Source organism: Mauremys reevesii, linkage group 8 (genome assembly GCF_016161935.1).
Source record: "Mauremys reevesii isolate NIE-2019 linkage group 8, ASM1616193v1, whole genome shotgun sequence".
In the NCBI taxonomy this organism is placed as follows: Eukaryota; Metazoa; Chordata; order Testudines; family Geoemydidae; genus Mauremys; species Mauremys reevesii.
The window spans coordinates 64,594,851-64,654,515 of NC_052630.1; the positions used below are offsets into that span (position 1 = coordinate 64,594,851).

Consider the following 59,665-nt stretch of genomic DNA (forward strand, 5'->3'; position numbering starts at 1 on the left):
CAGTATTGGAACAATACCCAGAAGGAAGCAGGACAAAGGACCAACAAACACAGATTTTGAATCTGGTACAGATTTGCGTAAGAGGAAAGCTGCTATAAATATAAGGTGTCTTGCACAGGACCCCGGGTCTCATCTTGTCAACATGGGAGCATCAATCTGGATTGGAGAAGCCCGACTCCACCCCTCCCCTATCTAATTCACCTGGCCAGTGCAGTTAGGGGGAGCAAATAATTGGTAACAATAACAAGACGGAATGTGCTTGTGTGTGAGTGTGCATGAGTGTAATATATATATATATTATATGCATATGATACAGTGTTAATTACATGTATTACTCATAAATGTGGCATTTTACCTTATTCCCCCGAAAAGATCCTGTGCAGTATGTTAAGTACAACATGTGTGCTGTAGGGTATAATGGTACCACCACCTAGTGCTGTGTATTTTATGAGAAAGGGCTGACCTGACTTAGGTGCTTAACTCCAGGAAAGAGTTCACAACTGTGTATCCTGAGTTGATAAAAGCGCTCAACTGCACCTGAGGGGTAAGGCTTAGGCCACAATCTTGTCCTTGGAATTCCCTACAGTCTGGCTGAGGTGCCTTCTTGCTCAACCTACTGGCTTTTGTGAATCCCAGACAAAGGGTACATGTGGTGCCCAGCTCCCATGTATGTACCCACACTAACTCAGCCTAACCTGGCACCTAAAAGTAGCCAGTGGTGCTGCAGCACCGGCAATAGCTTGGGTTCGCCACCCAAGTAGGTAGCATGAGTGTTGTACTCATGGAAACTAGGCTGAGCTGGTGCCTATGCAGTGCTAGCTTGAGCACAGCTACGGCAAGTATGTCTATGCAAGCAGGGAATCACACCTCCAAGCTCAAATATAGATGTACCCTTGGGTCACTGACTCTCCCCCTGCATTGAATAGGGAGCCTGGGTGACTAAATTTGGACTATGGATTCCAACAGGAGAATATGTAACATAAGTGCTACAGGCAGTTTTGCAATAATGTGAAAAATTCCAACATTCACATAATTTTTGAGGAAGATAAATGCAGTTTTTTTTCAGCTTTTATAAGTGTGCTTTTTTGTGTGTACCACAGGTCCAGAATTTGAGCCATTCCCTACATATAGCATCCCCTCAATATGTGGGATTTGTCTGTCTGTGTGGATTTTGGTAATGATTCGTCTCTGTCACAGCACTAGTCTAATTTCTAGTTTATTACATACAGTGGAAAATAGGAATAGACAATTTATTCACACAATGCCAAATGCATAGTGTCATGTTGATATTCAAATTAGCTGCAGGCTTTCATCTTTGTCTCCATTTTTTTAACAAATCCTAAGATTCCTTCCCTCTTCACTTCAGATGATGGTGTTAATCAAAAACATGAAAAGTCCAAATAATAGACTTTTTAAGAAGAGTGGTAAATTAATCATACAAATCTTAATTATTTTTCCCTTTTAAAATTAAAGACGCTATGAATTTCAACTTTAACCAGAGAAGTCAATGTTTTCAGTACAACTGTGCTAAATGACAGGAGCATTTTTTGGTTGCATGGCCTAAAACATTTGGAAGAATGATCACCAACAGCTAATAGTGATGGGCAGAACTCAAAAAAGCCTCCATGCATATCCCAAACTTTCTGATGTGGTGATTAGGCTAAAAATCTCTCAAGATTAATGTTTCTAATGAGACTTCCTGGAGTTCCTGATTTGGGCCAGAGGGAAATACTGCTGCTTTCTGTTTCAGCGAGCAAGAAGTGTGTAATTCAGGATGTGCAGATATGTACAATTCCCCTTAAAGTTTCTTTTTCCAAATATCATAAAAAGCTGTAGTTTGATCTGAGTTTGAACATATTTGCCCATCTGTTGCTACTATTTTATGATTGTATATTTTAAACCATTGTTAACAATGATAAAAAAGGTATTGAACTGATACATATAATCAATTTAAGCTAAAATACTGACAAAGGACATAATATGTGAACATTACAAATAACTGGTCAATGGATTTTGATCCTCAGATCAGAGTTAAAATTATCTGCTTGATTCTTCTTTTTATTCATCCTGAAGTACCTGTCAGGGAGAGAACAAACACTAGCAAAATCAGTTTAGTACATGTCAAATTTTTTAAACAAATATTACATACAAATCCCCTATGGACTGCACAGGAACAGAATATTGATTTCAACAGGATGGCATGAAACTCATACTGCATGGTTTTAACCTTTTTTGGAAAGTAAATGGGAACAAACTCCATCAAACATAATTGCAGTTACCCTTGAACTGCGATGGTTCAACTACTTTTCATATTAAAAATGATTACTTATTTTGAAGTGGAACTTGAAAGTAGCACAGAACCATACATTGATTTACTACATACTACTGGTTTTTTTTTTATAAGTATCCATGGTGTAGTTATTAGCACTTGAAAGTGATGGAATTTTTGGAACAGGGATCTTGAACCTGTTTCGTTCCATGACTTATCAGCTGGTTCCAGCCAGCCTTCTTCATATGTATGCATGAATTATTTGCTTCTGATCCCATAATGCTAGAAAGGAGGTGTCATTTCTCACACTAGTTCACAAAAGGTGATGTGGGAATTGCAACAATGATCCTAATATTGGAAGATCAGTAATTATGAATATTCTTTATCAGAAGACAGGAGAACTAGAATGATGTAAGACAAAATAGATTTTTCCATCAATACATTTGATAGTATTGTTGTAATGGAGATAGAGTAGCTCGCTGTAAGCAGGTCTGATTGATGGGCAGTCACAGACCTCAGTGAAACTTATGGGCATGATACTCATCTTTCATTCAGGCTAAATGAGGAAGCAGTTACATGCCCCTTTGTCTAGTGATAGCTGACACAATGGAAACCACTGCCCATGGACTAGACCATATGCAAGGTGTGGGCAAAGGCTAGAGCAATTCTGTTTGAGTGGTTTCTCTAGGGATTGACAATGGGAGGGCTGGGGATTAAATGAGGGAGGGATGGAGTGTGTGTGCATGCACGTGTGAATGTGTGAGCATGCCAGAAAGCTATGGAGAGACAGCAATAGACGTATTGGTAGCATGGCCCTGACAGAAAAGATCTTTTTGGTCAGACTGGTGAACGTAAAGGTAGGCTGGGAATTGTGAGCAAGGAAACTGCCTCCTGCAGTCTGAGCCAACTGTTCAGAGAAACAGGACTTTGTGTCCATTCTTTGTAAATAACAAGGGCTGTGTCATGGAAATACCTGATCCTACACCAATTTTTTCCTCCCAACTTAAAAAATGGTGGAAGACCCTGAATATTGGCTAAAGGCTTAGGCTAAAAAGCACAAAGTCAAAGATGGCCAAAAGGAATTAAAACAGCAGCTAAAACAGGAGCTGGAGACTTTGCAAAAGGTATTGAAGCGACAGTGGGAGGTTTACCAGAAAGGACTGAGAGATGCCATGCAGTCTAAGGCCATGTCTACACTAGTAGTTATGTTGGTAAAATTTTGTTGCCCCGGGGTGTGAAAAAATACCCCCTGAGCAACGTAATTTTTGCCATCATAAGCACACACATGCACAGAGCGATGTCAATGAGAGATCTCACTGAGCTGGTTTGATTATGTCGACAGGAGAGCTCTCATCGGCATAACGAGGCTAGGTGAGCACTGTGACAGCGCACAGCTGTATTGGTACAACTGTGCTGCTGTCAGCTTGTAAGTATAGACCTGGCCTAAATCTTTCTTCAGGCAGCAGCTACTAAGTATCTGGGCAGACTGAGAAGCCCAGCTGCAACACTCCCACTCTGGAATGGCAAGGCAGATAAATGAGGTGACAAGCAAACTGATTCCCATGGATCAGAAGGTTTCCCAGGAAGAGAAGACCAGGTAGTTTTGCCTAACATGTAACCTGTTAACAGTGCTTGCTGAAGCAAGGATTTAGGAGGGTGATTGTCCCAACTCAAGTAGTAGTGTGGTCACTTTGCTTGCGAGCTGCATCTCTTTACTCCCATTTGTCTTATCTATTTAGATTGCAAGAGGTCTGGGTCGGGATCCATGAGTTTATATGGTACCCATCACAATAGTGCCACTCTCCCATGCATTTTTGTATTTTTCTAAACTCTAGAATTCCTCAGTAAACATTAAGAAATCTTTAGTCAGAATATTCACCAGTACTGTAGTGTAATTAGAGATCACTTACCTCTTCTCTTACATTTAGGATATGCTAATTTCCCCTCCATACACTCTACTCTAAGTGAAGAAGATGTTGGATCCCTTTCATATCCCCTTTTACAGTTAAATTCAATAACATCTCCACTTTCTGCAAGAAATGTAGAGGTCTCCCTCCATTTCAGCACAATATTGTTTTTCTCCATCTCTTCTGGGGATGCTGTACATGGCTCTAGAAAAAGAAAAATGTAATGTCATTATGTACATGTGGATCTATTTTTGGAAATTTCATTCACTAACTATATTGACACTGACCCTGTCCCCAGATGCTTTACACAGTTAAATAAAACAGGGAAATATTTTCTGACAAGATTTGAAAAGTAAAGGAGAGATTGTACAGTTGAGAGAACAAAAAGGAACTCTAGAGAAGGAGGCTTTCACACCAACCAGTGTGATATTGTGGGAAGGGACAGAGAGGAGACTGGGGTAGATGAACAGAGAGGATTTTATTCCATTTTACTATGTGGCCCCTTTGTGCCACTCAGCTGATGCAAATGGGCCAGAACCTAACCATACCTGGCCAACAGAATACTCTCCATGTGGAAGGATGCTCTTTGCTGGTATAAAGCTAGCAAATTGGGCTCCCCATTGTCATCCCCCACCCCTTTTGTATAGATGGCATGGCAGAAGAGAAAGGGGACATGTCAGGTTATTCCTGAGATGTGAAGTCAGGTGGAGGACAAACCAGCCCACAAGATAAGTTCACCATAATTTAAGAACCACACAGCTTTGGAACACTGCACCACAATGTACTCCAGCCATTCCCTCCTCTCACTCTGAGCATACGGAGATTAGAAAGACACTCATGTAGAGCAGACTGCATTAGTTTTTGCCATTAAAGCTCCCCCTAGGCAAAAGCAGAATCTGCTGCTGCTCATGACAGCATCTGTCTACTCCTAGCACTAAGGAGCAATGACCAATATTCCTCATGTCATTCCATAAGTTACTGAATTTTAGTTCATAACATTTACTCTAATTGAAAGATTTTCAACTAAAAATATATTTGAATACATCTTTTCACTTACAGTAAACATTGGTTTTATTGTAGTGGGTTTTTACAGGTTTTAATTGAGATATTATTTTGGGAGTACATTCTAAATACTTATAATGGCATGGCTGTTTGCCATTTCCTGATCTTTTTAAAAAAAAAAAATCTGCAGTGATATCCCTAAAAAGAAGGAGAGTCTTCCCCTAACGTATTCCTGTCTAAATCAAGAGTAACTCCATTCAGACTGATGGAATTAATGTGGTGTTACACCAGTACAAGTGACATCAGAATTGGGCTCATAATATGGAAAATATATACTCACCGCAGTTCTTTTTTATATAATATATTTTTGTACCTACCTAAGCAAACTGGTGGGTTTGTCCATTGGCCAGACTCGCAGTGAACATATTGAGATCCGCTCATTATGTGTAAACTTTTGCATCTATATTCCACTCTTGAACCTGATTCATATACTGGCTGTGCAAAGTCAATGGTGTCTCCATTATCAGTAGTAGGTGGGGGCCCACACTTTCCAGCAGCCTCTAAAAGTAAGTATAGAAATAGAGAATATTTGCACCAGCGATTATTTACAGTAAATGCTGCAAGATCACAAATATTACACAACAGCGCTATCAATATGCTCTGACAGAGTCAGAAAAAATCCCAAGGGAAAAGTGAAAAAGAATCAGCCTGATATTGGAACTGAACACAAAAGACTAAAAGTTTTATCTTATAGTTGAAGCAGCATGATATTTGTTTATTAACAACCAACACTACAGAACTGATGGCAAAATAGGTAACTAGCTACTCTAGCTTTGTCAAGACTGATTTCAGGTTGCTTTTCAAGCAGAGAATTAGGTTAGTTTGAGATCTTTTAGGTCAATCATCTCTGCCCTACTAATCCCACCATTCTGCCTTAACCACTGCCTAGCGGGGAAATGGAAAGTGAGAGGCTTTGGCCCAATTTCTCCCCTCCTCAGGCTCATGTGGACCAATCAACCTGATTTTTGTCACCGAGGCATGCATCCATGTGCAGTACCTACTCACTCCTTGACCATATTACCATGTAAGGTGTTTGGTGCACCCAGCATATTTCTCAGACTATTGTGAATTATGACATTACCATGGTACACCTCTACCTTGATATAACACTGTCCTTGGGAGCCAAAAAATCTTATTGTGTTATAGGTGAAACTGTGTTATATCGAACTTGCTTTGATCTGCCAGAGTGCGCAGCCCCGCCCCCCCGGAGCGCTGCTTTACCGCATTATATCCAAATTCATGTTATATTGGGTCACGTTGTATCAGGGTAGAGGTGTATCTGAATATTGATAGAAGAGAGAGACTGAGGGTAAAATAATGATAAGAGGACACAGGCTAAATAGAAGTTGGGATGATTCAGGCCAAAGGAGTGGAATATGAATCTCAGAATAACACTAGAGAGATAAATGGGCGTGAATAGTACAAAAATGAAGGGAGAAAGGAAAGAATGAATCTGAGGACAGGGAAGCCTCTTGATGTCCCTATAATTGATGAACTCATAAATGTAGCTAAGCTTTGCCCTTTGGAAAGGTCCCTCAGTGAGGTGGATTTTAAAAATAGAGAACCCAAACATAATTTGAAATTTACTTTAAAATTCCAGCTGCCATTTCCTCTCTCTGCTTCTCTTCTCATGGAAAGGGATGTGGGATAAGGGTAAACAAGGTGAAATTTTGAAAATGCTAAGGTTACAAGTTAACGCGAGTAGTAAAAAAGCTTTACTTGTACTGATCATATAATTTGACAGGTTTCCCTGAGCCCTTTTTGCTTTATGACCTGTTTCTTTTGCCTTATGTCTCATCCCTAGATCTCAGTTTTAGAAATGTGCATTTCTGTCACTGGTGGCCATTTTGAAAAAATATTTTGCCTTTCTAATTAATTTATTCTTATTAGATGCATTAGAATTAAATGCCCTTTCCTAATTTTAGCAATAAAACATTTTATATATTTAGTGCAATTCTAAATAAAGTCTAGTAAACACGTGTACAAAGTTTTAACAGAAAAATAAAACGAGGCTAATATGCATCTCTAGAGAAAAACCACATAAAATATTTTCCTCTAAGAATGAGGAATATTCAATAGTACATTTCAAGAGAATATATAGAGAATTATTTTTACAAAAAAAAATTATGCAGTTAGTACAATTCTAAATAGTTGATTAAACAATTCCACGAAGAATTATTGATGAAATATTAAATTTAATGACTCTTTGGAAATGCACTAACTGCATAAAAAGTATATATTCTACTAAAAGTGCAGCATTCTATATATGGATTAACACTTCTCCTTTATGCCTCTTTCATTAAGACTTTGTATAATTATTTAATGACTATTTAAAAATACAGTAAATGCATAAAAATATTTTCATCTAAAACTCTGATTTTATATATATTAACATTTGTCCTTTATTTCTCTGACCTTAAGAACTTATTTAGAAATGTACTAGCTGGATAAAAAAATATTTTTTCTAAAATAAAATAATTAGGGCTGTCAATTAATTGCAGTTAACTCACACAAATAATTCAAAACAGATACACTCAATTAAAAAAAATAATTGTGAATATTCACAGTTTCAGCTGTTAAGCAATACCAGAATAACAATTTAAATTTATTATAAATATTTTGGATTTTTTTTTTACATTTTCAAATGACAGTGCTCACTTTATATTATTTTAGTACAAATATTTGCACTGTAAAAAGATAAACAAAAGAAACAGTATTTTTCAATTCACCTCATACAAGTACTGTAGTGCGATCTCTTTATCATGAAAGTGCAACTTACAAATGTAGATTTTTTTTGTTACATAACTGCACTCAAAAACAAAACAACATAAAACTTTAGAGCCTACATGTTCACTCAGTCCTATTTCTTGTTCAGCCAATCGCTAAAACAAACAAGTTTATTTACATTTACGGGAGATAATGCAGCTCGCTTCTTATTTACAATGCCACTTGAAAGTGAGAAAAGGCATTTGCGTGGCACTGTTGTAGACGGCATTGCAAGTTATTTACGTGCCAGATATGCTAAATATTCATATGCCCCTTCATGCTTCAACCACCAATCTAGAGGACAGCTATTAAAACTGGGATTAATCGTGATTTTTTAATTTCATCATTAATCGTGATTTTTTTTTTAATTGTTTGACAACCTTAGAAATAATGCATGTTAACATATATGTATTTCACAATTTGTTCTGCCATTACTACATTATATTGCCCTGGGGCTGAAGCAGAAAATGTTACAGAAGTTTCTGAATGTCACGGATTCCATGACTTTCCTGACCTCTGACATAATCTTAGCCTTAGTCATGGTACCACTCAATGTAAACAATCGTTGCAGATTACTATCTAGTTAGTTTTTAGAATCACAATTTTGGTTTTCAGAAAAAGGTGTTGTAACTCTGCAGATTTATTGTTTTTTTTTTTTTAATATTCATCTTCACCCAGACAGCCAATGAAATCCTGGTATGTCAAAAAAACAAAAAAAAATGAACCAGTAGAGCAGGAGTGGGCAAACATTTTGCCTGAGGGCCACATACAGGTATGGAAATTGTATGGCAGGCCTTGAATGCACATGAAATTGGGGGTTGGGGTGATGGCTTTTGCTGGAGGTTCGGGTTCTGGGGTGGGGCTGGGGATGAGGAGTTGCAGTGGGGGAGGTTTAGGTTGGCTATTAGGAAAAAAAAATTCACTAGGTTACCTAGGGAGGTGGTGGAATCTCCTTCCTTAGAGGTTTTTAGGTCAGGCTTGACAAAGGCTGGAATGATTTAGTTGGGGATTGGTCCTGCTTTGAGCAGGGGGTGGGACTAGATGACCTTCTGAGGTCCTTTCCAACCCTGATATTCTATGAGGAGTTGGGGGTGCGGGAGGGTGCTCTGGGCTGGCACCAAGGGGTTTGGAAGGAGGAGGAGTATCGGGGGTGGGGCAGAGGGTTGGGAGGCAAAAGGGGGTCAGGAGTGCAGGCTCTGGGCAGTGCTTACCTCAAGTAGCTCCCGGAAGCAGCGGCATGTCCTCTCTCCGGCAACTATGTGGAGGCATGGCCAGGCAGCCGTGCCCCGTCTGCAGGCGCTGCCCCTGCAGCTCCCATTGGCTGTGGTTGCTGGCCAATGGGAGCTGCAGGGGAAGTGTGGGGAGCCCCAGCTTCCCCTATGCATAGGAGGTGGATGCATAGGCACCAATTTTGTGGGTGCTCTGGGGCTGGAGCACACATGGAGAAAAATTGGTGGGTGCTAAGCACGCACCGGCAGCTCACTGCCCTGCCCCCCCTGCTCCAGCTCACTGCCCCACCCCTGCTCCAGTTCACCTCCACCTCTTCCGCGAGTGCACCACTGCTTCCTGCTTCTCCTCCCTCCCTCCGAGCACTTGCGCCACGAAATAGCTGTTTTGCAGGGCAGGGGGAGAAGGGGTAACAAGGTGCGCTGGGGGAAGAGGTGGAGATGGGGCGGGGATTTGGGGAACGGATCCAATAGCGGCAGGGTGGGGGCAAAGTTGGGGCGGGGAGTTTGGGAAAGGGGTTGGAATGGGGGCAGGGCCAGGGTGGGGAAAGGGTGGACTCGGGGCAAGAGCCCCCCTCCAGCATCGGAGAAAGTTGGTGCCTATGGGTGGAGGGGGGACATGTTGCTGCTTCTGGCAGCCACCCGGAGCCCCGGCATGTGCAAGCCCCAGACCCCACTTCCCGGCTGGAGCTTGAAGGGCCAGATGCAGTCCCAGTCCATTGTTTGCCCACCTCTGCAGTAGAGTGACATCACTTTTTTTTCCAGAAGCTTAATGATATATGGTGTTATCCTGGTCCTATTAAAGTCAAATAAAGTTTCTTCCACTGACTTCAATGGAGTGGCCATTTCACTAATAATCTGTTGTGTACTGTCTAGCTCATCTGGAAGTGGTAGTGAAACGGTGGTCTTAACTAATACAAAAAAAGAGCACCAGTATGCAACCTTATTCACATTATATTGTGGGTCAAATCCTGAAATCCTAATATAAGACTAGTGAAATGCCGACAGACCCCAGTCATTGGTGGGCAGGATCAAACCTGGGACTCTGAAGCTAAATGCACAAGCCTCTATGGCATGAGCCAGCTATATGGCCCTTAGCTAAGGCTGTAGTTGACTCATTAATCTCTAAGTGATCTCAGTGCTATTAGAGGGGACAGAGCACCATACCCAGGAGGTGTGTGGGTTACGCTAGGTACACTGAAGTCAATGTTAACTACTCAGCATGTGCGGGGTGGCAAAATTTGGCCCTCAACCTTTACTCAGAAGCTACTCAGGCCAAACTCCCATTGAAATCCACTGTGGGTTTGCTTGAATACGGAGCTTAGGGTCTGGCCCAATGTGAGAATTTTCTCATTAATGCTCCACATGACCATTGCCAAGGACATCACAGACTAGAAATAGATTTACTTTCTGGCTTTCAAGTGAGCATAAACTTGTACATTAAAAGAAGAGATACAGGGAAGCAAACTCTTCTGAATGAGAATGGATTTTTTATTCTAACAATTTCATCACTATTAGGCTATTTTAGAAATAAGAAAGTAAAATACCTCTGCATTCTGGTGTTTGGGACCACTTCCCTTGCCTACATGTTACAGTTGGAGACCCAATAAGGCTCAGACCTTGTGTACATCGATAAAGTACTCTATCGCCAGGGAAATACCTTCGCTGCCTAGCACCTAGAATCCTACCATCAGAAATGTCTGGTGCAGGTCCACATCTCATATCTGAAAAGAGACATGAAAACACAGTCACTGACGCATTCCCATGAAGGACATCAGGTTAGCTAAAGCATTTATGGTATTCCATTAGTTGTATCCAAATTCTATTAAAATACTCCAGTGATTAACCAATCCTGTTTAACAGAACACTTTAAATTGCAGCCAGGTGACAAAAAGGCTATCCAATAGTGAATTGATTTGGGTTAAGATGCATGGATGGGTTAAGATGCAAGTCAAACAAAATCACAAGTTTCTGGAAAACATTTCATGCTTGACAAATCAATCAAACTTTCTGACCAGCTGCTTTCGACACATCATATTGTGCTCTTCCTCCCTAACCCACTCAGAGTTTATGCTCTGCGGCTGAGGTGACTATGTCAACTAGACTCTGCCAAGTTCTCCCCCAGAAACAACAAGGGCAAACAGGGCCGTCTCCAGACCCCAGCGCGCCAAGCGCACGCTTGGGGCGGCATTTTGCCGGCAGGGCGTCAGGCGGCTCCGGCGGGCCTTCCGCAGTCACGCCTGCAGGAGGTCCACCGGAGCCGCAGACCAGAGGAGCTCCCACCGGCATGACTGTGGAGGGTCTGCTGGTCCCGCAGCTCTGGTGGACCCCCCCCGCAGGCATGCCTGCAGAAGCTCCACCGGAGCCGCGGGACTAGCGGACCCTCCACAGTCATGCCTGCAGGAGGTCCACCGGTCCGCGGCTCCGGTGGACCTCCCGCAGGCATGACTGCGGAAGGTCTGCTGGAGCCGCCTGACGCCCTGCCGGCAAAATTCTTGGGGCGGCCGGATTCCTAGAGCCGCCCCTGAGGGCATAGCCATGTAAGCTTCTGCAATAACTTCTTCTGTTTCTCTTCCATGCAAAGGTGGTAGGGCCAGGGCCGCCCAGAGGATTCCGGGGGCCCGGGGTCTTCGGCGGCGGGGGGCCCCCGCTTCGGCGGGAAGTCGGCGGCAGGGGGTCCTTCCATTCCGGGACCCGCCGCCAAAGTGCCCCAAAGACCCACGGCGGGGACCTCCCTGACGCCAAATTACCGCCGAAGCGGGACCTGCCGCCAAAGTGCAGCCCCCACCACGGGTCTTTGGGGCACTTCGGCGGCGGGTCCCGGAATGGAAGGACGTCCCCTGCCGCCGAATTCTCGCCAAAGACCCGGCTGCACTCCGGCGGTGGGTCCCGCTTTGGCGGTAATTCGGTAGCAGGGGGTCCTTCTGCCCCGGAGCGGAAGGAGCCCCGGCCAGCGAAGACCAGGAGCGAAGAAGCTCCGGGGACCTGGGCCCCGCGAGAGTTTTCCGGGGCCCCCGGAGCGAGTGAAGGACCCCACTCTAGGGGCCCTGAAAAACTCTCGTGGGGGCCCCTGCTGGGTCCGGGGCCTGGGGCAAATTGCCCCTCTTGTCCCCCCCCCTCTGGGCAGCCCTACCGTAGGGCTTTCAGGACTCCAAATCTGTGGCTCTGTGTTTGCAGGAGCCACTTGTCTTTCCAATTTTCATTCTGGCCCCTGACAACACAGCTCCAACATGTGTCCGACTAATAGTTCTCAAATCCATGAGGAAACTTTGCAGAGTGTTAGTGGCCAGTGTCAGCTCTGCTTTAAGAATCATTGTAAAAAGAACAGAGAGGAGCTAGGTTTCTCACTTGGAGCATCAAATCCTCCTTCTCTTTTGACTGTTCTGTGTCAGTAGCACTGCTAGCTACTAGAATGAGATACTGTTTATATATTTACAGCCTAAGGATCAGTGAATGACTTACCTGCTTGACAGACCACCTCCTTTCCCAAGAGATATTGGCACTGGAACCAATGAAGGCCCTGGAGCTGTGGCTGCACTGAGTGGAAGGGCTTCACAAAATTGGCAGCTCTCTAAAAGCTAGGCAGTCCAACCTGGGCAGAGCTGGGCCAATGTGACTTTGAGGAAAGGTGTGTAAGCATATGCTGCACCTTCCTTGAAAGGACAAGCAGCCAAGCACAACTCTGTTTACATAGGTGGGAAGAATCTTTCTTTTGGACCTGCAGCCTTTAGCTGTTTAGTTCCTGTTTCAATCTGGGTTGCAATAACGGGAAGGAGGTACAGACAGCAATTCCAGCAACTGGATGGGGGGGAATATTACCATTTAGTTAAATGCACGGTATCACCTGGCCAGCTGGCAGAAAACAATTGATGGGAAGCAGGGCTCAAATTGGGTTTTGTCATAGACACAGCACTTTTTATTTGAGGGGGGTGGTTATTTTATATGCTTCACACTCTGAGCTTTCATGTGGAAAACTAAAGTAAAGATCATGAGGAAAACCATAAAAATAACTGAATTAGTGTAACCGATGCCGAGATGCCTGCCTTGTTCTGCATTTAGCTTGGAACAATATTTCTAAGTGGGGTGAATACCATGTGAATCTAAATGGGGTTGGCTCAGATGCCCAACTATTTCACTTGTGATGAAAGCAGGTAAAATAATTGAAAGAGCATCACAGAACTGTATAGTTGTCAGAGAGTGGATGGCATTTGGGAGATAGCCACTGCTTTCTCCCCCCCTCAAACTCCAAACTCTAATTGTAGGGTCAGGAGGATTCTTCCCTACCTCTAATGGCTCTTGCTGCAGACTCATATAGACATCACAAAATCAGTTATGCTCAGTTGAATATTTTCAAAACCATGCAGACTAGAAACAATATGTTTTAATGAAGGCTGAGATTCTGATGTCAACAGAGGACCCTAAGAGCCAGAGACTAGGTTCCTATTTGTGCCTGTGCCTTAACCCAGCCCTGTCTAAATGTGTATGAAAACCACACTGTGAGGCAATCATGTTTTGAGCATTTGCAGAATCTCCTGAGAGTAACATCTCACCTTGGTATACCAAGAGAGTAGAGATTAAGAGAGTACCACCAACCTCCCGACCCCCAGCTTGAGCCCTGGTGAAAGGGTGGAACTGGCTCCTGCGTAAAACTCCAAAGAGCAACATTTATCTGATTCAGCTCACTACAGATGTGGCTGATGTTTGGAGCTGGTCTGGACTGTCTCTATGAGACTTGTAAGAGAGGTAAGTCTGTATAGTAGGAGGAACGCTCTCACTTGTACTGCATCAAGGTTGGCACTTATTAACCCCAGTACAGCGACTGGAGTTTGTGTGCCGCAATGATGGAGAGAACGTTGAAGAATACCCAGAGTGGAGCCGTCTGTACTGATAAAGGTCCTGCCCAAAGGAAAACCATAGGAATCTCCTGTACAATGGTTATATTGAGATATGGAAGTAGGCATTGTGTAGGTCAAGGGCCAGAAATCAATCTCTTTGCTCTAGAGCTGGAATAATGGCTGTTAACATGACCACCTTGAACTTCTGTGCCTTCCCATATTTGTTTAATGTCCTTAGATCTAGAATAGGCCTCCAACTCCCCTCACCTTGGGGATCAGGAAATAATGGGAGTAAAACCCCTTGCCCCTGAGTTGTGGCAGGTCTGGTTCTATGGGCCCTAGACATAACAAATTATCTACTTCCTGATGGGTCCCTAAAGGAGGATTGGGAAGGAAGGTTGCGGGAGGGATGTGAATTGAATGGTGTAACTCTTCAAAATAATCTCCAGGACCCATCTGTCAGAGGTGATATTCTCCCAACGGCTGTGAAAGAGGGCCAGGTGAAGGGACGTAATAGATGTGTAGATGGCTGCTGATGTTGCATGGTGTAATTGTTCAGGCCCTTGACTAACCCATCAAAAGTACTTAGAAGAGGCAGATTGAGAGGTTGCAGATTGGGGGGCTGACTGATTCCATTTCTGAGCTCTGGTCCTCTTATGCTGCAGCTTGTAACTGTGCTGAGATGGTTGGTTTTGAGGAGGTTGTGACCTGTGCTGTGGCTGAGAGCTATATCTTCTGTTCTGCAGCATAGATGTCCAGGGAGTGTAATGTGGCCTGGAATCCTTCAAGGTGTGGAGAGAAGAATCTGTCTTCTCTGCGAAGAGCTTGGGCTCTCCAAACTGGAGATCTTCTTTGGGCAACCCAGAAAATTGTAGCTAAGAAGCCTGCATTATTACCACCGTCATGGAGACCAAGCAAGCTACTATATCAGCTATGTCCAGTGCCATCTGTAGCACCATCCTGGCTATTAACCGACCCTCTCTGACAATGGCCTGAAAGTGCTCCTTTTGCATCTCGGGTAAATGTTCCAGAAATGCAGTGAGTTTCCCATAATTAATAAAAATCATATTTGGCCATGACAGCTTGGTAATTCATGACTCTAAACTGTAATGTCACTGACAAATACGCAATTCTTCCAATCCCGATCAGATAGGGTTGACTTGGCATGGTGTTGCATGCCTTGTGCTTTAACTGCATCCATTAGATGGAGTTGGGTTGCGGATGTTGAAACAGGCAGTATCCCTCTTTGGGAGGGTTGTAGTATTTTTTGTCTGCTCTCATGCTGGTTGTTGAGATGGAGGCTGGTGTCTGTCAGATAACTTTGGCAGGATCTAGAATTGGCTCATTAATTGGGAGGGAAATTCTGGATGAGGAGAAGGTGTGCAGAATATGCACCAGCTTGTGATATGTATCTGCCACCTCCTGTAGGGGAATGTGCATCTCATCTGCCATCCTCTTGGTATGATCCAGAAAGATTTTTAGACCATCAACTACTGATGGGGGGAGGGGTCATTACACCCTCATGTGGTGGAGATGGGGAGAACTTTGCTGGAGGAGTAGCTTCCCCTTTGAACCCTTCTTCCTCCTTTGCAAAAGCTTCCTCTTCCCCTGGTTCAGGAGCTCTGGACAACCAGGCTGTAGGAGACTGTGAGAGACACTGGACAGTTGTGATGTGTGGGATGTCTACATCACCTAAAGATCCCAATAGAGCCTTGGGGAGGGGGAAGGGCATGGGCAGTGGAGTTGCCCCAGGGGCCATGTACTACAATTGTGGATCAGCTCGATGGAGTTGAGAAGTCCCCTTGTATTGTGACAGTAGGCCACAATGAGGGGTCAGGGAAAAGACCTTCTCCTCATCACTGCCAGACTCGTCACTGGGTAAGAGTGGTGCTGACTGGGGTATTGGTGATACATGGCCTGGTGCTGAGAGCGATTCCAGGCACTGGGATGTGCTGATACCAGGGCCCTAGTATCAAGTAATGGGGATTGCTGTTCTCCTCCAATTGTCAGGTCTCCAGGGTACCAGAGCTCATGTGATACCATGGGATCACTTGGTTCTGGAGAGGATTGTCAGTGGTACGTTGTCAGTACCAATGGTTGAGGGTGTAGAGCACTCCCTAGTTGGGAGTTTTTAGCGGAGGCCCACTTCAGGGTACCGTGCTTCAGAGCTACCAGTGCACTGGGGAATCCCTCTGGCTGGCCAACCACTCAGAACCCTTTTTATGAGCCTTTACAGGGGAAGCTTGCTTGTTTTTTCCATGACTCTATCCCCTTTGAAGTTAAAGGCTCCAGGGATGATCTGGGGTTGGCACCGGAGTCCCCTGGAAACTGAAGTGTCTTCTCCATAAGGAGGAGTTTTAACTTCAGTTCCCATTTCCTGCAATACCACAGCTTTAGCTGGTTGTAGGGGATCACTTATGAGGGACATGGGACTCTCCCTAGCACCAGATACTCTTCTTATTTTCCTCTCTTTTTTTAAAAAAAGTAATTTATTAAAGTGTCTTCTAAACACTCTGTGGGAGGGGAGAATCACCCCAGACATGGCAGGAAAACAAATGGGGACACAAAGCTGCTTCCACCGGGACATCTCAAAGTAAAACTGCCTTCAGCTTCTTTGATCTGGTTTTAAACCTCCTACAAATAGGGTATTTATGCCTAATGTGTCCTTCCCACTTCAAGCAGTAGGAGTGAGACTTGGTGATCGTCATAGATTTGCTACAGTCAAACAGCACTTAAATCCCAAGGATTAACACATGCCCTGGTATTGAAAATAAAACTTGAAGAAGAACAAGATAAAAACAAGAAAATATTTGAAAATGAGTACCACTATCTAAATTACAGCTATACTAAACCATTTACAATAAAAGAATGCTAAAAAGATTTCTAACGGGAAAAGTGTGAGATGCTCAAACTGTCCATCTATGGGTGGCAAGGAGGAACTGAGAGGGTTAGGGCAGCTCTTCCCAATTATGCCCTTAGCTACAAGCATGAATGTGCAGCAAAAGTGCATGTACCACCTCGACAGGTACGACTATGGGAATATGTTCTCTGGCTTTGATGAACTAGTGCACACACAACCAAAGTGGAATGGACAGGTGCAAGCATTTCAAGACGCAGGGACTATAGTGGATGACAAATTGAATGAGTCAAAAGTGTGATGCTGTTGTGGAAAGGGCAAATGTCATTCTGGGAAGTATTAATAGGAATGTCATATGTAAAACAAGAAAGGTGAATGTTCCACCCTAACTTCTGTCTACATAGTTAGAAAGTTAAATTCTGAAGCAGGTTACTTAGGGAGGCTGTGTAATCCCCATCATTGGAGGTTTTAAGAATAGGTTACCTGTCAGGGATTATCTAGGTATATTTAATCCTGCCTCAGTGCAGGGGGATGGATTAGACAACCTCTCAAGTTCCTTTCCAGCCCTATGACTGTATGCTCCCAGCTCACCAAAGTGCACCTGGTCTTACTTGTTTTAATTAAAATACAAACACCTACCTTCGCAAATTGGTGGTTGTGACCATTCTCCATCTTCACAAATTACATAATTCAATCCCATACTTTCAAATCCTTCCCTACATTTATATTGCACTCTATCACCAGGCAGATACCTTCCCTCCTTATCATTTACAATATCAGCATTGAGAACTTTACGTGGAGCGCTACATGTTGCATCTGAAAAGGGAGAGAGACAAATAAACATACTAGTAGTGAAACTCTATTAATGTAGTATCTTATTTTCATGAAATATGTTATGTTCCATCAAAAAGTGCACTTATATAAGTGGAGGTTACTTGCTTGTAATTGAAGTTCTTTGAGATATTGGCAGTTCTTTGCATATTTGCACATGTGGGGTATTGTGCTGCCTAATTATGCTTAATGGTTAAACCTTCTCCAAGCAGCATCTGCTTATGCACACTCCTTCTAAAACCTTCCCTCTCCATCTCTGAACATTCTGAGGATGAAGCAATATAATGGGCCATGGGCACACTCTATCACCTCAGTTCCTTTTACTGCCAACCCAGAGATACAGCCCAAAAGCACCCTGAGAATGAGGGGAAAGTGGATGCGATGTGTGAATATGAAAAGCCATTTCAAAAAACTGTTTTACAAGTAAGTAACCTTCATTTCTCCTTCCAGTGGCTCTGCATATCCCCACTTATGGGTAGTCTGAAAAGCAATGAGGAAAATAAACTGGAGGACATCACAGACCACTGCTCTACCAAATCTAGTATCTGCCCTAGAAGCCTAATTGAGAACATAATGATTAGTAAAAGTGTGCGCAGAAGTCCACATTGCAACTTTGCCAGTTGAAAGAAAAGGGACTTGCTTAAGGCAAGCAAAAGACACTACCACATGGAATGAGATCAAAGTATCCGAGGTACAAGAATTTGTTAACATGTAACATTCAACAATTCATTATTTAATCCTTTTAGAAATAGTCTAGAGAGACAAGGTCTGATGCATGAAACTTTTAGCATAAAACACAAATAACCTAGATTATTTTCAAAACCTTTTAATTCCATTTAAATAATATGCAAGAGCTCTTCTTGAATCCAAAGTACATAAAGCAGATTGCCCCTGCTTAGTATGTGGCCTTGGAAAAAATGTCAGGAAATTGTCTGACTTATGTGAAATTCAGAGTCATTTTGGCAAAAGCCTGGGATCAAGTCTAAGAACCACCTTATCTTTATGAAAAGACTTAAAGGGGGAATCAAGGCCTTTAATTCACTCACCCTTCTGGCTGATGACATGACAATAATGAATGCTGACTTAAGATATCAAAAATAAAAAAATACTCAGCCAAGGGTTCAAACGGTGGTTTCAGAAATGTAGATAAAACCAGTTTAAGACTCCAAGAAGGGACAAGATCCCTCAAAGAGCATACATATTAGATACCTTCCTTCTCAAATGTATTATCCATATTATGCCCCAACTGCAATCTACTATCAACTAAAACATGGTATGCTATAATAACTGCAAAATGAATTTTCAAAGATTAATTAGATAACCCTTCAGTTTTTATATTAAATCATCTACAACACAAGGTATGGAAGCTGAGACAGGAGAATCAGATTTTTCCTGCATCCAAGTCAAAAATCTGGACTATTTCAAATAAGCCCAATGACTTCAAACTGTACACTGACTCAGATGAGACCTCCCCCTCTTTGATAAATCAGAATTTCCTCTCACTGATGGTGAAGGAGGAATTGAACTGGACTCCTAAGAGGATAACTGCTCTGACTGACCACGACCACAAGTCCAGAAGGCAGGCTGACTAGTGTTAGAACATTGTTCAGATTTGGCCTGTAGACCTGAGACATCCAATGCTTATTGGCCTTATTTTGGCTTATTTGGCCTTATTCTGAGATGCACAAATGGAGTCATACAAGTAGTCATGACCATGAGACTCAGGAAGAAAATTGTTTTCTAAGTTAATAGAAGGAGGGATAGCTCAGTGGTTTGAGCATTGGCCTAGTAAACCCAGGGTTGTAAATTCAATCCTTGAGGTGGCCACTTAGGTATCTGGGGCAAAAAATGGTCCTGCTAGTGGAGGCAGGGGGCTGGACTCAATGACCTTTCAAGGTCCCTTCCAGTTCTAGGAGATTGGTATATCTCCAGTTATTACCTTTTTTATTACCTTTAAGTTTGACATATTTTATGTTTAAAACATATTGCACTATTTTTAAAAAAAAATCTGTTCTCTGGTAAGAAGATTTTTCACTGCTGCTGTGTGCACTAAGGAGCACATGAATAAAATTATGTGATTTAAGTAGAGACTTGACTTTCTGAAATTCAGATGTAGCCCCATGTTTCAACAGCCAATCATACAAATATGTAAACAAAAATATCCTGTTTTCTCAAATGTGATGCTACCACAGAGAGACATTTGATAAATACTTTTGGTGCTGTGGACTGGCCAAATGCAAAGACCTTGTACTGGAAATGGTGTCCTGCCACCAAGAAATGAAAATACCTTCAATGACTGTGTCAGATAGAAATATGAAAAAAATTGTCCTTTAAATCAAGAGTTGCAAACCAATCCATAGCTGAAAGAGAAGGCATTATGGAGACCAGAGTTAACATGTGGAACCAAAACATCCAAATGTATTTTTTCAGATTTCTGAAATCTAAAATTGGATGAAACCTCCCAGTCTTTTTTTCTGCATGTGGAAGTGTCTTTAATTAAACCCCCTGATCCCTCTGCTGTTCAGATACTTTATTGGCGGCACATATAAGCAGTAATTTCTACACTTCTGAAAGTAGCAGAGCCTTTGGAAAGGTTCCCTGGAAAGGGATGATAGGGGGAATTGAAGGGGTTAGTTTCTCTAACTGAATGACATAGCCCTTCTCTCTGATTTCTATGACCCATTTATCTGATGTAATAAACCTTGATTTGCTGATAAAATGGGCTAGACTGTCTCCATAAGAGGAAGCGAAGTATCATTGCAATTTCATTTTCTACTTTTGATCATCACATCAAAGTGGAAGCCTGGTGTTCAATGAAGATGACAGGGAAGAAGCAGATTATTTTGATTTAGGCCTCAATTTGAAAGACCTCTTCTTGTGTTACCTCTGGAAAAATGTAGCCTGCTGGTGTCATTGCTGACATCTTTGATTTGACGAGAAATAAGCCAAAGAAGATTGTGGATAATAATGTCTGATTATGGAAAGAAGGGGTAGAAAGTATAATCTTAATAGAAGAAATCAAACACAAAGAGCAGGCTGTCATTCTTGGCTCCTTCAGTTTTCCCAGCAACTCCTCCATCTTTTTACTTAAAGGGTCATCTCTTTCAAAGGGGACTTCCTCTACCTTTATTCTAGTATTGAGGGCCAGAGTAAAAAAGCAAACCCAAGCATGTGTCCTCAGAGTAACTTCAGAAGCCAATGCGCTGGCAGAAGAGTCTGAAGCATTAAAGAAGGCCCCGAGTGTGTGCTTTGCTACATTTCGACCCTCCATTAGGATTTCATTAGCTAAATTCTGTTTGTCACCTGGCAAATCCTGCAGAAACAATGCTATCTTTTCCCATAGGTGGAACTGATAGCAGGCCATAACTGCTTGATAGCTTTCCACCCTAATACTAAGAAAGGAAGAAGAAAACTCCTTTCTTCCCAAGGAATCAATTTCCCCCACCCCCAGTCAGCAAGAGTGAAATATGCTTGTCCAGACCTTAAACTGCTAATGGCAGTAGCCACCACCAGTGAATTAGATAGAGGATGTGTATGAAAATATGAAAACACCTCATCCTGATTATCTTATATAATTTGACTTTCTTCTTAGAAATGAGCAAGAGGCAGAAGTGGAAAAAATAATCTTAGCAGGCTGCAGCAGAACATTAAGAATTAGTAGTGACATCCTACTCTTGGAGTAGGTGACACAAGAGAACACAGTCCACTGAAAGTATTTGCAAAAGCAAGAAGAACAGTTCCAGGTACAGTCCTGGGCAATAAGAAGGAACTGAGGGGACTTGGGATTTGCTGGGCCCTTTATACCAGCACCAGTGGGCAGGTCCGCTGACTGGGGGGACAAAGGGCACAATTGCCCAGGGACCCCAGGCTATCACTGCCGGCAACGCAGTGCAGCTAAGCAGGCTTCCTGCCGGCCCTCACCCTGCGCCGCTCCGGGAAGCATCCAGAACGGCCCTATGGTCCCTGGAGGGAGCGAGGGGTCTCCGCACGCTGCCCCCACCTTGAGCACCAACTCCGCAGCACCCACTGGCCGGGAACTGCAGCCAATGGGAGCTGCAGGGGCAGTGCCTGCAGGCAGGGGTGATGCCTGTGGGCAGTGGCATGCGGTGACCTCCCTGGCCCCCCCACCTAGAAGCCATTGCCAGAGGGGTGTACAAGTCACTTTCAGAAGCTGCCTGAGGTAAGCGCCGACCGCCTGAGCCCCTCCTGTACCCCAACCCCCTGCCCCAGCCTAGAATCTGCACCCTGCAGCCAAACTCCCTCCCAGAGTCCTCACCCCCTCCCGCACCCAAACATCCTCTCAGAGCCTGACCCCTCACACACACACACATCCGTACCCACACTCCATCCCAGAGCCTGCATTCCACACCCCAACCCACTGCACCAGCCAAGTGAAAGTGAGTGAAGGTGGGGGAGAATGAGTAACAGAGGGAGGGGGGATGGAGTGAGCAGGGGGCAGGGCCTTGGAGAAGGGCAAGCGTCTTTGGGTTTGCACAACTGGCAACCCTCCTGGGCAGGCATGTGGAAGCCCTGGCCATACCGGAAGAGCGCGCACAACTGGCAGCTCACTGGGCACCAGCAAGCGCAGGCACAGTGCTGCCTAAATGTCAGGCAGATTGTGTCCATGCAGGTGCGGGTTGTGCATGCGTGGGGGACCATTAACTGTTCTGCCCTGGGGCCCAGAATTGCTATGGGAGGGCCTGCCAGTGGGATGTGGCAGCGGGTGGAATGTACATGTGCAATCACTCAAAGAAGAACTAAACTAAACACTTTTCAAGGCACTAAGAATGGAGAGAAACCCGGATCCGAATGGACTGGAGCGGATCATTTTCATCTGACACAGAGGTTGGAAGGAACTGAGGTATAAGGGGCACTGCACCCCCTTATATAGCTTTGCCCTGAGAACATGTGGAGATGCTGAGGAGAGGGGTAGATACGGATGTGTGTGAGCGCTCTAAAGGACACTGCTTGAAGAAGGTTCTACAGTTAGGCATCACCAGGCAACACAATACCCCATGGTTGGGAATAGGCAGAAACCAAAGAGTGTGAGATGAACTTCCAACATCATGAAAATAGAGATGTTAGGACCCTATTTCTGAACCCCTTACCTAGACAAAACACTTCCTGACTGTAATGACTAAAAGGAGAGAAAGGACTGGAGAACGGACCTCTTTGTAATGACAAGTGCACCCTATGATTTCTAATAGGCTAACAGGACAGAAGGCAAGCACCACTTTTATGTTTTAAAAATATATTATAAATTACTGTTCTTACCTGCTTGCAAACAAGATTTATTGTCCTGCCAATAGGTTTTTTTTTCCCCTTTTGGCAAACATTGATTCCTCCCAATCCCCTCTGTATTTGAAATTATCAGTGTGTGAGTTGGCTATTTCTTGTTTCTGAATCAACATTCTCAGTTATGTCAGCCCAGACATGAAACAGTCCAGACATGAAACCTTGTTAAATTATGTTCCTTCTTGTTCCCCTCAGCAGCAAGGGGCAAAACTTTGTCAGTGTATATTTTAATTCAAAGTCATTTGTCTAATCTATTTGTTCTAGCTGTCAGACCCATCTGTGTGGTATCTCAGTGCCCATAATAATAATATTGTAAGAAAGAATTAACTAGGTTCTTTAAAGTTAGATCAAGTCAGTCATTTTACCTTCGCATACAGGTTTTTGGGTCCACTTCCCAGCTCTACATGTAACATCTGGTGATCCTCTTATAATAAAACCAGAATGGCACTGATAACGTACTGTTTCACCAGGTTCATAACTATCCTTCACTCTACCTTCAGTTTGAGCATTGAAAACATCTGGAACACCTTGGCATGGTGTATCTGAAAAGATGGACATGGAAGCATAAAATGAGCAAAACCCTTCCACAAACCATCTTATGTAATTAAGCCCTTTGTAACACAGTATATAACCACATAAAGACCACTAATTTTAAATAAAGGTTGCAACCAGAACCTACAAACATGTAGTAAGATGTAGGTGGGCAATGAAACTTACAACATGAGCACTGGTAAAAATCTGTCCAAAAATTAAACAAACAGCAGAGCTAAATACACTAGGAGTTCAGTTGCCGATGACATTTAGTTCCTGCCTCTGTGTGAGACCAACATTTACAGTTGCTTCTGTTCTTCTGGACATCTTATGCAGTGGCGGAGAGGGTCTGTGTGGTAGAGCCAAGAACTGAACCGTTCTCAGTTCCTTCTCTACTGCAGAGTCAAAGACAAGAATTACGAAGTTTAAGGGATGTGGGAGGGGCATGGAGGACCCATAGGGTCATACATCTCAAAGAATCATCATTACTGCACAAGGCGAGTAACTTCTTATTCTTCTTTGAGTAGTATCCCTATGGGTGCTCCACTGCAGGTGACTCCCAAGCAGTGCCCACCACTGGAGGCTGGGGCTTCAGAGTTGAATCTGTTATGGGTAATAGTACTGTGGCACTGAATATGGCATCTGCAGCTGAATCCCCAGGATGGCATAGTGTTCTTCAAATGTGTGTGCAGATGCCCAGGTAACTGCTCTGCAGATTTCTGGCATAGGGATAACCCTAGAGAAGGTGACAGAAGAGGAGACCAATCTCAAAGAGTGCATGCATATTGAAGATGGGGTTGTTCTATAACACATCTGGTAAAAGAGTTCGATACACATCAAGACTCATTTGGAGAGTCTGTGCTGAAATCACTGTAGCTTTTGACCTATCTGCAATGGAAAGGAAGAGTCTTAGAGATCTTCTTAATAGAAGTCCAAGGCTCTCCTCATGTCAAGTGTATGGAGGATGGCTTCCCTATTATCCTGATGAGGTTTGGGATAAAAGGTTGGAAGCTGAATAAACTGATTCATATGAAATGCGGAAGTCACCTTGGAAGTGAACGTTGGATGTGGTATAAGAGTGACCTTGTCAGAGAAGAACACAGTGAAGCAGGGATGCACCACCAGAGCCGCTATCTCCCCTATCCTTCTTGCTGAGGTGATGGCAATCAGGAACACCATCTTCTTGGGAAGGTGAGTTAATGAACAAGTTGTCAGGGGTTCAAATGGCAATCTGGTCAGTCCTTTTAACACTAGGTTGAGATCCCATGGAGGAGTGGGTTGGGGAAAAGCTTCACTATGTCTTTGAGAAATCTCTTTATAGTCAGATGGGAGAAGATTGAGTACCCTTCTACCTGCTGGTGAAAGGTTGCAGTTGCTGCTAGGTGAACTGTTAGTAAATGAACAGAGTCCCAATTTCTTGGCAGTCAACAGGTAGTCCAGGATTACTGGTAGGGTGGCTGTATTCAGGGTGACACCTTTGGGCTGGCACCAGATTTGGAATCTTTTCCACTTTTGTAGGTGGGTAAGAGTAGCTCTTTTCTCAGTGTGTAATAACACCTCCTGTATCTCCTTAGAGCAAGATGTCTATATGTGCTGGAACCATGAAGGAGCCAAGCTTTGAGCTGCAGAATCCGCATCTCTTGTTCTGCAATAGAAGGTAAGGAGTGATTGGAAGAATCATCGGTGGACATAGTGGACCAGCTGTGACAGGTAAGGGTATCACATCTGTCTAAGCCAGGTGGGAGTAGTCAGTATGATGTTTGCTTTTTCTCTTTTCACTTTAACAGCATTTTCTGTATTAGAGAGAATGGGGAAAAGGCGTAAAGAAGATCCTTGTCCCATGGAAGGAGGCGAGCGTCTCCCATGGAGTATTGTCTGATCCCCACTCTGGTGCAGTACTGTGAACATTTCCTGTTCTGGTAAGCAGCAAACAGGTCTATTGTCTGAATATGTTGTTGAGAACCACCGAATCCATTTCCAGTTCATGATCATGTGGAATTTGTGGCTGAGACTGTCCGCTGTCATGTTGTGTACTCCTGGTAGGTAGGCTGCTGATATCATGACATTGTGGGAAATGCACCAGTTCCATAATTTTAGTGCTTCCATGCACAGGGAGGGTGACCTGGCGCCTCCTTCTCGGTTTATGTAATACATGCAGGCCATATTGTCCATTGTGACTTTTGTGTTCGTGTCTTTGATCAGTGGGAGGAAGTGAGTACACGCGTTTCTGACTGCTCTGAGTTCAAGCAGATTGATGTGAAGGCACTTCTCAGATGGAAACCATTTGTGCCCTGCACTGTGAGACTGTTGAGATACGCACCCTATCCTATGAGGGATGCATCAGTGGTCAGGAGTAATGATGTTGGAAGGCTGAACAAAAGGGATTCCCATACAGACATTTACTAGGTCCTTCCACCATTCCAAGGATTGCTTAACCTTGGTGGGCATCGATAGTAGTTTATGTTGTCTCTGATCAGCCTGCAAACTGAACCGAATAGAACCCTGCTTGGAGGCATCTCATGCGCAGTCTGGAATGAGTATAACTTTGTGTCCACGGCCATATGCCCCATGAGCTGGAGGTAACATCTGGCTGAAACTGTGGGGCTGGATCGCACTGTATCAGAATAGAGAGACGAATAATCTGTGATGTGGGAGGAGCACTCTCGCCTGGATGAACTAAAGGTTGGCTTCTATGAATTCTAACCTATATTAATGTCAATTAGTGTTAATGACAATTTTTGTGCTTTGATTTGTAGGTCTAGATTCTGGAACAGGTCCAGTGTGGTCTGGGTGACTTGCTGGGCTTGGGCAAAGGAATGTGCCCTAAGAAGGTAATCGTCCAGGTAAGGATAAATCATGATGCCCTGAGAGCGTAAGTGGGCTGCCACTACTGAGAGGACCTTGGAGAATACTCTGGGAGCCAATGAGAGGCCAAAAGGGAGTACTCTGTACCGGTAGTGGTCTTAGCCTAGTGTGAACCTGAGGTAACGTAAGTGACTCGGTATAATCAAAATGTGGAAGTATGCACTTTGGAGGCCAAGAGCCAAGAACCAATCTCCTTTCTCTAATCCCGGAATAATCATTGATAAAGTGACCATCTTGAACTTCTGAGCCCTGATGAGTTTCTTGAGCACTCTGAGGTCCAGTATGGGTCTCCAACCCACTTTTTTCTTCAGTATCAGGAAGTAACGAGAGTAGAAGCCTCTGCCTCTTAGATGTGTGGGCACTGGCTCTATAGTTCCTATGCTGAGGTGATGGTTTATCTCCTGATGTAGCAGGCTCTCATGAGAAGGGTTTTCTTTTTTCTTTTTTTTCGAGGGGGGAGGGGGAAGGGCAGCAACCAAAATTAAATATAAATGAAATAAATAAAGAAAAAAGGCTTAAAGGGAAGCTAAAAATTAGAAATTCTAAAAGAGTTAGCAATCCGTGAACAGACAGCTATAGTTCCATCTCTAGCCAGTGGCAATTGAGAATGAACTGAGGAGGGTTTGCCCACGCATGCTGGCTAGCCTCATCGCAGGAGAGGAGCAGCTCATGTGCGGGCTGAACAGACACTGTTACCAAAGTTCTCCAATCAGCAGCAAAGGGACACGGACAAACCTACAGTGGAGCACCCAGAGAGACACTACTCCAAGAAGAACCGGCAGTTCCCTTGACTTAAGGGGGACCTGATATGGAAGATGTGTACGGCTCGGTGCTTGGTACCAGCAGGTTTGCCAGTCTACATGATTTCTTATCCTGTTTGTGAGTCTTGGAATGCACCGCTTCTCCATGGCTGGAATTCATGGAAAGCGCATGGTCCTGTGTAGCCTGGAGGAAGACTTACTGCCATGATTATGCTCCTACTTCCTTGCCTCAGCCCCAGCACCAGGTCCGTAGTACTGGTATCGCCAGAATTGGACTTGATCTCTGTGGTCGGAGGCACCCTCCTGGGTTTTTCAGGCCGATGTAGGGAGGGCATCCCACAGAAAAAGGAGCAGTTGTTGTGGAAGGGTGTGGGGTGAAGCTATGGAGAGGAAAGGTCATCCTCCAGTTTTGGAAGTTGCTGTATCTTGCCTGACATCCTGACATCTGACTGATCCCAGTGCATTTTACCAAGTCAGCAGCCTACTATATATATTGATTGGAGACATCTACATTTGCTTATACACTCCCCAATTTCATCCATAGCTTTTGTCAATCCCTTATTTTAAAGGCAAGAAAAATAAGTTATTTTACAAAATAAATGGCCTTGAATACAGACCCAATCCATTTTGTAAATGACAAAATAATACAAATGTACCCGTCAGTTTTATGTACTGTGAAAGGAAAGGGCCAAACGCCTGACCAAGTACCCACAATTGACATTTAAAAAAAATACTAGGTTACCAAGTGCATTCTTGATCTTATATGTTTAGTATACTGAGTTGGATTTTAACATTTGTTAAGCAAGATAGGACATAAATGCAACTTACTGCTACATCCTGGAGGAGGCAACCAGCCATTCTTTGTGCATTCAGCTGTATCTTGTTCATTATTAATGTGAAATCCATGATTACACATAATTATAAGGACATCACCATCCCTATACATGTTCCTTTGAGGTCTGAATCTACCATTAACCACTCCTGGAGGATCACATACAATTTCTAAGGAGAATGAAACAAATACATTTTACAAATGAAAATAGGCCAGTGGGCTGTACAATCCATCAGCAATTATTGTGATTTATCTCTGAATAAAACGTATGGAAATTGCATTGGAGGGAAGACACTATGTTCCCTACTTTTACTGTAATGCTATTTAAGAAGTTGCCAAATAGAAAGTGGACATACTGATTTTTAATTAAGCAATACACATGCCACAGCTGTTCAAAAGTTTTCATTCAAAACTATTGCTTTTAAATGAGAAATGGTCTTTTTTCTAAACCAAATACTTTCACACAAAAATTTTGGTTGTTTGGTTTTTGTTTGAATTTTTTCCAGTTTCTCATAAAAATTTGATATTTTAAATTTTGGTTTTTTTCTCCTTTCTACAACCGTTTTCACCTTTTTACTAAATACAATAGATTGAATGGTGTCGAGGGCTTTTTCCTCCACTTTTTCTTTTTGTCATCTTTGTATAGTTACAGAGTAGCAAAATCAAAGTTGGAGAAGTTTTCAAAATTTTCAGAGTGGAAAAAGGAAAAAGTGAAATGAAAAGGACAGTTACCTGTTCCGTAACTGGCGTTCTTCGAGATGTGTTGCTCAGGTGTATTCCACAGTAGGTGTGCGTGCACCAGTGTCAGAAGTTTTTCCCTTAGCAGTACCTGTATGGGGGGAGCACTGCTGCGACCCCTGGAGTGGTGCCTCTATATCGCGCTATAAGGGGAGCTGTGCACTCCCCACACCCTCGGTTCCTTCTTGCCACACAAATCCGACAGAGGGGAAAGAGGGCAGGATGTGGAATACACCTGAGCAACACATCTCGAAGAATGCCAGTTACGGAACAGGTAACTGTCCTTTCTTCTTTGAGTGATTGCTCATGTGTATTCCACAGTAGGTGCCTCCAAGCTAGATCTGATGGAGGTGGGTAGGAGTTTAGGGGTTTCCGGGATGCAGTACCGCCCTACGAATGCAGCTTCATCCCTAGCCTGGGAGATGATCACATAATGCGAAGAAAACGTGTGGACAGAGGACTGTGTGGCAGCCCTACAAACATCCTGGATAGAGACGTGGGCTACATAAGCAGCCGATGAGGCTTGAGCCCTTGTTGAGTGTGCCCTGATGATTGGTGGAGGGGGAACCCATGCCAGATTATAATACGTGCGTATGCACGTGGTGATCCAGCGAGAAAGTCGCTGGCTAGAAATTGGTTGCCCCTTCATACGCTCGGCCGAGGCAACAAAGAGTTGCGCGGATTTCCAGAATGGCTTGGTCCCATCTAGATAGAAGGCCAGCACTCTACAAATTGAGCTTGTGAAGACCATGTTCCTCGTTGGAGGAATGGGGCTTGGGACAGAGTACCAGAAGGAAAATGTCCTGTTCCATATGGGAGGCGGAGACCAACTTCAGGAGGAATGCGGGATGTGGGTGAAGCTGGACCTTATCCTTGTGGAAGACTGTATATGGGGGTTTGCGGCACCTCCTGCTGGTTATTCTGGGAATTAGCTTTGTTCAGCACCGGAGCGCCCTCTGCAGGCTGGTGATCCACCTGTTCTCAGGCCCCCATGTCCCTCCCTGGACCCAGTGCCCCTTTTCTGTGGGGTGCTGCCCCCTGGCAGTAACCCCTTTTCACTCTGGGCTTCCCCTTTTGTCTCAGGGAACCCCCACCCTCTATCCCTACCTTGCCTCAGTATGTGGCTACTGTCAGTCATTGTCTAGCCCCACACCCTGGGGCAGACTGCAGTATCAGCCTATTCATCATTGGCAGGGTTGGGTTTGGACCTGCTGCTTTGGCCTACCCCTGGGCTGCCCTCTGCAACCCCCAGTACCCGTTGGCCTTGTGCTAGGCTGCAGCCTGGGGCTTTCCTGGCTAGAGCTCCTCAGCTCCTCAGCCCTTCCCCAGCCCTGCTTCACCCTAGGTACTTTTCTCAGCTCCTAAGCACCCAGGCCCATCTCCCTCTGAAGGCAGAGAGAGACTGTTTGCCTTTGGCTCCCTGGCCTTTTATAGGGGCCAGCTGTGGTTCAGTTTGGGGCGTGGCCTCACCTGCAGCCACTTCCTCTATTAGCCCAGTCTTGAGAACCGCCGCTCTCAAGCCCTGCCAGGCCACTTTTAAACCCCTCTGGGCCGAAGCAGGGGGTCACCCTGCTACAGGGTTCCAAGGTTAAGGCCCTGAGCTCCAAGACACGTCGGGCTGACGTGATTGCTACCAGGAATGCTACATTCCATGAGAGGTGAGACCAGGAACACCTGCCCAAGGGCTTGAAGGGAGGTCCCATAAGACAGGACAACACTAGGTTTAGGTCCCATTGTGGAACAGGGGCCCTAGCATATGGGAATAACCGTTCAGACCTCTCAGAAAGCGGGCGGTCATAGCATGGGAAAAGACCAATTGGCCCTGCACCGGCTGGTGAAAGGCCGATATGGCCGCCAAATGTACCCTGACAGAGGCAGGAGCCAGCCCTTGGGTCCTAAGGGACAGGAAGTACTCGAGGATGAGCTGGAGCAGTGTGGGCGATGGGGAGATTCCCCACTCCCCAGCCCACCTAGAGAACCTGGACCACTTAGCCAGGTACGTCCTTTGTGTGGACGGCTTCCTGCTTTCCAGAAGGACCCGTCTGACTTCCTCTGAACATTTCCCCTCCTCCTCATCTAGCCACTGAGCAACCATGCCATCAGATAGAGTGCTGCTAGGTTGGGATGGAGGAGGTGGCCCCTGTCCTGGGAGAGGAGGTCCGGGCAAATCGGTAACCTCCACGGGGGAACCACTAGTAGGTGCAGGAGGGTCCCGTACCAGTGTTAGTGGGCCCAGTCTGGGGCTGTGAGGATGACACACGTCCAGTCTGCTTTTCCTTTTTGCAGGACCTTGCTGATGAGGGGAAAAGGGCGGGAAGGAGTAGAAAAGCTATCCAGACCACTGCAGGAGGAAGGCGTCCAAGATTACCCCCCTCTCTATTCCGCCCACATGGAGCAGAACCAGGGACAACACCAGTTCTGACGGGTTGCAAAGAGGTCGACATGGGGAACTCCGCAGCCTTGGAAGAGCTGGAGAGCGACCTCCGAGTGGAGCGACCACTTGTACTGGTGGGAGAAAATCCTGCTGAGGTGATCAGCTCGCACATTGCGGACACTGGGCAGGTGTAAAGCCCAAAGAGAGATCTCTTGGGCTATACAGAACTTCCATAGGCTCAGGGCTTCCAGGCAGAGGACCAAGGAACAAGTCCCACCTTGCCTGTTGATATAGTACATCGTAGCAGTGTTGTCTGTGAGGACTCTGACCACCGTCCCGCGATGGTGCATGCTGAAAACTATGCACGCCAAGCATATCGCCCTGAGCTCTCTGACCTTTATGTGGAGGGACAAATCTGAGACAGAACATCTTCCCTGGGTTTGCATGTTCCCTATGTAGGCTCCCCAGCTCAAGTCCGATGCATTGGACACCAGGTCTAATGACGGGGACACCTCCCGGAAGGGAACCCCTCGCAGCATGTTGTTCGAGTGTGACCACAATTGTAGGGAGGCAACTACCGGGGATGGTACCGTGAGGACTTTGTCCAGCCCATCCGGGTCTAGGAGAACTGGGAGGTTAACCAGAGCTGGAGGGGCCTCATTCGGAGCCTGGCATGGCAGACCACATATGTGCCCCAGGATCTGAAGGCATGCTCTTGCCGTTGTCACCGGGACAGCCGTGACCAAGGCGCTGAGACCTTTAAGGGTCTCGAACCTGCCCAGAGGGAGAGAGGCTGTGGCCCTTAGGGAGTCCAGCAGTGCCCCCAATGAATTCTATGCGCTGCACTGGAACTAACATTGATTTGTTTTTGTTTACCACTAGGCTGAGATCTGCACATGCAGACAGGAGCAGTTCCACATGGGTCTGTACCTGGGACCAAGAATTGCCCTTGAGAAGCCAATTGTCCAGGTATGGGAAGATCTGCACACCTTCCCATCGGAGCTAGGCCGCTACAACCGCCATACATTTGGTAAAGACCTTCGGTGCTGTGGACAGGCCAAATGGGAGGACCGTAAACTGGTAGTGGTCCAACCCCCCAGGAATCGGAGGAAGTGTCTGTGCCCCTCAAATATATGGATGTGGAAAAACGCACCCTGGAGGTCCAAGGCCACGTACCAATCCCCCAGGTCCAGAGAGGATATAGAGGATAGGGACACCATGCGGAACTTGGAGCGGACCAGAAACCTGTTGAGGGCCCACAGGTCCAGGATGGGCCTGAGACTGCCCTTTGCCTTGAGGATCAGGAAATATCTGGAGTAGAAGCCTGTGCCCTGGAGTTCTACTGGTACTCTTTCGACCGCCCCCAGGTGCATCAGACCACCCCCAGGTGCATCAGACACGCCACCTCCTGCCACCTCCTGCCCTAGGAGGTGGGCCTGCTCCGGGTCCCCCGGGCCCAGCTGGGATGGGGGGGTGGAAGTGAACTGAACTGCAACATGTAGCCCTTTGAAACGGTGTTGAGGACCCATTGGTCCGACGTGACTCAGGACCATGCCACTCGGAAGGTAGACAATCGGTTGCAGAACACAAACTTTATTAATCGGGGGGTTTCCCTGGCAACAGGCCTGGTGCCCCCCTGCAGATAGTCAACACCGCCTCTTTCCCTGCCTCTTGCCCTTGAAGGGCCCGGGCTGCAGGACTGGGCGGGACTGATGGTGAGGCTGATGCCTCTGGTCTCTCAGCCTCTTAGACGGGGGCTCGTATGTGCTTCGCACAGGCGGAGCTGATGCTTGTGGCTTGGGCTAGTCCTTAGCCGGAGGAACATAGAGGCCCAAGGTTTGCAGGGAGGTACAGGAATTCTTCATCCCATGCAGATGGACATCCATCTGGTTGGCAAACAGCGCTTTACCATCAAAGGGTAGGTCCCGCATAAGGGACTGGACCTTTGCCAACAGCCCAGACAGGAGGAGCCACAACACCCTGTGCATGGAAACCACGGAAGCCATCGAATGGGCTGCTGTATCTGCAGCGTCCGATGCTGCCTGAAGGGTCACTTTCACCGTCGCCGCCCCTTCCTCTACCAGAGCTTTGAAGTCCTTTTTGTCCCACTCTGGGAGGAAAGGTTCAAACTTGGGTAGGGACCCCCATAAGTTAAAATCATACTGGCTCAGCAGGGACTGATGGTTGGCCACCCTGAGCTGGAAGCTTGCCAAAGAATAAACCTTCCTTCCAAATGCGTCTAGTCTCCTGGCATCCTTATCCTCCCGATGGTTTACAGATTTCACAAGTGAGTTAGGTGCCAGGTGGGAATATAGGTACTCATGGTTCTTAGCCGGCACAAAGTACTTCCTCTCCACCTTTTGGAAATAGGAGCCAAGGAAGCAGGAGTCTGCCACAAGGTATTAGAGATGTTGGCCACTCCCTGGTGCAAGGATAGGGCCAGCCAGCCCAGTGCCGAGGATGACAGCACATTAAAAAGCGAGTCAGACGGACCTTCCATCTCCTCAGCTTGGAGTTGGAGGTTGGATGCCACTCTTTTCAGGAGGTCTTGATTCACCTTGAAATCTTCCTGTGGAATAGCGGGCTGTGGTGCTGCTATGGTGTCATCCGATACAGGGGAGAGGGCCGACATGGAGCCAAGGGCCTCGGGCGGTACCTGGGGGTCAAGTCCCAGGTCACAGTCCGGACGCAGAGCCGCCGACCCAGGGCCCACTGACCTGTCCCTCTGTCGGGAAGGGAAAGCCGACAGAGCCTGGGATTCCCCAACCACCGAACGGGTTCCTGTCTGGGCAGGCATCTGTGGCCACGGTGCCCATTGACACCACTGTCTCTGCCACAGTTCCCCTTACCACTGACCAAGTTGGGGGCCTTGTGGCAGCAGCTGTTCCGGCTGAGCTGCACAACCCAGAGTTGGGCAGCTGGTTGCCGATGCTGAGGTCACCGTCGAGCACAGTCCCATAGGAGCAGCGAGAACAATGGTGGCTGCTACGGTGCCTTCCGCGGGATCAGGACCTCGATGTCGAGGAGAAGTACCCTGCAGACATGCTGCTTTAGTACTCACCCCACCGTCTGGAGCTACGGTGATCTGGTGCCGGTGAATGGCGAGGGGAGCCCCACATGCAACGTCCGTCCGAGCAGGAACTGGAACGTGAGCATCGATGTCAATGATGGCGGGACCAGCTGCAGTAGCTGCAACGTGAAGAGGAACATCTATGGCGCCTGTTCCAGTGCCTGTGCCCATCACTACATGGCATGGAGGGGCCTCGAGACTCCCGTTCTGGTGGCGAGCCTGTTGGCCTGACAGGTGTGGACGGTTGAAGCAAGCTGTGAGATGACTGCACTGAACGAGGCAAGGAGCGGGTCTCAGAGTGAGGGCTGTGCTGTTCTGGGGATGTCTGATGAGCACCCAGCGGCAGCTTGTCGCGGGACTCATAGGCCTGGTCTACACTGGGGGGGGGGGGTCGAACTAAGGTACGTGACTTCAGCTATGTGAATAGCGTAGCTGAAGTCGAACTACCTTAGTTTGACTGACTTACCCGTCCTGACGCCGCAGGATCGATGTCCGCGGCTCCCCCGTCGACTCTGCCACCGCCGTTCACGGTGGTGGAGCTCTGGAGTCGACGGGAGTGCGTCCAGAGTTTGAACTATCGCGTCTAGATTAGACACGATAGTTCGAACTCTGAGAAGTCAAACGCCACCCGTCGACCTGGCGGGTAAGTATGGACCTACCCTTAGACTCATAGACTTTAAGGTCAGAAGGGATCATTATGATCATCTAGTCTGACCTCATGCACAATGCAGACCACAGAATCTCACCCATCCACTCCTGTAACAAACCCCTAACCTATGTTTGAGTTATTGAAGTCCTCAAATTGTGGTTTAAAAACCTCAAGCTGCAGAGAATCCTACAGCAAGTGACCCATGCCCCATGCTGCAGAGGAAGGCGAAAAACCTCCAGGATCTCTGCCAATCTGCCCTGCAGGAAAATTCCTTCCCGACCCCAAATATGGTGATCAGTTAAACCCTGAGCATGTGGGCAAGACTCACCAGCCAGCACCCAGGAAAGAATTCTCTGTAGTAACCCATCTCATCTAACATCCCATCACAGACCACTGGGCATACTTACCTGCTGATAATCAAAGATCAATTGCCAAATTAATTGCCAAAATTAGGCTATCCCATCATACCATCCCCTCCATAAACTTATCAAGCTTAGTCTTAAAGCCAGATATGTCTTTTGCCCCCACTACTCCCCTTGGAAGGCTGTTCCAGAACTTCACTCCTCTAATGGTTAGAAACCTTCGTCTAATTTCAAGTATAAACTTCCTAGTGTCCAGTTTATACTCATTTGTTCTTGTGTCCACATTGGTACTAAGCTTAAATAATTCCTCTCCCTCCCTAATATTTATCCCTCTGATATATTTATGAAGAGCAATCATATCCCCCCTCAGCCTTCTTTTGGTTAGGCTAAACAAGCCAAGCTCTTTGAGTATCCTTTCATAAGATAGGATGATCCAAGGAATGGAAAACCTAGTAGCCCTTCTTTGTACCTGTTCCAGTTTGAATTCATCCTTCTTAAACATGGGAGACCAGAACTGCACACAATATTCCAGATGAGGTCTCACCAGTGACTTGTATAACGGTACTAACACCTCTTTATCTCTACTGGAAATACCTCGCCTGATGCATCCTAAAACCACATTAGCGTTTTTAACGGCCATATCACATTGGCAGGTCATAGTCATCCTATGATCAACCAATACTCCGAGGTCCTTCTCCTCCTCTGTTACTTCCAACTGATGTGTCCCCAATTTATAACTAAAATTCTTGTTATTAATCCCTAAATGCATGACCTTGCACTTTTCACTGTTAAATTTCATCCTATTACTATTATTCCAGTTTACAAGGTCATCCAGATCTTCCTGTAGGATATCCCGGTCCTTCTCTGTGTTAGCAATATCTCCCAGCTTTGTGTCATCCACAAACTTTATTAGCACATTCCCACTTTTTGTGCCAAGGTCAGTAATAAAAAGATTAAATAAGATTGGTCCCAAAACTGATCCCTGAGGAACTCCACTAGTAACCTCCTTCCAGCCTGACAGTTTACCTTTCAGTACGACCCGTTGTAGTCTCCCCTTTAACCAGTTCCTTATCCACCTTTCAATTTTCATATTGATCCCCATCTTTTCCAAATTTAACTAATAATTCCCCATGTGGAACCGTATTAAATGCCGTACTGAAATCAAGGTAAATTAGATCCACTACGTTTCCTTTGTCTAAAAAATCTGTTACCTTCTCAAAGAAGGAGATCAGGTTGGTTTGGCATGATCTACCTTTTGTAAAACCATGTTGTATTTTGTCCCAATTACCATTGACCTCAATGTCCTTAACTACTTTCTCCTTCAAAATTTTTTCCAAGACCTTACATGCTACAGATGTCAAACTAACAGGCCTATAGTCACTCGGATCATTTTTTTTCCCTTTCTTAAAAATAGGACCTATGTTAGCAATTCTCCAGTCGTACGGTACAACCCCTGAGTTTACTGATTCATTAAAAATTCTTGCTAATGGGCTTGCAATTTCATGTGCCAGTTCCTTTAGTATTCTTGGATGAAGATTATCTGGGCCCTCCGATTTTGTCCCATTAAGCTGTTTGAGTTTGGCTTCTACCTCGGATGTGGTAATATCTACCTCCATATCTTCTTTCCCATTTGTCATCCTACTATTATCCCTGAGCGCCTCATTCGCCTCATTAAAGACTGAGGCAAAGTATTTGTTTAGATATTGGGCCATGCATAGATTATCCTTAACCTCCATTCCATCCTCAGTGTTTAGCGGTCCCACTTCTTCTTTCTTTGTTTTCTTCTAATTTATATGGCTATAGAACCTTTTACTATTAGTTTTAATTCCTTTTGCAAGGTCCATCTCTACATGGCTTTTGGCCTTTCTCACTTTATCCCTACATGTTCTGACCTCCATACGGTAGCTTTCCTTGCTAATCCCTCCCATCTTCCGCTCCTTGTAGGATTTATGCTTTTTCTTAATCACCTCTCTGAGATGCTTGCTCATACAGCTTGGTCTACAACACCTGCCTATGATTTTTTTCCCCTTTCTTGGGATGCAAGCTTCTAATAGTTTCTGCAGCTTTGACCTGAAGTAATTCCAGGCCTCCTACACCTTTAGATCCACAAGTTCTTCAGTCCAATCCACTTCCCTAACTAATTTCCTCATTTCTTTAAAGTTAGCCATTTTGAAATCAAAAACCCTAGTCCATGATCTGTTTTTGTTTTTCCTTCCATCTAGTTTGAACTGAATTAGCTCATGATCACTCAAACCAAGGTTGTCCCCTACAACGATTTCTTCTATGAGGTCCTCACTACTCACCAAAACCAAATCTAAAATGGCATCCCCTCTTGTTGGTTCTTCAACTACTTCGTGAAGAAATCCATCAGCTATCACATCCAGAAAAATCTGAGCCCTATTATTATTACTAGCACTTGTCCTCCAGTCTATATCTGGGAAGTTAAAGTCTCCCATAATCACACAATTCCCATTAGTGTTTACTTCATTAAAAACATTAAAGAGGTCTCTATCCATATCCAAATCAGATCCCGGTGGTCTGTAGCACACCCCAAGCACTATCTCAAGGGAGGCTCTAGTAGCTTTCTTTCCCAATGTGATTTTTGCCCAGACAGACTGTCTTATCCATTCCATCACTTCTTATTTCTTTACAGTTAACCTCATCATTGAGGCACCCCAGATACCGGTAAGCTCATGATGTCTCGTGTGGCCTGCAGGGCCTCTGGTGTCGACGGCATCCTGACGGCAGGAGAGGCACACGCGGACGGTACCAGGCTGCTCCACTCAACACGAGCCAGAGACCTTGGGCCCGGGGGGGGAGGGGCTTGGGGAAATCGAGGGCTGCCCAGCACGGGACCAGCCTCACCCCTCTCTTTCTCTCGGCGTGACTGTGACGTGGATGTCTTCCCCTGCTTCTTGGAAAGGGAGCGGTGCCAGCTAGTGGAGGGGACCTTGCTACGCACTGAGGATGCGGTGCCGGGCGCCCCGAGTCCGGTCAGCGTGGCGGAGTTGGGGCCAGCGCTGATTCCATCAGGAGAGCGCGAAGCCTGATGTCCCTCTCCTTCTTAGTCCGTGGCTTGAATGACCTTCAGATCTTGCAACGTTCACTCACGTGAGTCTCTCCCAAGCAGCGGAGACACTCAGCATGCGGATCACTTCTTGGCATAGAATGGCGACAGGAGGTCGCAGGACTTGAAACCTGGGGCATGGGGAATGCCCCGATCCCACTTTAACAACTGAAACTATTAACAAAACTAAACTAATGGTACCACTAGGGTCAACTAGAAAGGCTACAGCAAAGCTGGAGCAGAAGTTCCAACTACCTTCATTGACAGCAAGAAGGAACTGAGGGTGGGGGGAGCACGCAGCTCCCCTTATAGTGCAAAATAGAGGCACCACTCCAGGGGTCACAGCGTTGCTCCCCCGGCACGGGTACTGCTAAGGGAAAAACTTCCGACACCGGTGCACGTGGTGAGCATGCACACCTGCTATGGAATACACATGAGCAATCACTCGAAGAAGAACCCTGGACATTATTCATTTATTTGCAGTAAGATGAAAAAAAATGGGGAGGATTGATGGGAAAAAATAACATTAAATATACTGAAGTTAAAATTTTGTGGAGAAAACATTAAAATGAAAATTGCTCTATTTTAAACCTTGCAAAATGGTAAAACCATCAGATGTCAACACTTTTCAGAAAAATTGTTTCTCCATTTTTCAGTCCAGCTCTGGTAAATATGCTGTCTCAGGGCTGGTAGCTTACAAATTTAAAGGACATTGTGTTATCCTGTAGTTACAAACTGTTACACCCAGCAGTTGACCATAGCATCAGAGGCAGATTATCCTTTTGTGGAGCCCTGGGCCAGAGCAAGTGGGCCCCACCCCTTCCACCTGCAGTCACCCCCATCCAACCAGGTGCTCCTGCCGAGGAGCAAGGTCGGGGTGCAGGGGCTTGCCCAGCTCTGCCCACCCAGTGCTCCTGCCAGGGACCAGGGGTGGGGCATGGGGGCTCCCCCCTCAGGCAGGAGCGCTGGGTGGACAGAGCGGGACGGGCTACAGGGGTGCCCATTTTTCCAGGGTCCCCCAATTGTCTAATCCACCACTGCAAACCATCTGTATACTGCTCCCACTACCAGCACTTTCATACCCGATACCGACAAACCAAGCTCCAGGCACAAACTCAGTTTTCCCATTATAGACCTCAGTTCTGTTATCAAAAGAAGGCTGAGCTGCTCCCAACACTGTGTTTCTGAGAAGGCCTCTGAGTACTGCCATTAAATACTCCGTGAATAGATTCAGTAACATCTGAAATAGCCTTAGATACGCCTAGTAACAGACAGTAACTCATTTACATTTTTACAATTGTTGTATGACAAATAAATGCCACTTGGTTATTAAATTAATTCAAGGGGCCAGAGTGGACCAGGGAGAATCTGTCTCACGGTGTCTATTAGCCCCTGAAAAGTAATTAGCTTAACACAAGTCCAGTCTGGAAGGCTTTCCCTGCTGCACTGTAGTGATGAGAGCAAAGAAGCAGCTCTTTCCCGTTCACTTATTCCTATCATTGCAGAGTGCCCTCTACTGAAAGCAGGATATTTGAGATACCCACTAGAGCCCGTCTTCACCTACCTTTGCATTCTGGATAGACAATTGGATTTCCATTGCATTGCACCATAAAAGTAGATTGAGATAAATTAGTTGCAAGTACATATCCTGGTTTGCAGCGAAGCTCGAGAAAATCACCACGTTTTAGGTACACCCATTGCGATATGTTCTCATTTGGTCTCCCATTCAGCTCTACCATCTGGTTTTCCATTTCTTTCACTGAGATAGCACATGGCTCTAAAACAAGAAAAAGGTGTGGTTGTCTTGGTAACCCCCCAAGTAAGCACTTGTGTTTACACAAGTGATGAGTCTGAGTCAGTGAATTTCTACATAAACCTCAAAGCCTAAGAAAGCAGTATTTTTTTTACCTAAACAAAGTGGTGCTTTTGTCCAATTCCCATTGTCACAAAAAGATCTGTTCTGTCCTTCCGTTGCATAAAATTGTTGGCATTTGAATTCTACAAAGGAGCCAGATGTGTATGCTTTTTCCAAGAAAGTAGTAATGTCTCCATTCTCAATAGTAGGTGGACGGCTACAGTTTTTTCCTGTTTCTAAAGGGAAAAAATGACAATTATAATAATCTTATGCAAAAATGGTTATGATGTAATTTTTTGGCTTTCATACTGCACGTGTAAAATGGCTCCTTGTCCAATGGTTAGGGAAACCACTTCTAAAAACCTCATGTGGCTGAGGTAGGCACAATGACCAAAATACTACGGGCCTCATCCTCAGCTGGTGTAGATTAGTGTTACTTCACCTGAACACAATGGGGCTATGTCAGTTTACACCAGCTGAGGATGGGGCTCTGAATTTCTTGGGTTTTATTCACTTAATTCAGATACTAATTTTTACAAGCAATGTATTTAATTGTATGTCTTGTATTTTGTATGTAGCTTTCTCTTTCACGCTCTCGATTATACATATTTGTATTACATACAAAACACCATCAAAATCTATGTTAAAAGATTATTAAGATTGCAAAGTGAAGCATTCAAAATATGCATATGGATTACACTGAAGTATTTAGTCACCTGATCACACCCTATTTTTCCTGCAGGACCTCTGCCTCATTCAGTGCACAGACTGGCCAGTGCTCACTGAATGAGATAACTATTCAATATTACTTTTCATCCTCATCTTTCTACGTACAGCCCATTGCCTTATTGGCCACATTATTCAAATGCCAAAGGCAGGAGGAAGGCCATCCCAAACAAGTGATGCTAAATGTGAAGCTGCACAGTGTTTTCAGTTGATAGAAGCAGACCCAGGGAGATGGGTAAGTGCGCAAATGGCAGGGGATGCTGTCAAAAAACCTTCTTATTTACATCTAATCTGCTTACTGAAGGAGAAATTCATCCCTGCACAGAAGAGCAGCACAAGGTCTATACACCATTTATGCCCTACCTTGTGCTGGCCCTCTGAACAGCAATTAATTCACCCTGAATGAGGCAGGAGCCCTGTGGAAAATACATAATACCATCATGTTAAGTGATGCCTACAGAGGGTGGTGCAGTGCCTCCTGAGTGATTATGTCTAATGGAAGGGGCAGGTGTCACAGTCTAGAACACTACATGCACCTACTTGACTGCACACAAGAAATCAAACTGAAGGGTTAAAATCCATGTGCATTTTATATAACAACCTAGTATATGGATTGTGCCAGCTTTTTTTCAGACCCGAAGTCCAGAGTTTGGTCAAGAGGCCAGAGGCCTAGCAAATAGTGATTAGCTAAGAGAAAGCTGGGGTAAACAGATAATCTTGTTTTGCTAAAAAGGCCTGGTCAGCAAATTGCCAGGTGTTGGAGCTAAGAACTAAATAATTGTGTCTTATTCAAAGTTGCAAATTGAACAAAGGATCTCTGTTCTTATTGTGTCAGTCTCTTCTGTAGGGAATGTTCTTCCCACAGATCTAACCTTGAATTTATGAAAATTGGCACGTTAGTATAAAATATGGCATTTTTTCACCTCCCTTCCCAGGGACCAATGCCTGCCTTAAGAGATGAAGGGGACAATCTTTATTGCCATATACTTTCACTGTTTCTTTGCTTTAACCCCTAGGAATGTACCTGTTGGACAATCAAAGGAGTTGCTCCATTCCTATGGACCCCAAATCAGAATTCAACATATATATTTTATACTAATAACATTTCATCAAAGTATTAATTAAATGTTAACTTGCTAACTTGAGACCATGGGCGGAGACATTATGTAACCTTTTAACCATTGGTTAATGTGCTATCTTGTCTTGCTGCAAAACCTATCGCGGAGTGTGGAACTGCCTACCCCATGATTTTCCTCTGTCCATGGAAAATCTACATATTCTATTGTAATCAATTGATTGACAGCGTCTCTGAGCCTAACAAGCAAGGTGACACTCCGCCAGCGCTGTGTGTAATAAACTCCTATGTTTGACCTCTACACAGTGTGGATTTATGTCCTTCAAAATAAAACTGAGAAATTGAATTATCAAAATATAGTGCAGATTTACCAGAGATACATGAAGGCAAGTCCATGTGCCCATTAACACACCTCCTGACTGAAGGGATTGTGAGGATATATCCTTCACTGCACATAAATTCCAGTGTGTGCTCACTCTGAATCAATTGTGCGTGTCTTCGCCTATTGGACAGAAGTAGATTTTTGGTCTCCAGTTGCTGTTTTGTGAGACTACACGGTGCTAAGGAAAAAACAGAAAAAAATGAAAATGATAGAGCCTGATTCTTCAGTGTCCTGCATCTTGTGCAGCCATTTACCTTCTCTGTCGTTAGTGACTGCAAAACATGGCCGTTCTGTTTTGTACGGTCTCTCTCTCTGTAAAATGCTTTGTAAGATGCAAGACAGTGAAGGATCAGACCCATTATCTTCATCAATATATAGATTAAAATGTATTTCTAACAACAACTATAAAATTCACATTGCTGACAAGGAAAAAAGAGGTATTTCTAAATGTTATATTATATATATATAATGCAGTGCTGCCAAAGGAAATAAGCCCTAAAAGAGAGTAATCCCTAAAGAGGAGAAACTGATGATGTATGTTTATTAGCCAAAGTCTATTCCTTCTGCAAATGACAAGCAAGAGCCTGCTCCTGCAGACCGGACGCATGCACGAGATCCCACTGAGGCCGATGAGACTACTTACATTCTGAGCACTTTTGTGAATAAGAATTGCAGGAGTGCATCTAAGTCCCGCTCTTGCTGCTGGTGAAGTCAGTGGGAACAAGACTGGTATAGACTTTGTAAGCAAGCCCATTTGTACATCCATACTGTAGCTGGTATTGTCCAGGACTTGCTGAAATGAGCCATTTCTTGATGGAAAGACCTCAGCCCTCCACTTCCTACACTACTAAAAGGTGCATCAATTATGTGGAATGAAAAGAGGTACTAAAAAGTTGTCAGATAGAAATAGAAGTTCTAAAATCCTACATCATGCACACAATTTATATACAGACTTGGACATGAAAAGGGCTATATCTGTTGGAGATGGGTAGGAGTTCACTAGTTCTCAGGATGGAGGACAGCTCTGCCGAACCCGGCGTCTTCCCTGGTCTGGGAGATGATCACATAATGTGAAGTGAACGTGTGAACCGAAGACTACGTGGCAGCCCTAAAAATGTCCTGGATGGGAACGTGGGCCATAAAGGCAGCCGACTAGCCATGGGGTGTGGGGGGACACCCGGCAGCTCGTAACAGGAACGGATGCACAAAGTGATCCAATTGAAAATCAGCTGAGTGGAAATCAGCTGGCCCCTCACACACTGAGCTGAGGCGACGGACAGTTGCAAGGACTTTCTGAATGGCTTAGTCCACTCGAGATAGAAAGCCAGACGCTGCCGCACATCGAGCATGTGGAGATGGTGCTCCTCACTGGACACGTGGGGCTTGGGGCAGAGGACCAGTAGAAAAATGTCCTGACCCATGTAGTAGGCAGACACCACCTTCAGGAAGAACGCAGGATGTTGGCAGAGCTGGACCTTGTCCTTATGAAAGACCATGTATGGCGGCTTGGAGGTCAGGGCCCTGAGCTTTGAGACTTGCCTGGCCAATGTGATTGCAATCAAGAAGGCCACCTTCCACGAGAGGTTAGACCAGGAGCACCTGGCCAGTGGTTCTAATGGGAGCACCGTGAGACAAGTCAACACCAGGTTCAGGTCCCACTGTGGGACTGGGGGTCTAGAATATGAAAACAGACGGCCCAAACCCTTAAGGAATCAGCCAGTCATAGCATGGGAAAATACTGTGAGAGTCCGTGAGGACTCTGACTACCTTGCCCTCTAGGTGCGAGTGGAAGGCCATACACGCCAGCTGCGCAGCCCTGAGCTCCTTGACGTTTATATGTAGGATCAGATCTTGAGCCGACCACAGACCTTGGGTCTGAAAATTCCCCACATGGTCCCCCCAATCCAGGTCCGATGCATTGGACAACAGCGCCAACGACGGGGCCCTGTCCCTGAACAGGACCCCTTGGAGCATGTTGTTTGGGGCGGACCGCCACTGTAGGGAGGCGATCACAGAGTCCGGCATGGTGAGGACCTTGTCCATCCTGTCCGTGGCCTGGGAAAACTTCGAGGCCAACCAGAGTTAGAGGGGCCTCATCCTGAATCTGGTGTGACGGACCACATACGTGCATGCCCACATGAGAGAGGCCCTGGCTGATTCTGCATCCAGGAGCACCCCAATAAACTCTGTGCGTAAGACTGGGACTAACGTGGACTTGGTGTTGTTTACCAACAGGCCCAAGGCAGTGCATGTGGACAGGAGGACCACCACGTGATCCCTCACCAGCGACCGGGAGGTGCCCTTGACAAGCCAATCATCCAGATAGGGGAATATCTGGACCCCCCACCATCTGAGGTAAACCGCTACCACCAACAGGCATTTTGTAAACACCCTGGGGGCAGTGGACAGACCAAATGGGAGGACCATGAACTGGTAATGATTCTGTCCCACCATGAAAAGGAGGAAGCATCTGTGCTCCTTGAATATGTGGATGTGGAAGTACCCGTCCTGTAGATCGAGGACAGAGTACCAGTCCCCAGGATCCAGGGAGGGGATGATGGAGGCCAGGGAGACCATGTGGAATTTGAGCTTCACCATATACTGGTTCAGGCCTCAGAGGTCCAGGATGGGCCTGAGCCCCCCTTGGGCCTTTGGGATAAGGAAATAACAGAAGTAATACCCCTTGCCCATGAACTCCTCAGGCACCACTTCTATCACTCCTAGTCCTAGGAGCCCGCCCACCTTCTGTCCTCTGTCCCAGATTTCCCACAGTGCCACTGCAAAGAGGGAGTCTTCTTGGCCCTCTTGGAATACCCTGTGGATGGGGAGTGGGGCTGACTGGTTGATGGTACCAGAGGGTCACCGCGTACCGATGCTGTGGTGCCGGGTACTGGTTCGGAGCAGCATGCCGGGGTTGGGGTCAGTGCCGATTCCATTAGGATGGCCTAATGTTCCTTTTTCTTTTGGTCCAAGGCTTAAATGACTTGCAAATCTTGCACCTTTCACTGATATGGGTTTCTCCCAAGCAGCGCAAACAGTCGGCATGCGGGTCACTCCTTCGCATAGAATACCTGCAAGACCCCGGGGCGGGCTCACTGACTACCTAAACTAACTAAACAGCTAACTAACTACAGGTACTAATGTTGAATGAACGAACAGTTCTGGGGACAAGCTATAGCAAAGCTGGAGCAGAGCAGTTCCGACACACCTTCACTGGCAGCAAGAAGGAACTGAGTGGGGTGCGGAGCACGCAGCTCCCCTTATACCGAACCAGGCAGGCGCCTCTCCAGGGGCTGCGGGGGCGTTCCCCACTACAGGTACTGCTAGGGGAAAAACTTCCAGCACTGGTGCACATGGCAAGCACGCACACCTATTGTGGAATACACATGAGCAATCGCTTGAAGAATAACCTAGATACACATCCGTCTGGTTTGTATATAACTTTGTCTAAGTCAAGTAGCCAGGATTTCAATTATCTAGGTCTTAACAAGCAGTATAATCTTAGAGTTTTCTCTAAAAGTATGCCCCTGTACAATAGCAAGTAGTTCTGGGATACTTTGCTTTTAATAAGACTCCCCCTTATACAGTTTAAGTAAAAATATCACATACGTTCAGTGTCCTGAACATTACAGTGCTAAACTAGCAGTGTATCAGCTAATGTGTTTAGTAAACTACATTAAAAGAAAATCAACCCACACCCTGTCTCTAATTGCAATAACTAATATAGAATTCATGAACTTTCTAATAGAATTTTGGAATTTTAATCACTTCCATGCCTATTACAATAATGCATATGTAAAAAATAAACAATAGTGCATTGGACCTTTGCAGGTATGTTGAATATTTCACTTCTTTACACACCGTAGCTGTAGTATGTATATAGTGCACATCCCCAGGTTTATCTAGGCATATCCTGTTAGAACATCCCCCTCACTCAGTGGTTTTTTCCTTGCTTTCATGGTGGGGGACTTTTAGCAGTGAAGCAGGCCATGATAAATGGAGAGATGCACCCCTCTCCTAGGTACAGCCTTAGGGGGCCCATCAACTCCTATGAGGTCACTGAAATGAGGATCTTGATTAATATTATTTGCCAATTTCTCCTAATGTTGCAGCTCTCTTCTCTTTCTTATGATGATACAATGGTGTTTCATCTCCATATTCTTTGTTATGGATATTTTTACACCATGCCTCCAGTAGTCAGGTCCTGTGTCATTGCTCGCATTTAGGGTTAACAACAAAAATCTTGGAATTTGATAAAATGGAGAAAATTCTCTCTTCTGTAATATAAATAAATAAATTTAGATATTCTGTTGTCTTATTGTAAAAGAGAACCGCCTAATTCAAATTTCATATTTGAAACTATTTGGTGATCTGCAGAGATCTCATTAATGGAAACTCCGAGGGACCAGATATGGTTTGAGCCATAAACGAGATAGTTGGATCCAAAGATCAAGTGTGGTCCATCGGAGACATGAATCAGCTCTGAATTCTGATACCACTTTCCCTATCCCCCATAGTTGAGGAGCGTTTGAATTCATGGGTTTGATTTGGGTCCATCTCTACTAAAGAACCAGTCTGTGGGAAAGAGCAAAGAAGCAGTTCCTCTTACCCAAACACTGTGGTGCAGGTGTCCAGGTTTTTCCACTGCATGTGATCCATTCAGTTCCCATCAGGCTGTATGCAGGATTGCACTTGTATTGCACTTTGTCACCTTCCTTATACTCCAATTTGTCATCACTAACAATCCCCCCAAAATCAATAGCAGGCGGCTCTTCACATGCTGGAGCTGCAATAGATGCACAGAGATTATTGTTGTTGTTTGATGTAGGGAAATGTTCTAAGATCATTTGGCTTACTAATGAACACCTTACAGGTGGCTTTCATAATTCATTTATTTTAATAATTTATAATTCATCTATCAACATGGTACCTGGGAACACTACTGCACAAACACACACAACGCTCAGTCACTGCAATAACCTGACAGAAAAGAGGAGAGAGATGCTTTACATTAGACTAAGGCTTGGCTGCACTAATGAGCCTTGCACCATGCACTGAACATCAGCTACACAGAACTGACTCATCACCACAGGGAGCGAGAACAACAGTTGTGGACCCTCCATATGCAAGAATGTCCTGCCTCCAGTCCCCAAGAGTGCACTTCAAGGGACTGTCTGCAGCAGTGCCTCAGCTGATCTGAATTGTCACAATGGTGTATAAGGACGGAAGGAGCCTCCAATGTGTCACACCATGTATGGTTTTATAGACTAAAACCAACATCTGGAACTGATCACTATACAGCAAATATATATATATATAGCAGAAAGAGGAGGTCTAGAGACAGGTAACTATGATGAGGAGCATGGAAAGAGCCAGAAAATTGAGACCATGAAGAATTTATTAATACGCTGCATGGTCCTGCTCCAAAGAACATCTTTGTTCAGACCCACAACAGTATTCTCTGAAATGGGTAAAAGCTCCTTTGCAATTCTTCCATAAACATCCTTGTAATATGGAGAAAAAATGGATTGTGGATTACGAATATAACCAATGGAGTTAATGTCGAGTTACAGTCAAAAGTAGATGAGCAGGAGATGAATAGGGTCTCATATGTATAACAGGGCTGGGGTGGAAAGCAGCATATAACAATAAATATGGAGGTCTCACTGCATTATATAATGTGGGCTCCAATATTTACCCCTCTTTTATCCCACTTGATGGTCTGGTCCTTGTTTACCAACTAAATTAATACGTGCTGTCCTTTCGTCTGTAGGGTGGTGTAACTGGGTCCTCTCCTCTCCTCCCCCCCCCCCCCGCTCGCTGAGCTCTTTACTGTTCCAATAAAGCACTGCAAACCTTTTCTTGATGCAGCACCCGTGGCTTTTATTCACACAAAGTTCCCACCACCAGTGATACTATTTACAGAGCCTTACAGGTCTTACTGTCTCCTCTTTTACAGGGAGTCTCCCCCAGCCTGGAGACTGCCCTTTCCCTGGCCATTCCCCGCTTGCTCTGGCTGCCAGCCAGCCTTTATGGCTCTTCAACCAGCAGGCCCACAGGTGCAGCCAGTTCCAGAGGCCAGGCACCAGACTTCTCCCCAGCCCCAATCTATTTCCCCTGATTGAGGCTGGCTGAGCAGTGGCTAATTAGGTGCCCTTGCAGCAGCACCCTGCTACAGGTGGATTACACAATGTCTTAAAGATGGATGGGCTCCTTTACCAAAGTGTTTCCATGAGTAATGTAATGGTTGAAGAACTCTCTACCTTTGTCATATTGGTCCTTTCTTCCGGGCCATCAGATGAGCATTGTGCTAATGTATGGGGCAAAGTTTTGGGGTTCATATGGGGAAATTTACATCACTGAGGGATCCTAGGATTATGTCTGTGTTTCTTCTAATTGTTTCTTCTTAGGGTACGTCTACACTACGGGACTATTCCAAATTTGCATAAACCGGTTTTGTAAAACAGATTTTATAAAATCGAGTGCGCGCGGCCACACTAAACACATTAAATCGGTGGTGTGCGTCCATGGTCCGTGGCTAGCGTCGATTTCTGGAGCGTTGCACTGTGGGTAGCTATTCCCTAGCTATCCCATAGTTCCCGCAGCCTCCCCCGCCCCTTGGAACTTCCGGGTTGAGATCCCAGTGCCTGATGGGGCAAAAATCATTGTCGCGGGTGGTTCTGGGTAAATGTCGTCAGTCACTCCTTCGTCTGGGAAAGCAACGGCAGACAAGCATTTCGCAACTTTTTCCCCTGGATTGCCCTGGCAGATGCCATAGCATGGCAATCATGGAGCTTGTTTTGCCGTTTGTGACTCTCACCGTATGTGTACTAGATGCCGCTCACAGAGGCGATTCAGCAGCGCTACACAGAAGCATGCTTTTGCTTTTGCATGACAGCAGAGATGGTTACTAGCCATATTGCACCATCCAAACCCTTCCATAAATTGGAACTGAGGATGATCATGACTACCAGTCCTTTTGTACCATTTGCTGCTAGTGCCCCTGGCCAATCAGCCAGGGGCGCAAAAGCCAAGATTGGTTACTAGCCATATTGCACCTTCCATCGTTTTGTACCATTAGCTGCTGTCATAAGTGCCCCTGGCCGATCAGCCAGGGGCGCAAAAGCAAAAATTGGGAATGACTCCCTGAGTCAATCCCTCCTTTTTGGTATCTAAAAATAGAATCAGTCCTGCCTAGAATATGGGCAAGTGTGCTAGAGAACCACCGTATCATAGAACCAGAGAGCACAGCTGCTCTGTGTCAGAGCCTGCAGAAATTATTATCTGTATGCTATTCACAGGGGGTGCTCCTGTAACAACCCCATCTGTTGATTCCGTTCTTCCCCCAGCCTTTCTTGGCTACCGTAGCATTGTCCCCCCACTTGTGTGATGAATTAATAAAGAATGCAGGAATAAGACACACTGACTTGTTAGTGAGAACTGAGTGGAAGGCAGCCTCCAGCTGCTATGATAGTCCAGACAGGACATTAAGCAGTGTGTAGGAGAGAAGCCCAGCATCCCACTGCTAGTCCAGGGGCAACTGAATCTTTTCTTTACACATGAAGGGTGGGGGCTGATGGAGCTCAGCCCCCTGTTGCTATGATGAGGATGGTTACCAGCCATATTGCACCATCCATCCACCAGAAAAAATTAGGGCCAATAGGCTGATGACAAGGACGGTTACCAGTCCTTTTGTACCATCAGCTGAGGCTGATGATGAGGATGGATTTCCATCTTTTAGTACGATCAGCTGATGCTGATGACGAGGATGGATTGCCATCATATTGTACCATCAGCGCCCATGGCGGGAGCAAGGATGTTGGTGTTGACGGCTACAGCATCGTGTCTATCTGCAGCATTCAGTAAAGATAGGGTGACATGTAAAAAAGTCAGAGGATGGTTTTACCTTTCGCTTCTTGGGGTGGGTGGGGGGTGGGTGAGTAGATTGCCAAGCTATGCCCTGACCCGCGGACACTGTGTTTGACCCTAGAAGCATTTGGAGCTCAGCCAAGAATGCAAATACTTTTCGGAGGCTGCAGGAACTGTGGGATAGCTTCAGTCCTCCAGTCCATGAGCGTCCATTTGATTCTTTGGCTTTCCGTTACGCTTGTCACGCTGCAGTGCGCTGAGTCCCTGCTATGGCGTCTGTCTGGAGATTTTAAAAAAAGGATTCTGAATTTCATCTTCTGTAACGGAGCGCTGATAGAACGGATTTGCCTGCCCTTACAGCGATCACATCCGCATGGTCCATGCGGGAGCTCTTTTTTTAGAAGATTGATTTCGGACTGCATCGCCACCCGTGCTGATCGGAGCTCCACGCTGGGCAAACAGGAAATATTCAAAAGTTCGCGGGGCTTTTCCTGTTTACCTGACCACTGCATCCGAGTTCAGATTGCGGTCCAGAGCGGTCACTGGTGCACTGTGGGATAGCTCCCGGAGGCCAATACCGTCGATCAGCGTCCACACTAACCCTAATCCGATATGTTAATACCGATACTAGCGTTACTCCTCTCGTTAGGGAGGAGTACAGAAACCGGTTTAAAGAGCCATTAAAATCGATATAAGGTGCCTCCTAGTGTGGACGGTTTTGGCGTTAAATCGGTTTTACGCTCCTAAAACCGATTTAAACGCCTAGTGTAGACCAGGCCTTACTTTGACAAGTCACAATCTATTGTTTGGGAATGTGTCAGTATCATAAATAAAAGAACTTACTGACAATGTCTGATTTTATTTAAATCGTACGGACATAAATTTTATGTAAAGCACTAGAGTTTCAGAACTTTTTCTACTGACTGTTATTGCCTTAGGTATCTTGAGTTTCTTCCTGTGGTCCCTTTTCTCCACCCTACAGAAGAAAGGAAGGTACATTCAAATAATAAAGTACTAAAGCTGAGGTGAGAACTAATGAGTGAGTATTCAGAATTTATCCAGCATGTACCTTGTAATGTTATACGTTTTAAACTTTTCTTTTGAAGTGAGACCCTGTGGCTACCCACATCTAGAAACTATTATGAGCATTAACTATTATGAATACTACAAAGAATGAGCCTTTCCAGCACGGTTAGGTGTATCAATGTACTACAGATGTCTTGATGGTTACATATCTAAAAGCAAGGACAGGTGGAATCTAATCAACTGTACTAAAGAGGGCTGGGATCCAATGCCAATATGCCTTAGTAAGTAAATGTATATTTGCCTTAATTTCTTAAATGTCTTAGTGTGCTATATATACTAATAATTACATAAAGCAGCAGCAGCATTGGCAGGAACAAGGACTGGGGTGGGGTGGGGTGGGGTGGGGTGGGGTGGGGGTAGGGGAGGGTGTTACAACACTGCTCTATTCTGGTACCTACACTTCCCTGCCTAAGTTGTCATCCAGGAGCATAAGAGTCTCTTTAAAAAGACTCCTCTCATACCTGTAGCAGCAGAATTAGAAGGAACCAGGATGGGGGACAGACCTTACATAGACAGGTTGAGGGATTTGGAGAGGGGTTGTTTTTTTCTCTCCTTTTCCTTCCTCCCCAGTGCTGGACCCTCAACCAGCATTTCCATCCCTGAAACAAAGGGATGGGGCTGAGGTTGGATTTGATATTCTCTGAGAGTAAGAGTTGCAGAGAGGAGCTCAGGTCTGGTAGGTTTAGAATGATCAATCATAACCTGTGTGGGTAGAGACCCATGGGAAGGGGTATGGAAGGCTGTGAAATCTTCTTAACGGGAGTACAGGCTCTTTAGTGCTTGGGGATATTCAGTTGTAAGGGTAGGAAAAAAAGTCTCACAGAAAGGTGAAATGACTTCCAAAGTTCACACAACAAGTCAGTGGCAGAGTCAGGAGTAAAACCCAGGTCTCCTGATTCCCATGCCTGTGTCTTATCCATTAGACCAGTGTTTCTCAGCCAGAGGGTTGTGACCTCCAAGAGAGGTCACAAGAAATCACCAGAGGGGTTGTGTGATGTTGAAAATGTTACAATCTAAAGCAAAGGAAGTCTTGCTCCCACAATTCCCACACAACCTCACCCTTCAAGGTCACATATTCTCTATCAACATCTTGAAACCACACATAAATAATGTATATAGGCTGGGTACCTGGAAGATTGCTTCTGGGATGGATACTAATTGCAAGACTGGGGAGGCAGAAAGAGCCAAAGAGCTTTCTCAGGCTAGTTTTCATAAAGCTAGAGCCTTACTGCATGAAGTGGAAAGCTTTGATTTCCAGTTGGAGAAACCTGTGACCTACACCCAAGTTTTCTCAGTCTGCTAATCAGAGTGTTTCATGGCGCACCTACAAATGTATTACAGTCTGGCTAGCCCTGTTCCCTGGCCCTTCAGAGAGTCTCCAGCCCTGTTTCCATCACCACTCATCACAGCCTGATCCCAGACCCATGCCAGTTCTTGCTCCCCACTTCTGCAGCCTTGCACCTCAGCTACCTCAGTATATGTCCTAATTCTAGGTCTGAGTCCAGTCCCAAGTCAGCCCTTCTCCTGTGATACCGTCATGCCAAATCTACACTAGCTCTTCCACTGTTAATCACAAATCACCTCCTTTGAGGGTGCTGAAAGTCTGCAGGAAGAGTGGTCCTGCTTTCCTCCATGAGACTTTACCAGGTCCACCAGCCAAAAAAATGTATCTCCACACTGGAGCTGGGAGCTGCACTGAGCACACATCCTCTCTCCCTCTGCCTGGCCTGCTCCAGACTCCCCTAATTCAACACCCCACCTCGCTGCCTTCCCACAGTCTTAGCAGGTTGGAATGCAGTTCAATGCTGTAGTAGTTAAAATGATAAATACTAAGAGATTCACACTTATAGCTTTGTGCCCTCAGTGATTAACAGTTTAACCAGTGAGCACTTCAGCATTTAGGGTGGCCTGGCTAATGGTTACACAGACAATCATAACTTTTTAATTTCAAAACTGAAATTATAATTGCTTATACTAGGCATGGGGCTGTACAATAATTGGCACTATATGGATTTTTGAGCATATGAACTATTCTGTCTTACAGCTAGAAATGGCAGAAATATCATATGTTTTTTCTTACTATTGCTTTTAGAAAAAGACTCATTTTTTGAGGCCTGGATGTTTGAAAAGTTTTTTTTCTACATTTAAAAAACTACCTGAAAATCCCCCTTAGATTAATTATAAAGTTGCTGTCAGGAATCACTACTGCCTGTGAAAACTTAGAAGAGAGGAGTGGGTCAAAACAATACTTATAATTGGATTCTGTCTGAATGAAATAGTGTTGTGAGTATACACAGTACTTTACAGGGCTCAAACAAGGACAAGGTCCCTTCTCCAAAGAGTTTACAGTCAAATTCAGACCATCACAATGCACAGGATAGCAGTTCTAGTACCAGGACAGTAGACTCAGAGACATTGGTGGTTAAAATAATGAAGAAAGTGACAGTAGAAGAGGTGAATTCTAAGGAGGGGGTCTGAAGTAGAGGATCCTTTCTACACAGAGTGGGTGGCTCTCCCACTGGGACTGTCTTGATAGGAGGCACAAAACCACAAGAATCTCACGCTTCAATCACAATAACACCTTCCTGCCACTCATGACTCATGCAGGTGGGTGAGAAAGGGTTAAAAAAATATTCAGGGGGTCAGAATTTTGGTCTTGAGCCTCATTCTTTGCATCCCAGCTCTAAGGGGCATGGTAGGCTATGGAGTCAGCATGCTTAGCTCTTGGTTAGGACCTTGGCAGAAAGGAGCAACTTGTGTTTCTCTGTAGCAAATCTTCAGACCCAGAGTCAGGGCTTGGCTACACTTGAGAGTTACAGCGCTGGTGGTGGCTTTACAGAGCTGTAACTTACTCCCCATCCACACTGGCAAGGCACATACAGCGCTGTATCTCCCTAGCTACAGTGCTGGCCGTACTCCGCCTCGACGAGAGGAATAAAGAGAACAGCGCTGCTCTTGCAGCGCTGGGGTGCCAGTGTAAACAGTGATTAATCTTACTACACTGTAACTGACCTCCAGAACCTTCCCATAATGCTTTTTAAGTAAAGATAACACTCTTTGTTTTGTTGTGATGCCTCTCTTTGTTTTGTTGTGAACTCGGGGCTCCCAGAGCTGCTTATCTAAAAAGAAACACAGCTACTGTTTGCTCGAGCAGAGGCAGGCAGGGGGATGAATGTCCACAGCTAGTGTTTGCTTGAGGAGAGAAGCAGCCTGGAGGGGTGGGAATGGGGGGGGGTCTGTTTTGGAGCAGCTGCTTATCTGGTCTGAAGACTATTTGCATTTAGTGAATGAGAGAGGGGTTGGGGAAGGGGTCAACACTTTTAAAATGATTGAAGGTTGGTGCTGTGTATCTTCAAGTCCTTAGAACTAGCAACGCAGGGAGCTGACACAGTGTCAGCTCCAAAAATCTACTCTCTCTGTCTCCCCCACGCTCCCTGTCACACTCCACCCCACCCCCCTCTTTTGAAAAGCACGTTGCTGCCACTTGAACTCTGGGATAGCTGCCCATAATGCACCACTCCCAACACCGCTGCAAATGCTGCAAAAGTGGCCACACTGCAGCGCTGGTAGCTGTCAGTGTGGCCACACTGCAGCGCTTTCCCTACTCAGCTGTACGAAGACAGCTTTAGCTCCCAGCGCTGTACAGCTGCAAGTGTAGCCAAACCCTCAGAGTCAGTGATAAGTGGGTGAATAATGACTTAGCATGAAGCCTTAGGAGCTTGGGATGAAATCCTGGTGCCATGGAAGTCAATGGCAAAACTCCTATTGACTTCTGTGTGGTCTGGTTTTCGTCCTTGGGTAACAGCTGATGAGTTGGGAATGGAATTGCTTCAAGAACAGTCAGAGTATACTTTAAAGAAAAAAATGCCCAGTTGCTAGAAAAGATGCCCAGTTCCTAGATGCACTTAACCTTTTTGTCTTTAGGAAAGTGTTGTCAGTCATTTGGAAGGTGGTAAATTTATATACAACTATGGGGAAAATTACCACAAAATTGATGAAATTTCATGTGTGTGTGTTCATGAATATAGTCCTGAAAATCTGCACACCAAAGTTATATGCACAAAAAACAACTGGTTGCCTTCTCCAAGATGCCTCCATAACAGTAAGTAGCATTTATGTTCTACTGTGTTCCTGTTTAAAAACTCTAAACATGTTACTATCTTGGTCTGCCTAAAAAAAACACAAAAATACCAATTCTAGCAGGAGACTTGTTATGGCCATGTACCTTTCTGACATGAGCAACTGTGCGATCATGTTGCTGTGATATTTGCCCTTCCTCACTCAGTCCATTCCTGTTGTTTGTCACCCCCACTGGTTGTGTCATATCTAATAGTTAGATTGTAAACTCCTTGGAACAGGTATGAGGTATTTTCTTATCTTCTGTGAATAGCCAGTTGTACTTTTGGGTGCAATAAATAACAGTAATAATTCTCAGCCTGCACCTGTTTCTCCTTATCCCCACTCTACTCCCCATCTCTGCTCCCTGTGCTCCTGCTCTCAGTTTTGGCTCCTGGCACAACAGTGGCCCTTAAAAGTCGGGAGGAGCAATTATCAGGAAAGTCCTGCACAACACCTGCAGCCCTGGAGCATGTGCAGTGCAGACAGAATCTTGAGAGAATTTATCCGTCAAATGCTAACAAGTCTCTACTGTGCAAACTGAGATTTTCCTATGCTTATAACTTGGCCAGATTTGGGAAGCATAGAAAAAGTCACATCCCTGACACCAGGTGGAAATCCCAGCCAGATTTCAATTTCTTACGCCAAAGAACATGGGTGCTAGAGCTCCTTAACCAAACATTTGTAAGAATACGTTAACACATGCAAAACAAAATATTTATCTCATTTCATTGTTATAAATGGCTGAAATATCTATTTTAACAGAAATTTCCAAACAAAATTCAAACTGAGGATGACACTCAGCATAAACAATTTCAGCCAGAATGATTAAAGTTTGACAAAGTTATAAGCAACTGAAAACTAGGTCTTATAATGGAAAGTGTTGGGCATCCTATTAATAGGCGTCACTACCTGAGCCATCTATAATCCAGCCAAATTGTGACATTTAGTGACTAGCCCATTTCCAGGACATATACAATCTGATGGTCTGAGTTATTTTATTTCTCACCCCTATAAGCTTTTCCTACCAGTCAGGAAATGACGGCTTTAGAAATTACAGCATAACAGAAATTGGAAGGCGGAGCCATCACTTCAACACACTTCACAACACCCAGAGGAACATGCTACAACCACCCAAACAGATAGTATAAGGCACACACTTCTCCTGTCTGATAGGATGCTAGAGCAGGCTTCTTGTGGCACATCTTGGAATAGGTAACCAGCCATTTTTTGTGCATTCCGTGGTCTTTTCCCTGTTGTCCGAATCAAAGTGAAATCTATAATTAGATTCTACTCTGATTATATCCTCTTTTCTGAACATTCTTTTCAAGGTGGTAGTTTTCATTATTTACTGCTAGAGGATCACATGCAATTACTAAACAAAAGACAAACAAGTTTAACTGGAAACAGGGCATTAGGCTGTAAATTCCTTCAATTAACATTATTTATATCCAACTTTTTTTTCTAACTCCAAGGATTGCATTATAGAAGCATTTTCTGCATAAGACTGTCAAAGTGAGATCCCTGTGGACTTGATGAAGTCTATAGCTCTTCTCCTATCTTTGCTGCTGGGAGGATCTGCTTAGGGTATTTTATTTTATTTTTTAGGTGGGGAGCAGGTAGTTGTTGTTATAAGTGTCATTCTGATTAGGACGGAAAAGCTTTATCAAAAAAGGAGAGTCTTGCAGTGACACCAAAAGTTGGACAGATATTATTTGTCTAATCTGTTCTGGAAGTTCATCCCACAGCTGGAACCCTTTCTCCAAAAGTGCCTTATATCCCGCTCACACACACTCCTAGGCTGTTGATGGCATTATCCCAGAGCAGTGCAACAGTCTTGCCATGTCAAAAATGCAGATGGGATTTCCAGTGTAGCTGGGACCTGATCTACTACTGGCTTTGTGATCAAGATCAGGAGACTACCCGCAATATGCGGGTTCCGGGAGCAGAACCCTCCCTGCTCATTCCAGGTGGAAGGTCTACCCCTTCCTCTAAACAGATAGGCTGGTTTAATTGTGAGTAGAGTAGACCCTGGCAGGATTAACCCTGAGGTCAGAAATGCTGAACATAATCCTTAGTAGTCAAATAAAACAAGCATCTTACAAACAAGACTCCTTCACTGCTCAACCCTGATTTATCCCCAGAGCATGTTCCCTTTAAAAATTAGGTTTCAGATGGATCCTCCTTTCCTGCCACTAAACATAAATAGCCCTTATCTGCTCAGGAACCCCACAGTCTCCTGGAAAGTCATCACTCCAAGACATATTTTACTATATGACATTGTGGGAATGGACAAAGCATGTCTGGTGTCAGAAATCAAAATGCCCACTCACTCTATACACATATGTAAGGTTCCTGTCTCCATGGTGTCTATAAATCAGGCCCACATGCCAGAGTGTTTTCTTCCATCCATATAACACTGAATCTGGGAGTGGCACAAAACACAATTTCTAAACAAACCAGAACACAATGAATATAATTACAATTCATATAGTGTGGCATAAATAAGAGATATATGAATACGAGTGAATTTCATCAGCTGTTCTGATAACAGAAGTAACACGTACAGATGTACTCAGCTTTTACACTCTGAACGATGCTATATTTTGGGGGATGCACTCAGCCCTGTTTTAACAGGCAGAAACGCTAACAAGTGGAAATATTCTCTAGAACTACCCAAAAATGAGAGTCAATAACACACCTTCTGCCTTCAAAGATTTTCATTCACTCTGTTGTTAATGGCTGTCTCCTGTTTACTGTACATTTGATTGTTTTGTCCTTGTAAAGAGGGGTTGGGGATGTCTCCGTCAAATGACATGAGCTCAATTGTGTATTTGAGAGTTCACTGTAACAAGCACTTGACTATGTGCAGCATTGAACATATTTAATATCACCCCACACCAGGGAAGTGTTAAGTTAAAGTGTTGTTGAATATTTGGTTCCTTTTGCATCTTACCTTGTCCCTTAGCAGAGAAAGCCCAGAGTATCTGAATGATGATACAGCTCAGCAAAGTCATTCTGAGGGTTGACCAATTAAATCCAGTACTTGTAATGGCTGGTGTTGAGTTCTGCGCTTCTCTGCATTCTGTCCTCAGCAACTGCTTTTGAAGACTGATCATGCATTCTACTCCCACTCAATACCTCTCTCTCTCTCTATTACCTCTCTTTCAACATCAGGATACCAGAGATAACATATGTAAACTCCACTGGGAATACTGTCCAATCTGTTTTTTTCCATTGCTCTCTTTGATTACATGGAATTTCTCCCCTCACAGTATGATGTCAAAGATATTTCTGCTGAGACAAACGCAAGGTATCAAATACTCAGGGTTCAGAGACATCCCTCATGTATAAATCTTTGATAAACACAGGTTGCTTAAGATATATTTTTGGTCTTCAGAAAGCTTCATTATGCAAAATGAGCAATTAATTCTTTACCACCAGGGTTTAAATACTACAATCTGCTCACCTAGGGGTTCATGCAGAGTTTCTGTGGGTCTGAAGAGACCTGGCATTTTGAAAGGCTGGAAAGGGAGTTCATGACTTATTCAGTCTCGCTGGGTCTCCCCTCCCCGGGGAACCCCCAACCCCCTATCCCCACCTCTCCTCAATCGCTACTGCCAGTCACCATCTAGCCCCCGCTCACTGAGGCGGACTACAGTATATTTGCCACTCGTCATTGGCAAGGAGGGTTTGGACCTGCTGCCTCTGCCTACCCTTGTACCTTCTCGGCCTTTAACAAGGCCTGCAGCCTGGAGGTTTTCCAGGATGGAGCTCCCCAGCCTCCCCTCCCCAGCCTCTGGCCTTTCCCCAGCCCTGCTCCACTTTAGGTACCCTGCTGTGCTCCCAGCAGCCAGGCCCATCTCCTTCAACAGCGAGAGAGAGAGAGACTTCCCAAGCTCCAGCCTAGCAGCGCCTTTATAGGGCCAGCTGCAGCCTGACTGGGGTGTGGCCCAGATGCAGCTACTTCCCCAATCATCCCAGGCTTATTATTTCCCCACCACAGCCCTCCCACAGGGCTATTTTAAGCCCTTCAGGGCAGGAGTGGGGTTACTGCCCCGCTACACACATACATCAATTTTTGATTAACAAGTTGCTGGGTCTCTCTCTCTCTGAAGGTGGCAGGATTTTCAGGATACACTTGTATGGGCCCCAGTGTTTTCCCCTCCTCAAAAGGTAGCAGGATGAGGTATAGCTGGGCTGGCAGGTGCAGGAGACAGAACAGTGATGGTATATCTATAGTAGAGTTTTTACCTCAA

General features: G+C 45.2%; 1 protein-coding gene across 1 annotated transcript; it reads right to left on the bottom strand.

Annotated features, from left to right (window-relative positions):
* Positions 1-1,263: 1,263 nt before the first annotated feature.
* Positions 1,264-58,530, bottom strand: LOC120370159 (complement factor H-like). Its single transcript, XM_039484437.1, has 12 exons — positions 58,363-58,530; positions 46,945-47,121; positions 42,325-42,513; positions 40,206-40,388; positions 39,862-40,074; positions 28,034-28,207; positions 23,414-23,590; positions 17,562-17,738; positions 10,778-10,954; positions 5,556-5,738; positions 4,180-4,380; positions 1,264-2,076 (listed from the first exon to the last, which is right to left on the bottom strand). The coding sequence occupies exons 1-12, from the start codon at positions 58,523-58,525 to the stop codon at positions 2,063-2,065; spliced, it is 2,028 nt and encodes a 675-aa protein (XP_039340371.1). The 5' UTR covers positions 58,526-58,530; the 3' UTR covers positions 1,264-2,062.
* Positions 58,531-59,665: the final 1,135 nt, after the last annotated feature.

What these genes read in the sequence shown, in the direction of transcription:
- LOC120370159 (XM_039484437.1), bottom strand. Translation starts at nt 58,525, where the DNA reads ATGATCAGTCTTCAAAAGCAGTTGCTGAGGACAGAATGCAGAGAAGCG. An exon ending in CCAAAAACCTGTATGCGAAG is followed by an intron (nt 17,739 to 23,413) that starts GTAAAATGACTG and finishes CTCCCTTTTCAG; the next exon opens with ATGCAACATGTAGCGCTCCA. An exon ending in ACAACCACCAATTTGCGAAG is followed by an intron (nt 10,955 to 17,561) that starts GTAGGTGTTTGT and finishes GTCTCTTTTCAG; the next exon opens with ATATGAGATGTGGACCTGCA.